Genomic DNA, 66,343 nt, shown 5'->3' on the forward strand with positions numbered 1-66,343 from the left:
AGCCGAAAGTGTGGAAAAGAAATTCCAATGACCACATCAAACTCTGGCATAGCCTCGCAACGTGTAAACTTGCCCCAAACCTAGGACGACGTCGAGGTTCGTTACACCCGACGATGCTGACTCCCTTGGCTTCCTGTTGACATCGCAGAGCTATTCCGCCCAGAGACACGAAGCCGGTTACCAGGTGCGGCTCGACAACCCGAAGCAGGGGGGGGGAGAGGGGCAGTTCGGCATTATGTCTGCCTCTAGCTGGTCATCACACCTGGGATACGCGGTCCAGATCTTGGTTCGCGTTTCTTCATCTACTGCGACAAGCAGACTTGGCCAAACCCATTCGTTTGCGTCGTCGAAACCCGGAGAGGCCCTTCTCCGATGGTGACCGGAGCACTGCCGCCGCCCGCATCCGGCTCAGCCGCCACCAGCACGAGAGCAGACGGAACAGGGGAGGCCATACATATCCAGCTTCCTCTGCATGCCCAGCCCGATCCCAATGGCGTTCGAAAAAAACAAAAACAAAAAACAAGGGTCTAAATAAGGAAAGAAACGGCCGCCTTGCCTGGCATGTCCCGTGTCATGTGGCTGGGAAACGACTGTGAGAGGTCAAGCCAGAGACATTCCTCCCGCGCCCATTGCTCACGAGAAAGGGTGGGAAGGGTGAGCAGCCTCCCACGTGCACGCAGGCTACCAGACCCTTCAGCCGGGAGCGAAGCGCCAGTAGCATCATTGGAGCTCCGCATGAGCCGGACGCAAGTCTATCAAAAGCATCGATAAAACCCGTCTCGCCTAGCCTCGCCTCGCCTGCCCCCCAACGGGGCGAATGCGATGCCATGCCTCCAAGGTGGTTCACGCTCGTCATTCTTCGGTGAAGGGGAATGGATTCATTCGGGCTACCAGATGCTCTCGCCCATCACGTTCGGAGTTCCGAAGCTTGGCTGATCCGCAAGCGAAACCAAGACAGCTGCGTCATCGGACCGTGAACTTACGTCAAGGCGCTGTTGAGACAGAAAGGTCCCCTTTTACCCTCAGCCCAACGTTCTCTTCTGTAGGCCGAGTTCGCATGATTGCATGGAGACGTAGGGTCCTCTGTCTGAGAAGGGGTGACGACGGAGAATGTAGAGCGATAGATATTTATCTTTCTGATGCCCCCGGCTCGAGAAAGGGATGATATCTCAAGGAGGTTCCTTTTCATCACCATTCCTCAGCTCATACAAAATTACCATCTACGCGGTCCAAGGAAAATATCTCAGCGCCGCCGCGAAAAGCCAGCCCGCCAGCCCCCCAAACCTTAGCAAGAATGGCCGAATACAAACTCAACATCCGCATCGACAAGAACTGCGTTGCCAAGTTCAAGACCAGCGGGCACAAGATCTGCCTTGCCTTTGGCTTCGATACAAGCGCCAGGCCGGGCTCCACCAAGTTCAACGTCATCGGCTACTCTTCAGGTACCGTCTGCATTGTTAAAGGAACCCCAGACCAAGAAGAACCATTTGCTAATCCGATGGTCAGTTTGCGCGCGGAATCTCATGGTGACGTGGAAGGAAGAGTATTCGATCGCAGCCAGCAGCAGCGCGTTCGCCAGTGGAGGTAAGAAAAACACAAAAGAAGCTCCCCAATCCAAACACGTACTTGTCACACGATTCCCCTGGACTAACACGAGCGCAACAGTCCGCCTCGACGTCGCGACGACGCCGCAGCCCATCTCCTCGGGGAAGTCGTGGGTCCTGCCGCAGGATTGGAGCGACGGCAGCGCGACGACGGACCCGGACGTGTCCGACGAGGACATGATGTTCGTCAACGAGGCATCGTCGGCGTCGGCCGTCGTGTACAAGACTGTCAACGGCGTCGAGGCCCCCGTCTACGTCAGCCACTTCGGCCCCCTGCCGCCCGGGAGGGAGGCCCTGACGCCGAGGCTGCAGGCCGCCGTGTGGTTCCAAAAGGGCGCCGAGACCGGGACCATGGTCGACGGCCACGACACGCCCATCCACGTCATAGACTTTAAGAAGGAGAGCTTCCACGAGGTCGAGTACGGCCCGTCGGGCTCGTGGGCCGTGGTCGAGTGAGACGCCGGCTGGCGCGGCCATGTACGGATCCTTCTTTGTCGGGAGCAGGGCTGAGGTGTTTTTGGAGGTGTACGAAGGCGTATAGAGCATTAGGTATTTTGCAGCGAGTTTATATCATTTGGCGGCTGCTTCCCTGAAGGGGGATGTGGCGAGCTATTACTAATACTATCATCATTCGAACAATTCAAATGGAAGGAAAGAAATGCCTAATGGAGTTGATATCTGCTAATACAACTAGCGGGGAATCCGAGAAGTTGTCACTTCTCTCGGGATAAAAGGCCATGGTTACTTGAATTATGGACAAGTTCAAACCTCATGATATTTCTATTTTCTCTTGCTTTTTCCGGTGGAGAGGGGCGACCGGAGCGACGCGCTCTATGTTGCCCCCTTGGTCAAGTGAAGATACTTCATGGACGCGCAAGAACAGGATGCTAATGAAGGGTTCCGCCCATGTTGAACGGCAAAATCGCGGCCGCGGAGACTTTTCAAGTCAGAACGGCGGCGGACGTAGTGCTGCAGTACTTGACATGGGCTTTGGCGGAGTTCCGGTCGAGGGAGAGCACCCGCATCGGGTCGGGCTTGTCGTCCGACAAGCATGCCGGCTTGACGGCAAGGTAGGCGAGATCGGTCACACCGAGGGAGGTTTCGTTGTTTGGAACCGTTGAACACTCCTTCATCGGTAGTTGTTTGGATATTCTCGTGGTCTTGTCTGCCAGTCTGCTTCACTCCCCAATCGGGGGCTATCGTGAGTTTACAAGCCATTCTAACCCCGACGTGCAGTGTGTGCAAGTGTGCATGTAGTCTGATACATCGTCCGAGACGAGAAGAGACAAGGTCGGCGGATATGATACCATCACAGGCTTTGGAACTCACCGATCCTGCACAGACAAGGAATGTTTCGCCACGTACAGGGAGAGAGGCACACGGGGAGCGCAGAGACGAGACTAAAGCTGCGCTCACAGCGAGCCAGCCAGAGTTCTGGACAGGTTACCATGCCCGGATGACCCGGGGGATCAACAGAGAAGACAGTCTTTGGCCTCTTGAGCCATGGCATCCATACCTGGCCGTCCCACGGCGGGTCGTTCGTCGCCAAGAGCGTCGCAGTCGGTTGGCGTTGCCAAAAAGTCAAACCCAGCTTCGGGCCGGACGGCTTGAGATAAAATATAAAATAAGATAAAGCCTCAGCATTGACATCCCAGGAGCCAAATTCGTGAAATAACTTGGATGCAGAACCACGGTCGAGTGAGTCTTCCCGGAGATGTGCGCACACAGCCCCCTTTCGCGGGGCCGCCGTGATTTTTCTTCTTCTTCTATCCGTACTCTTTTCCCACCGAGGACTGCGGACACGACAATTGAGTTATTAAGCATGCGGACCGATATGTCGGTTGACGTCTCATTAGCAGACCACAGCTCTCGACCGTATCGCTGGGAGGGGGAAGCCAAGCCACCTCTCAACCTCGTTTATCCCTTCTCTCAGAACCGTCACCCAGGCAAAGAAAAGGTGGCAAGCACACGAAGGGATACCAATCCCCTGTTCCCTGAGAAGCAGGGCTCTTAGACGACGTCGCACCCTCCCGAGATGTCCAACTCTGGAACGCCTCGATACCACCGTCTTCCCGGTCATGATTGGATCCCCTTGACGCGCTGAAACAAGGTCGAAAAGAAGAAAGGACGAGCTGACAGGGGGGGGGGATGGGGGTTACTAGCTATATCTGGCTCGGACTGTAAGCGAAAAGAGTTCAGTCTGTACGAATGAGGAAGAAGGTCGAAGGACGAACCCCCCACCAGGACCGTCAAACCCCCATGTTCGTGTATGCCAGATATGGGATCACCCATGTTCCCGAATCGGCCATGTCCTCCGTCAAGGACTCTAGAGTTCGGACGACACACACACACACACACACACATACACACACACAAACGGAGAGGTCCTTACAGGAAACCCCCCTGTCCACCCCCCCGCCCGAAACCGCAGATGTGGTTCTATGGCTCGGCGGCTTAAAAGCAGGCCGTCAGGGATAACCTTTACCGCATCGGGTGGCGCGCGACAAGCTTTCGAGACTCGTGCTGTTGCAGAAACGACACGCGCTGGCCGGCTCTTTTCTCTCTCTCCCTCTCTCTCTATCGGTCTGTCTCTTGCAAACGAGGTTGAGCGGAACTGCGTGCAATGGGTTTGCCTATATGACGGTCCTCGTTATACCCGCATACCCGCGGAGGAAATCCCTCCCCCTTGCCGTCCTTGACACTCTGCCAACCTAACCGCTGCCCCGGCTTCCCACGAGTCTGATTCATGTTGTGACCGACTGACCGACAGATAGGCAGGCAGGGCTCGGCATCTCGGTATGGTATCCCATGGTATCTGCATCATGCTCTGATCAAAGATGCGAACTCTAAGGACGGGGGGGACGATCTCTCGGAATGCTGGGACGAAAATCGTCAACAGGGGAAAGACGACGGCCCTCCCCCCACCCCATCAGAGAGAGTTAGAAAGTAGTAAACCAGTGAGCAGGTTTTGACGATGTTAAGATTTGGAGGGGGGTAGTGGTGGGCGCGCCCTATGCTTATTTGCCAAGAAACCCCTTCCCCCCCTACCCTCCCACACACACCCATGCGGGTGATGTGATGCTTAAAAGGCGATCATGTCCTATCCTCCAGATCAGGCCTTGACCGTTTACTTGTTTTCCCGTTGCCAGTAACCCGTTCATTCTTTCATTCTTTTTCGTTTCTGAACCAGTCCTTCCGGCAAGGTCTTTCGCTTCGTTTTCCCGATTTCCTCTTCAACTAAAGCTTCCTAAACCCACAATCCCTTGCCGGATCACCTTCTTTTTGAGACCCTAAAAGTTCCTCGTGGTCTTCTCCAGTTTCAAGATGCAGCTCTCTTTCGTCGTCCTCGCAGCCAGCTTCGGTGCCGCTCTCGCAGGTGAGTGAAAAGATACCCTTCCTCCCCCCTAGTTTCCCCTTGAACGAAGAGAAACTGACCAAGACACACCCATCCCGCCAGCCCCCAGCCTCGACGCGCGCCAGAACGCCTGCTTCATCGTCGGCAACACCGTCCTCCCCAAGGAGGTCTCGGACGCCGCCGCCAGCCTCGCCAACAAGGTCACCTGCGACGCCTCCAAGAAGACCATCTCGGGCGTCCCCGACGTCGACGCCGGCGGCGTTAAGTTCTCGTCCATCAACTTCGCCGCCTCGTCCCAGACGCCCCTCGCCTTCGCCCTCTCCAAGTTCGCCACCAAGGAGCCCCTTGCCGACAACGACCTCGCCACCTTCCAGAACCAGGTCAACGCCTACACCGCCACTGAGGCCGGCATCCGCTCCGTCAACGGCAACTTCGCCGCCATCAAGATCCCCAAGTTCTTCCTCGCCATGCAGATCTCCCGCATCCAGACCGCCCAGGGCAATCCCCCCGCCGCCGCCGGCCAGCAGGTCGACCACCTCCGCGACAAGGTCCTCAAGAACGCGCCCCGCGAGGCCAAGGCCTTGCTCGACCAGGTCACCGCCTTGGCCGCCAAGACGTCATGAGAGTTCCGTGCCGAGAGGACGTGGAACGAGGAATAGGAAACCCCTCGAGAGGTCAAAGGGGAAAAGAGAGAGAGAGAAGAGAGGGAGGTTAACAGTGGTGGAAGTAATTTATGAATTGAAATCATTATATCCAACCGGGGGTCGTCTCGACATTGAAAGTACATTTAAAGATGCGCCGCCGTTTCGCGACGTACTATACAGGCCCATATGATATTGTCGATATGGTATTAATAACAGGAGGGGGGAAGTAGGTCGGAAAAAAAAAAGAGACTCTGTTCCCTCTTTTTTTCTTTATCCGAAGCACCTAACCGTTTATATCGTGTCAAATTGCCGCCGCCAAATAATCACTACTCACACGTCCCCGAGCAAGCGCGCTCAGCCTGGGGGAATTTCCGCTCGCTTTTGGTCTTGGTCTTATTGTTGTTCTTGTTCTTGTCGTCGTTCCGTCTAACTCTTCTTCCACTGGTTCTCGAGCCGTTCCTTCTCGCGCACCTCGGCGCCCGAGGCCCTCCACCACACGTCGCCGCCCCATCGGATCAGCCGCTCCGCCGCGCCGAGGGGCGTCATGGCGGGCCGGACGTCGAGATAGAAGACGGGTTCGCCGGTGGGCTCGGGCTCACCCGAGTAGTAGTCGATGACGTAGCGGACCTCCTTCTCGACATCGCCCATCTTGCGGGAGACGAACCAGTCGTGGCGGTCAAAGGGGGGCTCGGTCCTATGAGGGAGAGGGTCAGTCAGTTGGTGATGTTGCATGCAAGAAGGCCATGGGGGAAGGGCACGTACTCGAACTTGGAGGGATAGAGCCAGCCGGCAACCTGCCACATGACGGCCTTGGGGGTCATGTCCTTGGGGCGGCCCTGGAAGCGGATCAGGGTTGGGGGCGTCTCGGAGCCGTCTTTGAGCTTCTCGACCTCATCGTCGGCGTTCTCCTCGCCGCGGCGGCAGGCCTGCCAGCCCCTGTACAGGCCCTTGCCGAAGCGCTCCTCCCAGCTGACAATCTCTGCCCAGGCTCCCTCGTTGAGGAAGTTGTGAACCGAGACCATGGACTCAACGGCGGTGATATCGGTGTCAGTGTAACCCTTGCGCAGCAGGGCATTGTACATCTGCTGGGGCGAGGGGTACTCCCAGTTGCCGTCGCCGGAGCCCCTTGGTATCGTCGAGGGCTCGCGCTCGGTGGGCAAGACGATGGCCTGGTTCTCGGCGGGGGCCTGGGAGATTTCCTTGAACATGTAGTTCAGGGGGTTGATCTGCTGGAGGAAGCCGCCCTTGGACTCGGGCTTGGGCTTGGGCGCGTCGTGCGGCACGGGACATGACGACGGCGGCGGCGGCGCGGCGGACTGTCGCTGATCGTGGGGGACGGGGCATGCGGAAGGAGGAGCGGGTGCGGTGGCGGGCTTTGTACTCGGGTTCAGGGCGCCGAGAGTCTTTTCGTGCATCGGACATCCAGGCTGGGAAGTGTCAGACAAAGACATGTATCGAAGAAAGTGCTGGTTAGACATACAGGAGGAGGTCCGGAAGGGACAGCGACACCATGAGGATGCGCCGCGGAGACGTAGTTCGCCTTGACGGGCGCAACAGGACCATCGGCCCAGAACCAACCCATGATGATGTGCAGCTGAGGCGGATTAAGGGGAAGGGGGAGAAATAGGTAGAATAGGCAAATAGTCGTAGGAGAAACAAAGGTATTATTGTACAAGAAGGTATCAAATGCGACGGGGTTGGATGGTGAAGGAGCTTTTGTTTTTTGCCGGGTTAAAGGATGAAGGGAAAAGAAAAAAGATTTAATGCGATAAGAAACTGGGATCGGCGGATAAAGAACCGATCGAGGTCACTTCAGGCCCTCTGCGCGCGCTGTGGTTTTGCTGACCTCAGCTCGCTTCAGCTCTACAGTGGCTACAGTGGTACATAACAGTGGTCCTAGTGGACGAATACAGCAGTGAAGGCTTCTGTGGGCCATCCATCGGATAGACCCGCGACCACTCTTTCCGACCATGTCCCGCGTCAATCGCTCTTCCCAGGAATAAAAAAAGGAGTACGTACCTCGATGTCGTGTCACTCGCTCGCGTCATCAATCAGCCCAACCAGCCGGCACGTGATTCTCCGGGGTTTTCCCGGTCTGCAAGGAACTTGGTGATGAGGTACGTATCGAGGGCGGTCTCTCCTAAATGCAGCCAAATACCTAATCTAACCCTTACGTCACCATCCGCGGGCCATTGACCCCATTCCATTCCGCCTTCCGGATAGTAAAATAGCGAACTACGAGTACGGAATACTACGTGCCTTCCTAGGTACGAATAATGCTTACCTAAGGAACCTGGTCCCAATCCCACGGTTCTGGGCGCGCACATTCCGAACCTCACTCTGCCCCCGCGGCCCAGGCCAATTCCTCCTCTCCGAATCCGTCTCGACTTCAACCTCGACCTCGACCTCGATCTCGACCCCGACACTGATAACATGGTAGCCGCCTTCCGACCTTCATCCCCCAGTCCTCGCTCGAGATGAGACTGGCCTTCGTCCTGGGCCGTTTTTGTCCACGTCCGGGCTTCCGAGCGCCGTCAAACGGCACCCATTTCTACTCGACATTCAGAAGCGCATTTCGCACCAGCCAGACGAGGCCGCTGCCATGGAGGGCCACTCGCTACACGAGATATACCCTCCGAGCAGGCGGCGCAGGTGTCGGCGCCCTCGGCACCGCCGCCTTCTTTGAACTGTCCGAAAAGGACAACGGCGGCACCGACCAGACGGGCGAGAAGCGCATGCTCGAGGTCAGCCGCGCCGAGATCAACAAGAAGGTCGCCGACGATGACAGCGGCATCTCCCGCGTCTGGCACACCCTCACCATCACCCTCGACCTATACGTCTGGGAGCCCCTGTGCACCGGCGTCCGCTTCCTCCACCTCCTCGTCATCTTCGTGCCCGTCATCTTCGCTGTCCCCGCCATTTGGCTGGGCCGCCGCCGCCCCGATCGTGACAACGAGCGCACCGGCACCCTTTGGTGGTACGGCTTCCTCGTCCAGTCCATGGAATGGGCTGGCCCCGCCTTCATCAAGGTATGTGATGCCTGAAGAGATCCCCCCTCCCCTCACGATGCCCTGCAACATTGCTCACCATCTCTCAGCTCGGTCAATGGGCAGCCTCCCGCACCGACATATTTCCCACCGAAATGTGCGAAATCATGTCCAAACTCCACTCCAACGCACCCGCTCACTCCATGTACGATACCAAGCGCATCGTCTCCGCCGCCTTCGACGGCCGGAACTTCGACGACATCTTTGACGAGTTTGACGAGAAGCCCCTCGGCGTCGGCGCAATCGCCCAGGTCTACCGGGCTAAACTGAAGCCCGGTCTTGCCGCCCCCGGTGACAAAGATATCGACGAAACGCCCAAACCACTTCGTCACAAGGTGGCCAAGAACGTTGAGGCTGCCCTCAAGAGCACACCCAAGCGCGTCCCCTCATCCTACGTCGCCGTCAAGGTGCTGCACCCGCGCGTCGAGAGGACCGTCCGTCGAGACCTGCGCATCATGCACTTCTTCGCCTCCGCCCTCAACCTCATCCCCACCATCGAGTGGCTCTCCCTTCCCGACGAGGTCGCCCAGTTCGGCGAGATGATGAAGCTCCAACTCGACCTCCGTATCGAGGCCGCCAACCTCGCAAAGTTCCGCAAGAACTTCAAAGACCGCACCACCGCCTGGTTCCCCTACCCCTACACCGAGTTCACCACCCGCAGCGTTCTCGTCGAGGAGTTCGCTCAGGGCATCCCGTTGGCCGACTTTCTCGAGAACGGCGGCGGCGTGTTCCAAGAGGACATCGCCTCCGAGGGCCTCGACGCCTTCCTGCGCATGCTGCTGATCGACAACTTCGTCCACGCAGACCTGCATCCCGGCAACATCATGGTGCGCTTCTACCAGTCTCACGAGCCCGAGCTCAAGTTCCGCAGGAACACGGGCAAAGGGCACCCGGAGGAGCAGGACGACGTCACCGAGCAAGTCCTCGCCAGGCTGCGTCCCTATCGCCACCGCAAGAACCCCGCCGCCTGGGCCGCCGAGCTCCAAAAGATCGACGACGAGGGCTTCCGTCCGCAGCTCATCTTCATCGACACGGGCCTCGTGACGGAGCTCAACGAGACAAACCGCACCAACTTCCTCGACCTCTTCCGCGCCGTGGCCGAGTTCGACGGCTACAAGGCCGGCAACCTCATGTGCGAGCGCTGCCGCCAGCCCGACGCTGTGCTGGACAAGGAGGTGTTTGCCTTGAAGATGCAACACCTCGTGCTTGGCGTCAAGAGCCGCACCCTGGCTCTGGGCAACATCAAGATTGGCGACATTCTGCAGGACGTCCTCGGCATGGTCCGCCGCCACCATGTGCGCCTCGAGGGCGACTTTGTCAACGTCGTCATCAGCATCCTCCTCCTTGAGGGCATTGGCCGGAGCCTGCACCCCGATATGGACCTGCTCAGCAGCTCCCTGCCGATCCTGCGCCAGTTGAGCGCCCAGAGCGGCACCGAGATGGCCAAGCATGGCGACTTCAGCATGCTCGTGGTGTGGGCCGGCCTGGAGACCAGACGGTTCTTGCAGGCCAGCATCGAAGACGTAAGTTACGAATCGCTCCCGAACGCTGAATATCGTGACACGGCTAACCTGTCGCAGGTCGAACGTTGTGTCAAGTACGATCTCCTCGCACCAAATGTATAATGTAAACTGTATAATACGGATGAATGAATGCACGGGTTAGGCGCTCTAGGCAGGCGCGGGGTAGACATATACAACTCATAGAACAGAGGCTTCCAATATACGCCGGTTTTAATCTTGCCATATAGGGCTCGTCCGATTCATCCAGTGCTTGTCTGATTCATTCGGTGCTTCGGCGCGGGTTGTGCTAATGAAGTGTAAAGCGACGCGGGATCCTGTGAGCAATCAGTAACAAAGGACCGTAGGGACATTCATCCCAATAATCGTCATGTCTCGACTGAGAAGACGGAAACGGGAACATTTGGCTCCGGGTTCCCGCGTACATCAGGCGAATGGTGGATTTGATGGGGAGTTCGAGGGCGACGCGACAAGAGGACCACGACGGACGTGTCGACGAAGCGTCCCTCTCTGGCCATCTAAGCACCAATTGACGGCTACTCACACAGTACTTAAAGCTTCTTTTGGCCTGCGGTGGCTAACTGTATCTGGACGTAGTAGAAGCTTCCACGTGACTGACCGACGTCGGCATTTGCCGGTTACGATATACATGAAGCGTATCGACCCATCGAACATTGAGTTGAGCGAAGATTTTGGAGTCTACATCGTGTTGAATAAATGGCAGTACTACCTGAAGCGTTTATTCATGACTAGACGTGTCCAACAGCTTGAAAATATGTCCAATATGAATATGTGAGGTGATGTGCGGCGGCGTGAGTGTTATTTAAAGCTTTTCACCTGTGTATAATACTCTACCCAAATAAATATCTATCTTAGAACAGCATTCCGACTGACCCTCATGTATAAGCCAGTCACTATAGAAGTCTATAAAGCTGGCCACTTTCTAGTCAGCCAGACCAACTAGACTTGGAGAGTTCATGCCTTTCACAGCCCCTTCTGTTTGATGCGTCAACCCATCTAGAGTCCTTCCAACAATCTATCTTAGCAAGGTCGGCCAAGACACCGTGTCACGAAATAGATGAAACCATTTACCCATTTGGAGAGAACTTCCGTGCAGCCCTTTACATTTGCATTGTTTGATTGGTTAATCAGTACCAGTATATTATGTTACAACCAGCTCTCAGGTTGACGATGCTGAAATCCATGTCTGTGAATGTGTTCATGCTGGAACATTGGACTTTTTGGCAGGATTATTTCCCCCTCTAGACGCCGATATTCCTGCAGAGCCTGACCAGACCTTAGACGCGACGCGCATATCTACACCCCAGCTCGCCTCGAGAAGGTAACCGAGCACCATAGCATCCTGGCTAGATGTGTAATCGCAATACTTTAAGATATTGGGCTCATCAGGGGCCCAAAGAGGGAAGTACAGATATCCCATACAGGGTCTGCTACACCTTGTGCGATTACTCGGCCACCCTCGCCTGTGCGGCACACTTCTCTCCCTCATACCCTAGATCATCGCATAGGTGGCGAGCTTTCGCCGCGATCTTTGCTTCGCCCCCCAAAGTCCTCATCGACAGCAGAGAAATCAAAACCCAACATGGCTTTCGCACTATGGATCTAGACATCTTCTCTGCGGGCTGTGCGGCACTGGTCCAGACACGCCGGTTTGCTCGGCTAGGGGGCACCCAAGACTTGTCGAAGGAACAGTAGCATTGACAAGTTGTGGGATGGCCTCCGGAGCAGTCTGGGCAAAGGAGCAGATTACGCCTTTTCAATGATTTCATTCTTTTCTGAATCGCCCAGGCAGGTAAAATAATTGATGAAAGAAATGTCGGAATCACGGCGGGGAACCTGCATTTTATCACTCATAAGGAGCACACGAATAACCTCTTTGATACAAAGGCCAAGATGAGGTTCCACCGTCGTCTGGAACGTCTCGCCAAGGAAAAATCAATTAACATTATCCCATAGATCTCTCCGTAAGGGTACGCCTTCGCAGCAACAAGCGCTCCTCTGAAGCTAGCGCCGCCAAGATATTGGGTTTCTTCTGTGCACCGCCTCCCACTCGGAGCCTCAATATCTTTCCGCCGGGGAAGGGGGCTTCAAAATCAATCAAACATTCTGTAGCGTCCCACACCCCAGATTGAGTCTTGGAATCAGGTCGCCTGCCAAAGAGCGTGGGCTTGCACACACACACACACACACACACACACGCCAAACGAACTGTCCTTCAACAAGCATCAGAGCACCACAGGGCCAGCGGCGGCCATGGTGTGTGTCACTGAGGGGGAAGAAGCTCTTGAAGGCCTGCCCCCTAGACCTGTGGTATGTCGTACGTCAATGACCCAAGCGTGAATCCTGGAGATGACGAGGGGGGAGCAACCCGGCTAGACCGTCTTTTGTCCTCCTTCGACGGCTATAGCGTACGTAGCCTCCTTGTTATAGGCTGGTGCAAATTGCTACCTTGGACTAACAGAATCACTGCGGGCTTGTCACGAACCCTGCGTTTCCTGTTATGACCACACGGCCAAGACTAACTCCTTGTGCACATGATGGGCGGTAGCCTTCTTTCTCTGCAGAGCTGGCAAGGTTTGGCAGTGAAGTCTCACCAAAGCGGACACTCTGTGGCAACGACGCAGCACAAATTGCCATAATCTCAGTAACATGCATAGCAAAAGAAGAGCCAGCGCCTCTGCCGTCCCACTGTTGCCCACTTTGCAAGTCTGTTCGCAGTTCGCCGGCGACCATCTCGCCCCAGACCGTGGGATGGGGGGGAGAAAGAGAGGTCCAAGGCCAATGATATATCGCGTGTCTGACTAATCGTAAGCGGTCCGATGCTAGCTGTCGTCCCTGAGACATGGCGACGGATCGCGATCCTGGCAAACCGCGAAGGATCAGTTTGCTTGGAACCCGGGAAATCGCAGTACAGTACGAAACACCGCGTTGGTGGAGAAGAAAGAAGAAGAAAAAAAGGATTGAGAAACCAAGACTAGAACGAAACAGCGCGAGACGTTTTGCCAAAATCCCCTTTCCAGGGGGGCCAAGCTGTCGATGCCACTACCCAGTTGTTGTTCATTCGCAATAACCCAAGTACAGGCATGATGACGCAGTCGTCCCGGCAAAAAAGAGGCAGTCTGGCAAGCTAACAGACTGGCGTAGGAGCCCAGACAGATTGTCTCATTCCCCAAAGGATCCAATAGGCAAACCCCTACCTATTGCCGTTACCTTGCACCAAGAGCATACCAGCCCCTCGATTGAGCCGTTCTCCCGCCCGCTCGGCCGAGTCTTGGGATGCGGCCAGACCCAACGAGGGCCTTATGGCCTTCTCCGCAAGCTCGTCCATGTTCTTGTTGAGAGCTATGGGTGATGTATTTGGCGTTGGCATTTGGCATTTGGCGTCTGGCGTTTGGCGTCTGGCGTGTAACTTTTTGGCGCTTTGTCGATTAGTTTCTTCGGCAGAGGGGGGCATTGTTTCAGGGGAGCCAAAAATCCCGAGCTGTGCCCGTCCCCCCGTCGAAGGAAGAAGAAAACAATGCCATGTTCCTGATGATACTCAGCGGGTAAGCCACAAAAGCTTGTTTGGGGATGATGTGGCGCGCCAGCAAGTTCAACCGCTTCTGTGGTGTCCCGACAACCCCTTAGTCCTAACAAAAGCGCACGTCTCCTTTCTCTGTCTCCGTCTCTCCTTTCCCTGCATCGGGTGCCATCGCGGGGCACGGCCTCGTTGGTTTCCCCAGAAGTCCGGATTCGGGCTGATGTCGACTCTAGAGCTGTCCGGAAGCTGTAGCATGAGATCTGTCAATCCTGCACCCACACGGTCTAGACATCCAGTCGGTCCTCTGCTTCGCTAGTTTTACGGCTTGCTATGCAGCATGATAGACGTTACAGGCCTCGAGCACCGCAATTCTCGATTCTGAGACTACTGGCCTCATCTGCAAATAATCATGGCAGCGAGCCCCCTCAAAAGAGCCGCCAGGTATATGAGAGAGAACAACGGGAAGAGCAAGAGAAACAGCAGTTGGAACTAGCAAACAGGTAGTGTCTTCCTACCCGTCCAGGCCCGTATGGGTAACCCCCCTTAATCTCCTCTCCACCAACGCCTCCTTCACCACACCACCACAGTAGCCGTCAGCCACTAGCTCGCTTTAATCTCGAAAGCTCTGATTTGAAGCAGGCCGGGGCAAGTAACGCTTCCGATACCCGGGGCCAGGAGGCGAGGCCAACGCCCCGTCCGGATCCTTAGGGATCGAGTAGTCGGGGAAAAGGAGAGAGGGAAATGACGTTTACACGACCCGAACGATACGGCAGACATACCGGGCACGTACCCCAAGCGCCTATGGACGGGAGGACACTATCTCAATCTCCACAGCCTGCTTCAAGTTCGGCCTCAAAGCGACGGACCGGTTGGCTCTACGTAGGGTCTAGATCCATCTTTGGCGCGGCAGAGCCTCTAGACGATTCTGCATCGTCGCCGCACATATAATGAGCCCGCGATCCCCCTCGTCTCTGTTCATTTGGCTTCATCAGGACACATTCGCTCCATCCTCTTCCCTTCCACGCTCGTTCTGTTTCCATCGCAGTCGTTCGTTCACATCTCTCTGGTCTAGAGCTTTTCGCCTACACACACCTTCGCTTGTTCGCTACTAATCCCCCCTGTATTCTTTCCCCAACGTCGCTGGCCTCGTCTGCACAATGCGCGTTTCCATCCTTACCGCCGCCCTCGTGGCCGCCCCCGTTCTCGGCTACCCCAGCATGAAGAATGCCGGAATCCAGTCCCGGCAGGACGAGCAAAACAACGACGGCCCCATCGGCGACGTCATCGGCGACCTCGTCTCCCTCGATTTGAACGGCGCTGGCAGCCCCGAGGACGACGATTCCTACTCCGGCAACAAACGCACACTCAGATCCGTTCATCGCAGAGACTACGGCTACGGTGGCGGTGGTGGTGGTGGTGGTCCCTCGGGCCCTGGCGGTGGTCCTTCTGGTCCTGGCCGTGGCCCATCTGGTCCCGGAGGCGGTCCTTCTGGCGCCGGCGCTGGTCCCTCTGGCCCCGGTGGGGGTCCTTCTGGTCCTGGTGGCAGCCCGTCTGGCCCCGGGGGTGGTCCCTCTGGCCCCGGTGGCGGTGCGGGAGGCGGGTACTACAGAGCCCGGCGCGATGATACCCCTGCCGAATCGCCCGACTATGACACCTCCGCGTATGACACCTCCGAGTATGACGCCCCTGAGTATGACAGCCCCCAGTACGACAGCCCCGGGTATGACAGCCCTGAGGGTGACAGCCCCACGAACGACACTCCGTACGGTCCCACCCCGGTTGATACCGTCCCTCAGAGCGAGACTACTACGTCCGCGGCGAGCCCCGTTGCCGCTACATCCCCGAGCAACGACACTCCTTACGTGCCCAGCCTGGTTGATACTATCTCTCAGAGCGAGGACACTACGTCCGCGGTGAGCCCCGTTGCCACCCCCCAGACCGAGGACACTCCGGTTCCTACGCCTGTTATCGTTACCTCCCAGAACGAGGATACCACGTCCGCAGTCAGCCCAGTTGCCACCCCCCAGAGCGAGGATACTCCGGTTCCTACCTCTGTTGCCGCCATCTCCCAGAGCGATAATGCTCCGGCGTCTACCCCTGTTGCCGCTACATCCAACACTCCTTACGTGCCCAGCCCGGTTGATACCGTCTCTCAGAGCGAGGATACTACGTCCGCAGTCAGCCCCGTTACCTCCCAGAACAAGGATACCACGTCCGCAGTCAGCCCCGTTGCCACCCCTCAGAGTGAGGATACTCCGGCTCCTACCCCCGTTGCCGTCCCCTCCCCAAGCCCTAACACTCCTTATGTGCCCACAAACAACGTTCCCTCCGGCGGCGGCGGTGCCAGCCCCAAGGGCAACACTCCTTACGTGCCCACATACAACGTGCCAAAGGGCGGCAGCCCCAAGCCCGACATCCCCAAGGGCAATACTCCCTCTGTGCCATCATACAACGCGCCCAAGGGTGACAGCCCCAAGGGCAACACTCCTTATGTGCCCACATACAATGCGCCAAAGGGCGGCAGCCCCAAGCCCGACATCCCCAAGGGCAATACTCCCTCTGTGCCATCATACAACGCGCCCAAGGGTGACAGCCCCAAGGGCAACACTCCTTATGTGCCCACATACAATGCGCCAAAGGGCGGCAGCCCCAAGCCCGACATCCCCAAGGGCAATACTCCCTCTGTGCCATCATACAACGCGCTCAAGGGTGACAGCCCCAAGGGCAACACTCCTTATGTGCCCACATACAATGCGCCAAAGGGCGGCAGCCCTAAGCCCGACACTCCTAAGGGTGCTACTCCCAGCAGCAGTGGTGCCAGCCCCAAGGGAAACACTCCCTCTGTGCCATCATATAACGCGCCCAAGGGTGACAGCCCTAAGGGTAACACTCCGGACTCTTACACGCAGCCCAAGGGTGGCAGCCCCAAGCCTAATACTCCTAAGGGTGTTACTCCCGGCAGCAGTGGTGCCAGCCCTAAGGGTAACACCCCGTACTCCTCTATGCAGCCTAAGGGTGATAGCCCTAAGCCCGCTAGCTCCAAGGGCAATGTTCCCTCTCAGTCATACAACGTGCCCAACGGCGATAGCCCCAAAGGTAACACTCCTAGCGGCGGCAATGCCAGTCCTAAGGGTGGTGCTCCGGTTGGCGGTACTCCGTACGGCGGTGCTCCTAAGGGCGTCGCTCCCGGCGGCGGCAGTGCCAGTCCCAAGGGCGGTGCTCCGGTCGGCGATACTCCGTACGGCGGTGCTCCCAAGGGCAACTCTCCATCTGGTGGCGCGCCCAAGGGAGGTGCACCCAGCGGCGGCAGTGCCAGTCCCAAGGGCGGTGCTCCGGTTGGCGGTACTCCGTACGGCGGTGCTCCCAAGGGCAGCTCTCCATCTGGTGGCGCGCCCAAGGGAGGTGCACCCAGCGGCGGCAGTGCCAGCCCCAAGGGTGGTGCTCCTAAGGGCGGCGCTCCCTCCGGCGGTACTCCCTACGGAGGTGCTCCTAAGGGCGGTGCTCCTTCTGGAGGTGCTCCCAAGGGCGGCGCTCCCTCCGGTGGCGGCGGTGGTGCTAAGAGCGGCGGTGGCGGCGGCTACTACTAAGCACTCATCGGTCGGTCCACTCCGGAAGACATGTGCGGGCCCCGGAAGCGTGCATCCAGTGACTGGTACACGAGGGCACACGGTGTTGGTGGCCGGGAGAGGCCGGAGGATAACATATACGGGTTGCTGGACGCGTGTGCCGTCTCTCTGATGGGCGGTTCTAATCCGCGGGGGATGGGTTTGTGGAAGCCTGGTCCGAAAGCTGTGTACATTGTGACAGTCAAGATTGAATAACAAGTTTCCTATCTTTTTAAGAAATCTTTTCTCAGGTTTCTCTCTCTTTTCGCCTGTGATCATCAGCCTTGTCTTCCCATTGATAAATATCCATGCCTCAAACCGAATGTGTTGAAAACCGCAAAAGTGAGCCGATGCCATAGCCGCCCAAAAACGCCATCCACTCATACCTTGTATAACGCGGAACCAAAAAAGACTTCGCCCCTATCGCCTCTACGCAGCGCTCTCAACTTTCGGCGCCGCCCCGTCCTCCCTCTCGTCGCCAACCTTCAACCCGTCAACGCCGGCGGCGATCCCCGAGAACGGACACACTCCGCCCCCGCCGCCGGCGCTGCTCGGCCGCGGTAACTTCGAAGGCGACCTAGGCCCATCCCTGTCGCATGCGTTGTCCTCGTCCGGTTCGCTGTCGAGGACCTTGCGGCCGTGCAGGTACCCCTCCTCCTCGATCTCGGGCCCGTCGCCGAGTACGGCGGCGAACTCGGCGCCGTCGCGGACGTGCCACTTGGCCATGAGGTCGTTCTGGATCCAGATGACCTTGCCGAGGGCCTTGACGAGGGCGATCTTGCGCTGCATGGCCAGCCGCGGGTGCGAGAGGACGGCCTCGGTCATGATGTCCTGGATGAAGGACAGGCAGGCGCCGAGGTGGATGTACTCGACGTGCAGGGGGTGCTTGCGGCCGAGGCCGACGTGCATCATGCTGTTGCACCCGTTTGTCAGTCGTCGTTTTTTTCGGTGTAGCGGGGGGGTTGAGCAAGGGGGTGGGTGGGGAATAAGAGCCATAATACGCACCCAACCTTGTCGAGATACTCCCAGAACTCCATCCTGCTCGGGTCGGAGCACAGTTTGGCGAGGTAGGCGCGGAGGAACATCTTGCGGTGCAGGATCTGGGGCGAGTCGTCGCTGGGGACGTCGTCCATGGGGCCTTCGAAGCTGGTGGAGCGGGTGGTGAATGCGCGGGCGGTGATATCGTACTGCAGCAGCTTGTGGTAGACGATGTTGACGACGGCGGGGATCAGGGCCTTGACGTATTTCGCGCCCGAGGTGAGGGCCTCGATGTCCTCTGGGGGGTTTGTTAGCGTCTCTCTCTCTCTCTCTCTCTTTGCGCTCTGATGACAGAAGGAGGGAAGCCGGCGTACTGCTGCTGAAGTCGAGGAAGCTGTGAAGGTAGCGGATGCGCGCCTCGAGGTCGGTATACAGCTCCTCACGGTCGACATGGCTCATATGTCTCATGAGACCCATCTTGCTTGATTGTTTCTATGACGGGAACTTTTCCCCGTCCGAGTCGACCAAAGAAAACGAATAAAAAAAACCCCGAGGTCAATCTTGTTGTGTTATCGGTGTAAGATGTCCCCAAAGATATACACGACAGTTATATCCTAACACGGTTGATAGTCCTTCTCTGTTGGTAAATGATGGTCGAAAATCTGAACGGCTCTCTCTTCAACGGTTCTCGCTGTCGTAGGAACCCTTTGCTATTTGAATCGAAGTGTCCCCTCGGACCGTGCGTACAGTGATCCAGTATGGATTCCTGAATCATAATCATAATCATCATCATGCGTCGAGCCCCGTGGCCGGGTGAGCCGATTCCTGGTGCGCGGTGGTGTCTGCGGTCGACGGGCTGAGAAACCGACTGATGATGGGCTGATGGTGTCGCCCGAGAGAAAATCGCACCACCCCATCTGCCCCAGGGGTACGTACCTACCCACACCCCCCCTACCCTACCCAGGTACGTACCTGGTCGCGGAACCCGCCGTGGAAAGCACCCGGAGGCAAGTGGGGCTCGGCCGCTGGGTGCCGGCGGTTCCTTCCCCCTCCGTGATCGTCCCCGAATGCAAGGGCGGCTTCCAGACGTGTCGTGAGGACAGTCATGTGACTTCGTAAAAGGCCCCAATGGTTTTATAATCGAATACTTTTTCCATTACCGAGTTGGCCAAGTGCCGACAGCTCCTACCGAGGACCAAACTGCTCGCTACATCTTCCCTTCGCCCTACTGACGATGACGACGACGACGACGACGACGACGTCTTGGCAGCATCAAACCACCAGTAGGCACCGAGAGGGATCAATGTTCCGCAAACAGGCGGGCTTTGGGTCTTGTCAAACACTCATGTTAAAGACCCTGAGTCAGGAAACTAGAACCATCAGTAGTGCCGTGATTGACTCCAGGGACAGGGGGCAGCCGCTCTTCAAGCCTCTAGTACGATGTGCCACTCCTGTCCATACATTTGCGATATTGGTCTCGCATGGAGATGTGACCTGGCCCTCACACGACGCACTGCCGGACTCGGGCTAAGACAATATGCGACTTGTTACTTTGCAAGTATCCATTGGTATCTCCATCCAACCAGGCTCGGTCGCCTCGGCGCCCACGTCAAACTTTCATACCGTCGTCGTCACTCCACACATCTCTCACTCCCTCTCTTTAGAAACGGTCCCGTCCGTCCCGGGCCTCGGCGCCCCCGTCGCCTTCCCCGCCATGAACCCGTCCGAGACGAGCCGTAGCGCGGCGTCGAATGGGTCCCCGCCCGCCTTGCTCGCCGCCGGCAGCCCCGCCGCCTCGAACGCCTGCGCAAAGTCCCTCTTGATGTCCTCGAACCCCTCGATGCCGACCGACACGCGGATCAGGTCGGGCGTCACGCCGCCCTTGATCTTCTCCTCGTCCGGCAGCTGCTGGTGCGTCGTCACCCACGGGTGGATGATGAGCGTCTTGGCGTCGCCCACGTTGGCCAGGTGCGAGCAGAGCTTGAGGTTGTCGACGACGGAGCGGACCTGGTCAATGTTTCCGGCCTGGGAGGGAGGGGTTTCCTTTTGTCAGCCGACTACCATCGTCATCATACCAAAAAAGAAAGGAACAAAACTCACGACGCCAAAAGTCAACACGCCGCCCGCGCCGTTCTTGAACACCCTCTTGGTGTACTCGTAGTCCGGGTGCGACTTGAGGCCGGGGTAGAGCACCCAGCTGACGCTCGGGTGCGCCTCGAGCCACTCGGCCAACCGCTGCGTGCTCTCCGTGTGCCTCTCGCCCCTCAGTGCGAGCGTCTCGAGGCCCTGGAGGAGCAGCCAGGCGTTGAAGGGGCTCAGGCACGGCCCCAAGTCGCGCATGCTGTCCATCCGCAGCCTGGCCGACAGCGCCTTGGTGCCGTACGTCTCCCAGAACCTCAGGCCGTGGTACCCGTCCGCCGGCTCCGTGAAGCCGGGGAACTTGCCCGACGCGCCCCAGTCGAAGCGGCCGCCGTCCACGACGACGCCGCCCATGGACGTGCCGTGCCCGCCGATCCACTTGGTCGCCGAGTGCGTGACGATGTCGGCGCCCTGCCGGATGGGCTGGCAGAGGTACCCGCCCATGCCGAACGTGTTGTCGACGATGAGCGGGATCCCGTGCTTGTGCGCCACGTCGGCGATGGCCCGGATGTCGGGCACGCTGTGCTTCGGGTTGCTGATCGTCTCAATGTACACGCACCGCGTGTTCTCGTCAATGGCCGCGTCGATGTCGCCCGGCTCGTTGCCCACCACCCACTTGACGTCGATCTTGAACTTCTTCATGTACACCCGGAACTGGTTGTACGTGCCGCCATACAGCCAGCTGGTGCTGACGAAGTTGTGCCCGGGGTCGCAGCACTGCGTCAGCGCCATGAACTGCGCCGCGTGGCCCGACGCCGTCGCCACGGCGCCGACGCCGCCCTCGAGCATCGCCATGCGCGTCTCGAACACGCTGTTGGTTGGGTTGCCCATGCGCGTGTACACGTACCCGTCCTTGCTCCATGCGAACTTGCTGGCGCCATCTGCGATCCGGGTCAGTGTCAAGATGTGACGCGCGGGCGGGGCGTCACTGGCACAAGAAGGGGGACTGACCGGCGGCATCGGTAAAGTTGTAAGCGGCCGTCTGGTAGAGAGGGACAGCACGAGAGCCGTTGACGGGATCGGGCTCCTGGCCGCCGTGAACGGCCACCGTGGAGAAGCTCGGCTCCCTGGGTGACGCATCGACGTGTCAGCAGCTTGCGGTGATGCAAAAGCCGATCGGGGATCCTCTCACCAGTCCACGTTGCTCAAAGACCCGGAGACAGGCATGTTGAAGGGTCTAGGAAATAGGTTTGAGAGTGGTGGTATTTCTAATAGCCCTTGCTTCCGGTTTCTGAACCAGTACCAGATCTGAAGACACTGCTGATTTGGCTTGCTTTGTGCTTGTTTATATCATGGCAAGCCCGACACCTTAAATGCCCCCCTCAACTCCTTTCAAGACAGCTCCATCATATCGTTTCAAAAGTCGTTAATACCCCTCGCAAATCGGTGCGTAGATGATGGCACGTTCGGGAGGTCGGAGGATGTCGGAGTTTTTCCGCCCCCCGGCCTTTGCTCATAAATGAGCAAACCCCGCAACCCTCTTTTGAAGCTCGTTCCCTGTACCCCGCCCAAAGCCCGCGGTCAAATCCCATCTGAATGCCGTTGGCGTGCCGAGACACTTAAACTGCAGCCGGCCTGCAGGCAAATCGCAGACAAACTGCATACAAGCCGCAGGGGAAGGTGGGGGAGGAGCTTTGCAGGTAATCCGCATTTAGACCGGAGATAAGCGGGAGGCCATGTCTAGATTGGCGTGTCAAACATCATGGTGGGCTCGATTACGCTCCGAATTTGGTCTGCGGCAGGGTGTTAGCAATGCAAGACATCGAACAACGGACTGCTGAGCGAGACCGAGGGGGCCACTTACCGCGCATCCCGCCAAGAGCCTCAAACGCCGTGGCGTAGTTCTCCAGCGTTGCCGAGATGGAGGCCAGCCCCGTCTGCAGGCGCATCAGGAGGCTTTCCACCATCGGCGTGGCCAATGCGTTCTCCGGATACATGGCCCTTGTCTTGTGGTTGACCATTAGCAGCGCGTAGGCGCACTGCATGGCGCAGCAAGCAAAGGAGGGCATGGTCCTCGGGCAAACAATCGTCGAAGTGGGTGCCAGATAACACGGCGGAGGGCAGAGCTGGCCGAACGGGTTGGGATACGGGAGGTCGTCGAACGACTGGGCAATGCTGATGGCCGCTTTGAGACAGATCTTGGCCGACTGATGACTGCTAAAAGGGAACGTAGCCGGCGAGGCCTCATTGGGCGAGTGTTCCGAGTAAGGGGATTTCTTATCTGGCGGCGTGCTCAACCCGCTTGATGCGAGCACTGGTGGTGACGGCAAGCTCATCATGGAGCTGCAGGAGCATGATGGCCAGGACCGCAGTTCCCCGCTGCCATCCTTGTCGGACCTGGACTTGAGGTCGCAGTGCTTCCCAGAGAAGACCGGCATGTCAAAGAAGGCGCAGTATCGGTGTAGCTTGATCCGCGCACTGGTAATCGTCAGCAATTGTCCCCAATCCGGAAAACTGTTCGTGTGCTTGCCTGTTGAGCTTGATGCGAGCCATGCACCTCAAAGAGCGGGACAGAACTTCTTCTGTAGGATCGAGCGGCGTCGTTGTCGTCGACTGCAGGATCCAAGAATCGGCCATTGCATTGAGGGGCTCGAGATACTGCTCCATCTCTTTCATCCGCGCGTAGATGGACGTCATATCGCCCCCGGATTTCACCGTCTTGTTGAGCTCAATGACAAACTGGGTTGCCGAGAGAATCGCCTGCTGGGCTTGGATGTACAGGGCAAAGGCCTCGACAAAGGTCAGTTTCTGGGCGTGGGAGACTAGGAGCCAACAAGACCCACCTCGGGGTCCGATTGTATCACGGGGTACTTGGTTGTGTAGCTGGGCGTGAATACTGAGAAGGTGGGCTCCTCGATTTGGGTTAGCTCACGCTTCGCGACATTGAGGGGAGGAAAGCATACGGTATTGCTAACGATGGATCCCTGGCAGACGCAGATGTACTGTAGATGCCGTCAGCTATGCAATCCTGGGGCGGGGCGCGGGGGAAAGAATAACACACCGTCATCCACCAAACCCTGCGCTTGGCCTCGGAGAACTCGCAATCCTCGGTGAAGGTGTGAAGCGACAGGGACATGGCGGACACCAGGGCTTGGCCCGCCCTAGCCTGCATCTTCTTCAGGTTGCCCCTTTGCGCATACTCGTAGACGCTGAGAATGTCGAGAGCGATGATGCTCTCCAGCTCTACCGGCACGCCGGGATGGAACTGTTCTCTGGTGAAGTCCTCTGCGGGGGACTCACTGAGTGCCTTTGGCGGCTCGACGGAGGAATCCGGGATTTCCGACTCGAGCTCGATGCTCTCGACGGAGGACTGGGCCAGGAACTGGGCATATCTCCGCCGAAAGACGACAGACTCCTTGTTGAGGTGGTTGGTATCGTTGGCACAGGGGATCAGTGCAAGAATGGCGGAGATGGCAAGGGTGAGGGGTGTCGACGGCTGATAGTCATCGGCGAAGCTGTCCGTGTCGTTTTGAAAGTGCGGCACCGCCTGGTCCATAGGCAAGCCGGCAGGGGGCGGCAGGATAGGGAAAAAGGGGTGGATGAAGATGTAGTAGGCGTCCAGGCTGTCGGACCATGAGCGCTTGATTCGACCCAAGACACGGTGGGCGGCGGGTACTTACATGGCTTGGTCGCTCTTGTATGTTCTCGCAACCGGAATCGGGGGTGCTGGGAAGTTGAAGGAATGTTCAGAAGCACTCTCGCCACTGGTGCTCCCGGGTACGCCGGACAAGAAGAGGGTGTCGAAGATGAAGTCGCTATCCTGAAAGATATCTTGCAGTTGCTTCAGGCCCGCACCAGGGTCGATGTAGTTTTGTACAGAGATGGCTGCAGCCTCGGTCAAGGACTGATCGGACTGGGCGGTCGAGTGTAGTGAGTAACTCACAGTTTTGAGGGGCAACCTCGTCAAGGGGCATCTCGCCATGGAGGGCCCGGACCTGCTGGGCCAGTTCCTCAGACGGCCGCGGCTTTCTTCTCACACGGGCGCCGCCTCTCCGACTAGGCTTGTAGACGCAGTCACGTCCTCTGCTTTTGCACTGCGTCGCGTCAGCTAAGGTTCTGGGCCGGGACTGGACCGGCGTGGCGCCGCGCTGGGGGTATACTGACACTAGCGCATGGTGTCGATCCGTCGCATCGCGTTCGTGATGCTCGACTATCTACGTGTGAGTTATATCTCTAGAGCACTGGCGAGGTACAGGTAGAAGGAAAGTACTATAGCTGGCGGCAGCATTGGCCAGATAACAGACGAAAGGCGAACCTGAAACAATCGACGGCGACAGAGGGTGGGGGGAGGTGGGCTTACCAAGCAAGGCAGGCAATCTTCACGGGAGGCGTCGCGAACCTCTTCTTGGCTCCGGAGACCGGGATTGGAGGCGCCTCAGCTTCGGTCATGGTGCTCATGACGGAGTGGGAAGGGTGAGGCAGGCTATACGGATTGTCGGAATCAAAGGATGGACGGCGGCGGTCTGGGTCAGGGAAAGGAAGAAGGCGGGCGTCGGGGGTGCAGACGAGGTGACTGGCAATTCTTCCCGGGCGGATCGGGATCTGTCACACGGAGCGGACGGCGTTAGCGGGGGGGCCGGACGAGACCAACAACAACTCGGCTCAGGTCGTTGAGGCGGGGATGCTAGTTGGCGAAGAGAAGCGGTGTCTGGTGCGGATTGAGACGGAGCAGCGCAGAGCCGTCTGTATCGCGCGGGTAAGGGAGGGGGGAATGTGGGATACGTAATAAAATGGAATGAAAGCTGTGGGAGCTATGGGTGTGAGTGAGTGAGTGAGTGAGTGAGTGAGTGAGTGAGTGAGCGTGTGAGTGAGTGAGCGTGAGTGAGTGTTGTATGACGGGAGGTGTGTGGCGAGGATGATTGGCAGTTGAGTTGCAGTAGCTGAGCCGCGGCCGGGTGGGAGGGGGATTGGAGGGGGAAAGAAGCAGAGGGGGTTAGGTACGTACCTGTACTTCGGCTCTACCCCATCGTTCGATCGTCTGGCCAGAACGGGCAGCAGCGAAGTCAGCCAGCCCCAAGTGGGAAGCGTTCTTTCTGCTGTGTCCTCCGTTCTTGCTCCTTTCCTATTTGGGGCTTGCCCACCTCCCCACATGTATGGTAAGGTACTACATAGTAGTAGTATGCACGGATAGCTGGGTACATGATACAGGCAAGGTACGTACACGTAACGTGGACTGCCTGGCGGTATGTAGCTTTTTCTTTCTTTCCCTCTGAACGGTAGTTGATTGATTGCCTTACTGCGTATCCGTACCTGCTCTCGGAGAAGCTGCGTTCCTGGAGTGGGAAGGCACAAATTGATTGAGAAGTGGATCCGTATATGGGGCTGACGCGGGAATCCAGACCAATCAAATACAATAAACGATAAACTCGGACCCCCCCCCCCGCCTGGACTGGCGGCCACATGTGTATCTATCACGCACGTGGCCTTCCTTCGACATATTTGCACTGTGAATGAGCCGTATTTGTATCTACACCAATACACGTCATCCTCCCTTATTCACAGTATATAATCTGTCGGATCGCACGGCGTCTCCCTTGGCATTGACCAGTGGGTGGGGGTACGTATCCGTCTCATCCGTTATACCTAGTTCAATCATCTTACTCTGCCATCACGAATTCATAATCATATGGAGACGGTACGGTACGCCTGATTGGAGTAATTGGGCGGACGTAACTCTTCCGTTACCAAGCCCGTCAGACCCCTTGATCCTTCTAAACACTTTTAATAGGCAACCCTACTACTACGTAATACAAGAGCATTTCGACTCGAGACGCAACACAAGTTCGGATGCCACATGACGACCTCTCTCTTTCTTCCCTTATCTCTTCCTGAACAACGACGGCAGAGAAAAAAAGTTGTCGTCTCCTGTCCGCATCGAAGCCCCATGACAGTATAACAGCACGTGTCTCCGGCAACACGTTTCTCTTTATGCAGCAAAACTCAAGGCATGTGCTAGTTAATTAGATTTTCATGACACCACATCTACGCGTCTATCAACCCCGCCCTCCCATGAGATATACAGCACCAGGTTTTAAATGTTCTAAACCAAGGTTTCTAGCACCAGCACGCTAGCCAAACGTACGATATACCAGAACGCCAGCCCCCACTCTAGAAAAAAATTCTACTGGGATTCTTGGGGTTAGACGACATAGACTATTTATATGATTCTTCCATGATTTATAGACCCCGTGTACAGAACATTTTGGGATCAATAGCCCGTTTTGGCAAGTGGTATATGTATGGGGTTTTCGTTGCCCTTTTCAAACAAATCGCCTCAGGGTTAGGGTCAAAAGCGAATCTCGAATTGACCCCGAGTTACACATTGCTATATCAAATGTAGTTGGCGTAAAGGTCCTGCTCGCTGGCAGGTTGCACAAAACTTCCCCAGCTTCAACTCGCCAAGCAACTCTGTCACCGTACTTGTTATCCAATCGCTATGCACTCTCACGGCCTCCTAGTCAGTTCCGTGACTTTGCTTCTCCGCACTAGACCCCCGCTGGCGATTCAATTCGTTGACTCACTCATGCAGTAATGCCTGTGGCACCCGACACCGGCGGCCCCAGGCCCGTTGCCTCCCCTAGCCGGTGGTGAACGTGACGTTAGTGCCGGGCTTGGTGTTGACTGTCAATGAACTGGTTTGAACGACCTGTCAGCTTCTGATCGACGACAAGCCAGACCTCCTTCGGCCTGGCCCTTTCACCCTAACCGCTATCGCCCACTCACAAGATATCGGGTCGGGAGTAGCTCCCCACTGGGTCAAAATCGAGCTGCAGGCGCCCCCGGCGCTGTTAGCCAAGAGAAACTACGCGGCGACGATCGTGCGGGCGCGGCCTTACCCTTGATTCCGTGATGTCCGCCATCCTGAGGTCGGCATAGATGATTGTCTCCTTATCCCACACCGGCTCCGCGAGAAACGTCCCCAGCGGGCCCACGATACACGAGCCGCCGTGGTTGACCACGTCGTCCAGCTCCCACTGGCCTCCGTCCGGTCGCCGGTCGGGGTCTTCGGCCGTGAACGGCGGATAGTCGGACGGGAAGTCCGAGACCCTGCACACCGAGTTAACCGACACGACAAAGCAACGTCCCTCTTTCGCAATGTGCTGCATCGACGCCACCCAAGTCTGCAGATCGTCCGCGTGGGGCGCCACATAAATCCTGTCGAACGGAGTCAGCTCACATGTCTGCGGGCAGCTGCCACGGCTTGCTTCCCCGACAAGTCGAGACAAAACGAAACCAAAGAAAAAACCAAACTCACTCGATGCCTTGTTGGTACAGCGCCATGCGGGCGGCTGGCATGTAATTCTCCCAACTGCTCTTGGCGTCAGCGTTGTGCTACCCTCCGGCGGGTCAGGTCGAACCAACCAGATCAGACTCCCGACCTTCCCGATGTCCGTCTGTGATACCTGAAGGCCGTCACCGGAACCTCTTCCCCACACGAGGCGTTCTGCGGCCGTTGGGATCAGCTTGCAAGTGGTCAGTTTCTGGCAGCCACTCGACGTCATTGGTCGCATTACCTTACGATGCTTGTACACCATCTTGCCCTCTCGGTCGAGGAGCAGGGCCGTGCAGTACAGCGTGCCGCCTTCTTTCTCAATGATTCCGACCTGCAGCAGGACGTTGTTCGCCCTGGCTATCTCGCAGAGCCTGTCGAAAGCGGGCGAGGGTACCTCGACGGCCGAGTCCAAGTACTTGGCGAACCATTTACGCCCTGTGAAAAGGGTTAGCTCCACATTCCGCAACAATGGTGTCCTGACGAGTCACCTCTTGGCTCCCGTGCGCCAATCGTAATGTCAAAGGCATATCTCCATGGGTATGCAGACAAGAAAGCTTCACTGTTTCATCTTTAGTAGTAACACCGAGACGGCGGTGGTGGCGCGGACTTACGGAAACACTACGAGGTCCGCACCGGCCGCCGCAGCTTCCTCTGTCAGCTTGCCCAGTTTCTGCAGGCTCTTCTCCAAGTCGAAGGAAACGGGGGCCGCTTGCACGGCGGCGACTTTGACGATCGGACGAGTAGATTCCATTGTGGTAATGTTTGTAGGTGATGATCAAAACCCAGACGGCCCAGCTCATTCACAAACAGTCGGGGCCTTTTATAAGGTGCTCCTTACCAGGGGACTGCGGAATGAGTCACGAACAAAATTCTCTGCCGCATGTATTATTATCGTCGCATGTGTTATTATCGACGAGTTGGTTTGAGAATCCTTCCGCTTTGGCCCGGTAGGATTCTGGATGCGGGATGCTCCGGCGAGCATGACATCCCGATTCTCGCCGTCCAAATCTTCGGGGGTCGTGACTCATATCCCGCACCGGACGCCTTTCAAAGCCCGATGATAACATGCCCGGAGGGGGCACCTCCTCCGGCGATCCATTCATCAGACGATGATAGGGATGTGTGATCCGATGGAGCAGACCTGTCTTGGGCCATCGTTTCACAGTGACTGAACAGCAGGGTCATGTTGCGAGGATGTCTTAACTGGTGGGGTCCCTTAGTTGCCAACGACGCACCCTGTCCGTCTAAGCCGTTGCCGTTGCATTGTTCAACTCCATTCCTGTTCCCAAGTGGGAAAAAGATGCCTGCATATTTATAGGTTAGCCAACATGCAATAGTAGCCTAGACATGCATAAGCTAAGCACTTAACCCCTCTCAAGTAGCAGCATTCCGCTAGTATATGTACATAGCCTATATAGCTTGGACTACATAGTCTAAACTGTCAATCTACCATTTAACTATATATATACCTTCTACTGTAAGAAGCAACACAGCAGGCTCGTCCATCCTAAAAGAGAAAATACGTGAACAGAATTGAAGGCCAACGCGAATCTAAGGAAGTGCCTAGGCGAGAGTGTCTCACACATGCAGAAGGTGGCTGCTGAAAATCATCAGATGCAAGCCTTCTGAAGAAAGAGGTATACCAGATCAATACTGGGTTGGGTAAGTCGATCCGGTACCGGAATGCATTGAAACGGACCTCGGATGATTTTGCTAGAGCCCCCGGAATCCGAAAGAGCTCCTAGATCGGTTCTCTCTATCATAGAAAAGCTACGTCAGTTACACGACCAAGCCGGCACAGTATCCTTGCCCCAGTCTCGAAAACACAGCTGCTCAGCCAGTCTTCCCACAGCCTTAGTCGGCGCGTTATAACCACACTCCCTCTCTATCTCTCTCTCTCGGCTCTCAGCTTGATAGTCATCATGGAAACGGTTCTTTGTACGTTGCTCTTCATGCTAAGCAAGCCGCCACCCTCTCTGACGTATCCTCACCCCAGTGCTCGATTCTGATCCAAACCCGTTCAATTTCTACGCTCGCCTCATTCACAGCCAGCGTTTCGCTTCAATTCCCTCCCTTCCACTGGATTCAGGGGAAGTGCTCCACGACTGTCCCGTCGCCTACAAAACATGGGGAAAGCTTAATGAGCGAGGCGACAACGTCCTGGTCATATGCCACGCCCTGACGGGAAGCAGCGATGTCGGCGACTGGTGGAACCCTCTCATAGGACCTGGGAAGGCATTAGATCCCCCGTATTTCTTCATCTTCTGCGGGAACGTGTTCGGCTCCCCGTACGGGAGCGCATCGCCGCTGACCGTCAACCCCGACACCGGTCGACGGTATGCGAGCGAGTTCCCCCAGACGACCGTCAGGGACGATGTCAGGGCCCACAAGATGGTCCTCGACGCCCTCGGCGTCAAGTCAGTTGCCGCCGTCGTTGGCGGCTCCATGGGCGGCATGACCACCCTCGAGTGGCCGCTCTGCACGCCCCCCGGATTCGTCCGCAACATCGTTCCCATCGCCACCGCCGCCGATCACTCTGCTTGGGGGATCTCGTGGGCCGAGACCCAGCGCCAGTGCATCTTCTTCGACCCCAAGTTTGACGACGGCTACTACGATCCTACGCCCGAGGGCCAGCCGTCGGCGGGGCTTTCCGCCGCCCGGATGATTGCCATGCTGACGTACCGGTCCTGCACGAGCTTCGACAGCCGCTTCGGGAGGAAACCGCCCCTTGCCCCGTCCAAACATCCCGACCACCCTCTGGACCTACCTCGGACAGATATAGCGCCACCGGGGACACGGGAGGGCTGTCCCGAAACTCCAACTTCACAGCGAACCCGGGGTCCGTCCTTCTCGGTACAGAGGTACCTGCACTACCAAGGGGAGAAGTTCCTCAAGCGGTTCGATGCTAACTGCTACCTGCACATCACCGCCAAGATGGACAGCCACGACGTCGCGTACGGCCGCACGCAGAGGTGCGGCGACGACGGTCTCGCCGAAGTCCTGCCCAGCATGCCCGCGGGAGCGCTGGTCATTGGCGTCGAGACCGACGCGCTATTCCTGCCAGAGCAACAACAGCGCCTCGCCGCCCACCTTCCCGGGGCATCGCTGTCTGTGCTAAAGTCTTCGGACGGACACGACGGTTTCCTGCTCGAGTTCGAGCAGCTCAACACCCTGATCCAGCCCCATTTGCGCTCCAGACTGTCGGATATATACGCCGCGGCATGCGGCTCAGCAGACTCCGCAAGTCTTGATACGAAGGCAGGAGTGAACGAGAGCCTAACGGGAGAGCTCGAGAGCTGGTAACGTACGGCTGACTATCCAAGTTCGCTTCACCGGAGCTGGAAGGACTTGGCACGGTCACGGAGATGCCGGAGGACTGGTGTTGGCGTTATGTTAATGGGTGGCATTAGCTTTCGAGTTTTTTTTATGAACCAGTCTCGCCTGCGTCTAACTCCTTCACATTGACGACGAGGGAGGATTGACATCGATATTTTCATTTCACGGCCTTCATTTCTACATATGTGTGTGTGGGGTATACGCCTCTCCTATTATCCCTCCTTCAATCGCTGGGAGGACCAACGTGTGTCTAGTTTCGCAGCGTACTAGACTTGCTTCCAAATCAGAGTGAGACATCTTTTCCCCGACTAGACACAACAACGCTCTCGTTGAGTCAAGTGCACGACTGCCACTTGCCGCCTGCTACTCTAATCTAACTAGGTTGGCTGCCAACTATGTGCTGAATCAGTATCTCAACCCCTGCCACGTACCTATGATCGGAGCAAGAGATACCCTCCCTAGGAGCTTGTGTTTCGCCGCGGTGTTGCGAAAAGCTTCTAGTTATGTTTGGCTCTTCCCATTGGCAACTTAACATCACATCAATCGTACTGGCTCTGCAGACTAGATGAATAGGAACCCAAACTGCAGCCTTCTATGCTCGAGAGGTGGATCAAACCAGCGAATGGGACGATTGTGTCCGAACCTTCTTTTGCCCTCCACCGTTGATTTTGTAGAGATAATCCGGTTTGGGAATTAATATGTAAAGAACTACCCCAGACGTTCGCATCTGTCAACGCGAAAAGAAAAAAACGCAAGAAGAAGAAACCACGCCATCGTTGATGAACTGGCACTGCAGCTGCACGACCTCAATGTCCCCTTCGCGCTAACGTGCAAACCTTCTCAGGGAGTATTCCCACCACACACTTCATTGGCGTGACGTCGGGCATGAAACCTCCAGTATGAAACAGAATTGGGGTTTCCTATCATATCCTCTGTCCGGAGCGGTCCCCGAGCCGAGGGGGGAGAGAAGGGGGGGTTGGCCCGTTCTTGACAAGGAGATGTGTGGTATAAACGTGTTGCGGTTCAAACCCCGAGGCATCCGGGATTTGGCCCACGACCATGGGGGCCCATTCACCGACGAGACAGCTCCATCAAGGCGTCGAGTAAATAGAATAAGAAAAAAAAGCCGCATCGTCAGTGACAGCCGCCGCAACCGGATCCTAAGATGGGATCTTTAGACGAGTGAGGAAGAGGGCCACCGACTCTACCAAAAAGGCCGCTAACCGAACTAGATAGGTGATCGCGACGTTACCTCACATCCAAGACGCTGGGATACCATAGACTTCGAGCCCCCCCTACCTCCCCTCGCTGACGGCCGTGGCTCATTGTACGTTGGAAGAAAACCCTGTTTACCTCGTTCTCGCAAGTTTGAGAAGAAAACGATATATGGGGCCCTGGCGAATCAAGCTGTTGCGCGCCCATCGAAACCAAAGGGCCAACGGTCCGCATATAGGAACACCACCACCACCAGTGCCCTCCCACGTCTGACTGCCGTCTGCCCGTCCGTCGTGCCACATCCCACCATGCTTGGCGCCAATGACAGCAGCAGGCCGTGGCTCGTACAGAAGTACGGTGGTACGAGTCTGGGGAAGCTCCTCGACTCCATCTGCAGCAACATCATCCCGTCGCACCGGCGGGACCACAACCTCGTCATCGTGTGCTCGGCCCTCTCCGGCTCCACAAAGGCGGGCGGCGCGACGAGCCTCCTGCTGGAGTGTATAGCCCACGCCGAGGCCGGCGTCCCCGCGCAGGCCCAGCTGAACCGGGCCGTCGACGCCGTGCGGGACAACCACGTGCGGCTGCTCGAGAAGCACCTCGTCAACCCCAACGGCACGCTTAGCGACCTGTGCCACGACATATTCGACATCACGCGGGACGTCATCTTCAGGGAATGTGAGAGCCTCCGCGGGTTCCTGCTCGCCGCGCAGATCGTCGGGGAGCTGTCGCCCCGGGCGCGGGACCGCATCATCTCGCTCGGCGAGAGGCTGGCGTGTAGGGTCGTGTCGGCCCTGCTCAACAGCAAGGACGTCCCTGCCGAGCCGGTGATTCTCGACGACGTCGTCGAGGCGGCCTTCGGCGGCAGCGCCGCCGACCAGAAGGCGGCGTTTGACGGCCTCGGCCCGTGCTTCTACCACCTCGTCGCCGACGAGATCGCCAAGCGGGTGCGCGCCTGCGGCGACAGCGTTCCCGTCATCGCGGGCTTCTTCGGCCTCATGCCGGGCTCGCTGCTCCAGGGCGTCGGCCGCGGATATTCGGACCTCTGCGCCGCCATGTGCGCGGTCGGCATCAAGGCCGCCGAGCTGCAGATCTGGAAGGAGGTAGACGGTATCTTCACGGCGGACCCGCGCAAGGTCCCCTCGGCGCGGCTGCTGCCGACAGTGACCCCCGAGGAGGCGACGGAGCTGACGTACTACGGCAGCGAGGTCATCCACCCGCTGACCATGGACCAGATCCGCTGCGCGGGCATCCCGCTGCGGCTCAAGAACGTCTTCGACCCGGCGGGGACGGGGACCGTCGTCTACCCGACGTGGACGCCGTCTCCGCCCCTCACGCCGCCGATGGCGACGACGGAGGCCAAGGGGGTCGACGTCAAGCCGTCGCTCCCCGCGATTGACTTCATGGTGGGCAACGGATACCACGGCGCGCAGAAGGAGCGGCGGCGGCCGACGGCCATCACGGCCAAAGACGACATCTTGCTGGTCAATGTGGCGGCCAACAGGAACACCAAGTCGCAGGGGTTCCTCGTCAGCGTGTTTGAACGGCTCGAGGAGGCACGGATCCAGACGGACCTCGTGACGACGAGCGAGCGCAATGTGAGCCTCGCGTTCCAACATGTCGAGGATGGCTCGTGTCGATACCAGAGGTTGAGAACCGAGCTGGAGAAGTTCGGAGAGGTGAGACACATGCGATGGTTCCCTGGTCCGGCACGATTCAATATCAGGCCATGTGAGCTGACATTCGAAAAGGTCATCATCACGGAGAACGTGTCGATCGTGACGGTAGTCGGGCATAATATGCGGAACATGGTTGGCATATTGGCGGAGATCACGAGTGCACTGGCCTCGGCCAAGATCAACATCTTCATGGTGAGCCAGGGAGCGAGCGAGATCAGCGTATCGTAAGTGAGCACCCTTTCCCCCGTTCAATGTTGTTTCATGACCTTAGGGGGAGAACATCGGTCACCTAACAGGATGGACAGGCTCATCGTCCGCGCCGAGGACGCGGTCCTCGCGCTCAACGTGATCCACAGCAAGGTCCTTCGCATCCCGACGCACTGGGAGCAGGAGAACAACCTCATCAAAGGTGCGCAGGCTCGCTACGGCGACGCCGGACCCCGAACCCCCCTAGCGAGACGCGCATGTCCGCTGCCGCTTACATATACTCCCAGGTCCATGGCTTTACTGATGCAGCGCCGGACTGGCCGTACAGCGCACCATGTAGACGAATTGTGCATTCTGGACGACGAGGCTCACGGATATGTTGAGAGGTGGATGAAGATGAGGCGGCAGGCCTGACGGAAATTCGGGGCAGCGTGCACTCAGGGATTTTGTATGGGAGAAGCAATATACAAGAGCATCGTATCCAAGGTGTAATACGCATCACTAGTCATGTGTATCTAGGCCCATAAGTCAGCTCTTATAATAGGAAATAGGATATGTATACAGGATCAGCAATGGGATCTATACATAAAGACTAGATAGAAAAGTTATGGTCAGAATGTTGACTAGACTCTGCGTTCTAAGAGCACTTATTACACTCATACCAAGCGTAAACAATACTAAGTAGGCCAAAGAATATGTTTCTATAATCAAGCTTCTAGCTATAAAGCTTGGTTGTCATATCAACAGGTGTACTCTGTCCACTACTCTATGTGCCAGTTCGGTCTCCACGTACATTGGCTCTCCCTTTGTATGACCAGGGGCCGAGTATCCAGTCTGATCCTATCATCCCATGCGTACTGCATCACTGGGTATCGTACGGTCAGGTGGTATTGATTTTCTAACACATGATGATATTTCCCCCGTGCTGTTTATTGTGGTACTGGATAAATATTGGAGTCACAGAGTCTGAGTAGAGATAGATGGGGGGTTGACCTCCTTAGAAGGAGATCAAATCATTACGATTAATTATTATCGTAGCGCAGAGCATATAGAACGGTAGCCACGAGTGACACAGTCAAAGTGCTACAAGAACATGATATCCAAAAACCAGGCAATAACAGTACTTTTGACTGCTTCCACCCTTGTAACTCCCAGACACCAAGTAGCATTTGCTTCTCAGACAGCATATGATATCTCTTCCGTCTTCCACCGCTGTTGTAACCAAGGGTATGTGTATTCAATAAGAGGGTATGTGTATTCAATGAGCCGAAGTGGATGGCCTCCAGGACGCCAGAGACGAAATATCCCGATGTTGATGCTGGGTGGCTCTCCAGTTAGATACAGTTTGATGATAGCCGCTGTATGCTTGTGTATCGTATGTGTGGGTGTTGTATGTCGGGGCGTTGTATGTCGGGGCGTTGTATGTCGGGGCGTTGTATATCGGGGTGCTGGTTGCCTGACTGATAGTCGCCTGACTACTCGGTGTCTCGGCGGCGAGCCAAGAAAAGGCAGGGAAGTAAGGGTTCGTAACCACGCTTCCCGAAGGCAGTGGCTGAGCTTGGTCCTCCCCCTTGCGCCACTTGTGGTCCATCTCCCACATCTTGTAGTCCCTCAGCCTCTTAGGCGTACGAGGGTTGAAGAGGTCGATAAAGTGAGACGTGAGCTTCAGCGACTTGAGCGACGCCTGCTCGATGATGGAGTCCGCACCAGGGCCGCTCCCGCGGTGAGGACGCAGCGCCGCGAGTTGGACCATGTGGGCCTGACGGCTGTTGACGTACGATTGCTTCTCGAGCCGCTGGCTGCCTTCGATCAGACGAAGTGGTTCAACTTCGGGATGAACGGCGGGCTCGATGGGTGTGTAATGCAGCCAGTGCTTCCACTTGTGGTCGAACGCCTCGTCGATGCTTCTTGTGCCGAAGGAGGTGATCAGGAACACCTCGACGAGTCCCTCGGGAGATGGGTTATTGGACATGATGACTACCGGGTGGTTATATGCACCATTTTCGAGAACAGGCTCGAGCAGGTTGCTTGGGATGCTGTTACGGGATGGAAGCCACATGATCTTCCCGGACAGACTGTTATTGATTCGCCGAGCTGCCATCGCGGCAGAGGTCGTCATCATCTCGTTGTCCATGGCTTCTCGACCTGAGATTTAGGATGAGAGTTAAGATGAGAGTGGAGGTTGAATGGAGAGGAGAATGGAGAGGAGAATTGGGAGGAGGATTGGGGGGAGAATTGAGAGGAGAATTGAGAGGAGAATTGAGAGGAGAATTGAGAGGAGAATTGAGAGGAGAATTGAGAGGAGAATTGAGAAGAGGAAGAGGATGGTGTAGGCGACTGAGGATAGTATAGTTCGGTGACAGTGATACGAGTGAGGGTGATGATGATCGACAGAAGACGACGACAACAGCGTGAGCAAGCTTGCTTGAGTAGAAAGAAAGTAGAAAGAAGAGAAGAAAAATGATCCTGGGGGGACCGGGAAGATTTATGTAGGGGAGCAGGTATTAAGTTTTTTGTTGCCAAAGACTTCAATTATTTTGGTTGACCCATTCTTGATAAAATATACCATCACGGTCCCGGTCTGTCTCACGGTCCCGGTCTGCCAACGCTCAGAGCCGTGGTACAGATGTAAAGCTCAAGTTGCCTTGCTGGATTGTGGGCCGCGGCCAGGGCGGCCATTCGACGATGCCATAAACTGTACTTATGTTCGTTGAGCCATGAGTCAGATAAACATAACACCACAGTCTCGGTCTGCCTCATGGTCCCGGTCTGTTGACGCTCAGAGCCACAGTCCAGTTGTAAAGCTAAAGTTGCCTGGCTGCATCGCGAGGCGAGGCCCAGGGCGGCCATTCGACCCTGCGTAGGCATATGGCTCAAAACCCACATTGTGGTACCCAGAAGGGGGGAAACGCCCTGCTAGACCGGGCCAAAAGTGTAGGGTGTCTTTCCTGAATGACAACGGCGTTTTGAGGGGGGAAGTCAAGATCTAACACGTCGCCCGTGAAGATGTGTATACCTCGGAGGATGTCTCAGGTGAACGTCATCCATATCAGCGCTTCACGGAGCTGTGATTATTGTGCGGCGTGCCAAAAAGACTTTCCGCCCAGCTCTCGACAGACGTCGTCTGTTGAGGGATTGGTAGCTCCAACCCTCTTAGTACACGCAAAATCACGAAAGAAAAGCAGAAGAAGCCCAGGCCTAGACTATAGAATGATCTTGCGATTGTTTGAAACCATTGTGATCCCATCCCTCACACTATCAGTTGCGTTCGGCAGAGAGAGAGAGTGGGAGAAGGGCGGTGGGAAGGGGAGGGGGGGGAGACAAAAAGAGGGGCTTAATTTGAGTTTAAGCATAAAGTCAATCATGACTGACAGACTGCCATCAGGATCTGGGTATGGACGTAGGCTTCAACAACTCTCACTCAAAAGGTTGTTACCTGCGAGAGGCTTGAAGATGTTTGGTACTAGCTAGGTTACCACGAACTTAGGGGAGGGGGGGCAGGATGCCTTGCTCCAGGCATGACCACCACAATTATTCATCGAAAATGGTTTCTTAACCCAAAAGATGTCGAAAACTAGTAAACCCCTCTTACAAGGTCAATATAATACAGGGGGAGAGAGAAAGAAAAAGGCCCCGTGGCACACGTGCGCCAGACTCCCCGATGGACATAGGGTAGGGCTGACTGCGAAGAATAACCTTAGTTTTTAACTCGCATAATAGCCGACCCCGGTCCCACGGTACTGGGTCCGCGACCAAGATAGGATTCCTCGCTGGGGCTACTAGTTCTATAACTTTCTCGACAGTTTGATAAGCTTATGTCTACCGCCAGGAATAACTTCAACTAGCCGATACGAAGCCCATAGCGGCACGTTAATAACACTGCGAGAATTTTGATGACAGCACCGAACGCTGCTACGACAATATAGCTAGCCGTGCAAGCCCGGACTGCATTCGATTGCCGCTGCTTGACTCTGAACAAAAGCGCACAGTGCTTCTTGCCCATGAACATCAGACGTGTTGGGACTTTTCGTCTGCCATCTCCATCTCATGAGACTCGACATGCACCCCCTCGCGCTCACAGAAACTGTACTCCATGTCCACCCTGGCCGCTGATCGTCCTCTAACTTGTATTACCCAGGAGAAAATCTCGATCCTCTGCCACGCCGCAATTTTACCCATGCTCTGCGCCCTCTCACCGTCCCCCAGCCCGCCCTCTTCAATCTCGATGATTCGCTCGACCACCTTCGCAGCAACGAGGCTGTCCCAAACGGCCTCCCGCATAGGTTGCTGTCGCAGTATGCCCAAAGCCTCGCGTCGGACCGCGGGGTGCCGGCACTTAGCCCCGATTATGAAGAGCACAGGGAGAATCCCGACCTCGGGTGTGAAGGTCAGCCCCAGCGACGCTGAATACTGCACGTCTAACCCGCCAGGGCCACGCAATGTTGGAACTGGGGCAGGAAGCCGTCGTAGTCCATCTCCCTCCCAGGCCCGGAGACGCTGAGAAGGATCCACGCGATGGTGTGTTGCAGCCGTAGCAGCGGTACGAGCGGGCGGGTTGTGGAGTCCGGCTCGCGGAAGCTGTTCTGTTGCATCATGCACTCGAAGAGACTTGACCACGTTCCCAACTGCCCGTGGAGGATGTCCTTTTCGGATGCGTGTTGCGGCAGTACGTCACCCGTGGCTGTCGTTCACTGCTCCGCGTTGCGCAGAGTCATCACCCGGGCGACGAGGGTCTGGAGGTGGTCGGCGGCTTGGTCGAGAGATTGGAAGGCACCGTCGAAAGGCGGAAGTCGGGACACAAGTGTGTCTTGAAAATTGGCGGGAATCCAGTCGACCAGAAACGTCACGGCTTGCATGTCGAGTCGGCGGATCTGTCTGGTTACTTGAGCTACGAGCGTGCGGACCTCCGACGGTGTGACGGGGTCATATGCACCATTGTTGTTCGGTGAAGCCATGCCGATGCTGCGTAAGAGCTCCACGCCTCCACGTAGGTGCGTCATTGCCTGTACGTAGTTGCCCGCCAGCTGATCGAAGCAGGTGAAGAGGTAGCAGACCATGAGTGTGACGGCCGTCGTTTCGGTGCTGTTAAGTGTTGGACTTGGCCGAACCACATCCTTCAGAGCCTTTGGGCTTTCTGAGTCCTGACCGGTCGTCTAGATTGAACCATCCGCCAACCTAACGTGGAGACCATGTTTCGATGATTTCACGTGTTCCAGACTGGAGGTTCCTCTGGACTACTCGAATACGAGTCTGGGCACAACGTCTGTTGCCTTCATCAAACTGGCCTGCAAGAATGCAACCACCCAGTCCCCGAGCATTGTACTCATCCCAGGTAAGATGTCGACAGCTCGTACAAAGACATCTCACCTGCGTGTTACCATACTGATACCTCTCCAGGCGGTCCAGGTGGATCCGGTGTTGACCTGCTCCTTCAATACCGAACCTTGGCGGGGCCCATCTTTGGAGAGCAGTATAACTTCGTTTCCTTTGACCCCCGCGGTGTGAATAATAGCGGACTGGGCCTCGACTGCTTCTCGGGGAATACGGAAGCGAGGGCGGCGTTTATGTGGCTGCACAGCACCGGTGTCACCAACGTGTCATCGACGTCGCTCGAGGAACAGTACTATCCAAGCTCCATCTACGGAGAGTGGTGCAACGATGCTGTCGATTGCGGGTCGCCTCATTGATACTACGTGACTACACCGGCGGTCGCCTACAGTTTGCTCAGGTTTACGGAATCCGAGGCTGAATCATCCGGTCTGTCGCCATCGCAGGCCAAATTGTGGTGCTACGGCATCACCTACGGCACTGTTGTCGGGACCACCTTCGCCTCCATGTTTCCAGACCGGGTCGGGAGAATGATTCTCGACGGCGTTTTGGACGCAGAGAATTATTACATCAATGACTGGAGGGGCAACGTTAATCAAATGGACGAGGCCATGGAAAGGTTCTTGACTCTATGCCATTCTTCGGGTCCTGAAAAATGCGCCTTCTGGGGACCCACGCCAGCCGACATCATGGCCAAAATCAACATCATCATTGACCAGTTTCGGGACCATCCTGTTCCAGTCAGCGGGGTTCAAACTCGGGACTCGCCGTCAATGGTCACGGACTCAGACCTAAAGGCCCTCTTCATCAACGCCATCTACAACCCACTGGCTTCCTTCCCGGCCCTGGCCAACACCTTGCAGCAGCTCGAGAGAGGGGACGTTTCTGCTCTTGTGGGACTGTTTGACGGGCTGTGGGTTACATCCGACGCCCGTCTTGCCATCCAGTGCGCCGATTCGTACCGGAGAAACGGGCTTACCACCACCATTGACGAATTCAAGGCTTACGTCGAGTACACTGTATCGAAGAGCAAGTACATTGGCGACATCTATCCCATCTTCCTCGAGAACATCCTGTGTAGGTCATTCCGATCAGAACTGTCTGATGGCATGGTGTTTCAAGGTAGGTTTACTGCTTCCGTTCGCCGCTCCTCTGTGTAACACCTTTGGATTGGTGCGAACAAACACCTGCATTGGTCGGAAGGGCTGACCAGTTTCTGTCTCGAACAGGTCCGATAGGTGGGCCGGATAAGCCCACGTCCTATCCGATCCTATTCGCGAGCAACACCGTCGACCCTATAACACCCTTGGAAGCGTACGTTCTGACTGAATTGTCTCTCCATCTAAAGCATAACTAATGAACTCGAATCATTCGCAGGGCGCGCAAGATGTCTTCTCGATTTCCCGGATCTGCACTTCTGTTACAAGAAGCCGCCGGTGTAAGCTATCACACATCCCAGCCATATAAACATACCAAACCAGGGCCCAAATTTGCTCGTGAGATTTACTGCAGCACACGGTTGTCAACCTGGGGGGGTCAAACTGTTACTTTGGATATGTACAAGCATACCTTCAAGGCGCACTTCCACCGTCCAAGACTACGTGCCCGCAGCAATACACACCGTTCATAGACGGCCCGGTTTTAAAATAGGCAGGCGGGATCACGACTTCGGCATGTGGATCAAGCTCGCAAGATTTCACTGGAACAAGATACTATCGTCAGCTTGCAATAGCGGGCGTTACTTCGCCATCGATTTTGTAGATAGGGGCAAAAAGCCATTACTACACAAATACCGTTGGGTAGCTAAGGACGTCAATGCTCGTTCCAAATCTGCGCCGGTCTTACAAATTGTCCTCCTTGTTGATACCTCTGGTTCATCGAACGTTCGACCATGCTTCAAATCAATTCGGGTCATTTCAAGCCTTTCACCAAGGCAGATATAGCTAAATCTTTATTGTATCGACTGGATACTATAGTAGATTACTTGGTAGATTTACTAGTAATTTACTAGTAATCTATAATAGTTACCTATCTCTTTACGCATAATCTAGAACTACTAGTTACCCCCACTTTCTGTTGTTTACTATCAATACGTGTAGCTAACTGTATCACTACCCTAGGGAAACCAACATAGATATTAAGTAACTGCCAGTGACTGTGAAGGCATGTATACTCGGTAGGCATACGGGCTCTGTGAACGATGGGCAGTACCAATGCGACTCGTTTGATTCCATTCCCCGGATCCCGTGGTGCATCTCGAAGCCAGACGGTCGTGGTACTTGTCCCGGACAATCGATCGGCATTGTAGCATGACAGACTCAGCCCCTCGTGCCCAAACCGACAGGCCCTCGCCATCTTTGACTTTCCCCCAATGTCTATACTTAGCACACCAGCCACAAGTGACGAAACTGTTGGGATATGGATTGGATTCGAAACAACTGGAATACCGAGGCTGCAACTCACTGATATCTAGATCACCAGATTCTTACCTTCCCCCTTCTTCTCCCCTTCTTCAGGCGGCAGTAGACATCATCAAGAGACTGCTGCTTCACCCAGCCGAAAGGTTCGACCTAGGCCACAACCTCCCCCTGTGATACTGATAAAAAGACACAAAGTACTGTTCGAACTTGATCGTTTAGTTTATCCGCTGTCCGCACACAAAAGACCTCGATCTCATCAAAGGCCAAACAACAAAAACAAGATGGATCCCTTCTCCCCTCTTTTTTCCTTCAAACAAAATGCCTCGGCGGTTGCAAGACAGCCTCTTTGTCCCCGCTTACAGCTTTTTCCACCCCAAGAACCGACCCTCTTGTTCACCAACCGCGGAAACAATGCATTGATCATGTTGTTCTGATCCAAATCCCTCTATAAGACCTGTCTGGTCTGCGTGTCCCGTCAAGCGTTCTGCAGGCTCAGGAAAAGCATACATACCGCCCGCACAACATCTGATTATTGCGTTTCACGCGTATACATACACACCACTCAGAAAAGCCGGCATCCTCATTTCTACTCGAGTCTGCCACTCTGCTAAGAATCCATACGCCTTGACATCCAAGAATCCCGTCACCATGTGCTATAAAGTCTACACCCACACAATGTCATGCGACGTCCGCCCGGTCATCACCTCCACAAAGACCCTGTATGTCAATCCCTACGAGACGCCCCTGGCCTGCCCATGCGCCCCGCCTCCGTCCCCGTCCGCCCGCGGCCGCAGCAGCAGCCGTTGGCACTCCCTCGCCCCTTTCGGGCGCTGTCCCTCCCACGGCTGCTGCACCCTCGACGTCGCCGTCCACCGCTGCGCGCGCCGGTGCCGGGATCCAACGAGGTACAACCGATACCTCCGTTCCCTCTCCGCGTCGCCCAGACGAGACGCTTCCTCTATGCCCTCACGAGGAATGTCGCCCTCGCGCTCCCGCTCATACCCGCACTCGAGCCCGCACCCGTCCAAGCCTATCCACTCCGACCCTTTCGCGGCCCAGCATAGCGCGTCGTCCTGGCGCCGCCTCCGCACCTTCGACCGGGACCCGGACTTCCGCGCCGTCGAGTCCCGCGACTTCCGCCTTGCCCTCGACGAGCTCCTCGACATCGGCCGCGTCCTCCTTCACGCTGAGGCCGAGCTCGACAAGGCCCGCCTCCGGGTCGAGAGGGAACGCGCCCGGCATCGCGCCGCCCACGGCACCGCGTGCGAGGGCGTCCTCCGCGAGTACGAGTGTGGCTGGATACGACGCGTCGCCGATATGGTTGTAGGCGCGGACGACCTGGCGCTGAGCGCCGAGGTCTTGGCGGACTGCTGGACCCGGTATGTCGACCTGCTGCGGAGGTATGAGGAGCTCGGGCAGCGGAGGGTTGGCGGGATCGTTGAAGACCGCGGCCGGCGGGGGTCGGAGCGTCGGGGCAAGGCAAGCAGCCTGGAGACCCGACGGGACGAGCAAGCCAGACCGTGGAGGTACCTTCGTCGAGAGAGCTTTGACATAAAAGACCGTGACAGAAAAGACCGTGACAGAGAGGAGTGTCGGGAGGGGATTCGTGCTCGCGAGGGATGCTTTCGACCCGAGCCAGTACGGAGGCGTCATTCAGTCCGGTTCGATGACTGGGCTGAGCCCCGGCGGAAAAGCAAGGATGGCTCATCGGATGGTAAGCGGTGCCGAAGCTCGTGGAGGTTCTAGTAAGGTGTTCCCCTTCATTCGAAATAGAGGTAGGTCATTGTTTATACAAGCCGACGGGCAAGCACTGTCTATATTGGATATGATCTCATTAGGTCATGTCTTTGTAACATATTTTTAAATTCTGCGTTTGGCCAGGTCCCATCCTTCGCCTGCCTATGACTCGGAGTCCGCTGATTGGAAGATATTGTGCTGTTGGTCGCATGTCCGCATCACGTAACGGGACTTAGTAGACGAGCTTGAAGGCGACCTTGGACGGGTAGTACTTGAGAGTATCGGGTATCGGCAGAGGGTCGTAAAAGGGGTTCGGGCGGAAGGTGATCTCCTTCAGGTGGGGTAAGGCTTCTCTGCTATCGAAGACGAGCTTATGCAGAGCGTCCTGAAGACCCTTTTCATACATGCAACGCTCCTTGGTAGAAAGCTGGTCGACCTCGACGTCGTGCCACAGTTCTGCCAAGTCGAGTATTTCCACTGATGGCGGCAAGCGGTCACGGAGATCAATACTTTGCACCCCCTCCGGGTTCCCATACAGAATGCCAATATCGAGCTTGACATTGCGTAGGGCCTTCATCTTGGGCAGACAAGTGAGAGTGCCGTCTCCGCCGACGTGCTGGGAGAAGTTGCCAGCGAGGATACCTTCGAACGAGAAGGTCTCGAGGGTATCGGCAACGAGGGACAATGCGGTGTTGAGATTGTGCTCACCGTCGGCAGGCTGCTCGGCGACGCCGGAAGGGCCCATCTCGAGGAGCTTCAGGTTCGGGCACAAGGCGCAGATGGCATGCCAGCCTTGACCCCACATGCTGCTGCGCACAAGCCGAATCTCCTCTACATTTTTCCAGCTGCCATCGTCACCCCAGCCGTCACCGGGATCGAGGACGGCGGGCCGGAAAACAGCGGAGCCGAGCTCCACAGAGCGCAGTTTGGGCAGGCGAAGAAGACACGGCAGTTCGCGACGGGGCCAGAAACTCGCGCCCGGGAAGTCGGGCATGGGCTCAAGCATGACGCGGGTGAGAGAGCTCAGGACGCGGGGGCAGCCTTCGGCGGTCTCGATGTCTGGGGTGATGATGTCCTTGAGCTTCTGGTACTCACCCGCGGCGAAGGGCATGCGCATGTGGAGGGTGCTCAGGTTCGGCGACGAGTAAAGAACGAGGGCGAAGACGATCTGGGCGAATTCGAGCTCTGTGTTGGCTTCCCGGACGAAATTCTTTATGCGGTCTGGAAACCGTGACGAGGCATCGACCAGGCGGCGCCATTCGGTGCGCTTGTAGGGGCAAAGAACGTCGGTGGGGTAGTGATCTGTGCCCAGGCAGGAGACATAGGAGAGGACGCGCATGTTGTCGCCCAGTTCGGGACGCTCGAGCAGAGTCTGGAGCAACGACTGTAGCCGGGTCTGACCCCAGAGGTAGACGGTCTGGTAGAGATGGGGAATGGCCAGATCCGATAACCGGCGACACACGAAGGCGAGGCGGTAAAGGGCGACGCGATTTGTGACAACGACGCCATCCGGGTCGGTGTAGGCCTGGAACGGGATATCGAGACCATCGAGGGGCGGCGTCAGATGGCTGACGATTTGCAACAGGACCTCGTCGGGGAGGGAAAGCAGTAATGATGAAGGCATGATGACCAAAGACGGGTGTGTAACGGATCAAGAGCTGTGGCGATGGAAGGGAAGACGGGCGATTGTGGGATATTAGACGTTGATTAGGTAGGCGGGGTTGTATGCGGGAGTGAGACAATATATGAGTCTGTAACCCGCGAGGACTGACCATGAGCGAATGAAGGACGGACACCAAGGCCTTTTTCTCGCCCAGCAACGAGCGGCCTCGGACAGGAGGCTAAGCAGGTGCGTGACGCGAGATAGGGACTGTTATGGTTTTTTGTGATTGATTTTTCTTTTTCGTAAAGCAGACAGACAGTCTAGATGACAGAGCGCCGGCAACACGTGCTAGCGGGTCAGGAGGGGAAACGCGATGCAGGGTTGAACGAGGGTGAGTGAAGAGTGAAAAGCGCAGCAAAGAATACCTAGGGGCTGCCCCATGCCCCAGGTTTTTTTGTTCTTTGTGATCCCCATGCCGCCGCTTCGGAGTCCACCGCCGTGTCAAGGGTTCTCCCATGCTTCAGAAGTGCCGGACAACGAAGGGCCCCCCTTTCGGCGATCAGCATGCAGAGAAAGGGGTCAGTGCTGCAAGATGCGGATACGAAAAAGCGAATTGTGAAAAGAGAGGGGAGGGCAAAAGAGATGGATCTGGGGACAAGTGAGGATCGTTCCTGAGTGGATGCGCCTCATCCGTCTCAACTACCGAGGGAACCTACATGGCGGTCCAGGCTTTTCCATGCCCAGCCTGATATGATATATCCATCATGCATGTCTTGTTTGCGCTATGAGATGATGTAGATGCGCACGCCGGCGCCGTGGAGGGCCGTCATGATTGATGGGCGTGTCGGGTACCATTCGTCTTGCAAGCGCCATATCAAGAATAGTTGAAGTCCAAGATTAGGCCCCCATCTTGTTCAGGGCATTCCGTGCTGAAGCTGCACGATTGTGGGTAGTGAGGCATGTCGTTGGCGAGTGTGCATCCAGCGGGCCCCTTGACTGCCACGGGCGATCCTTGATGACGAACCGTCACGTCTCTTAGCCGCAACCCCCTGGGGATTTGCGCGCCGAGGCTTGGGTCACAGCGCATGACCATGGTTCCCCCTCCCTGTATGTACGTTCTGCCAACGAAGGTCCGGATTGGGCCCAGGGTTACATCCATAAGGAAGAAGCCGGGTAGTTGCTCCTTGGGCGAAACGGATTCCTGACGAGGGTCGGGTGAGAAGTTTGTGGGAAGAGGGCTTCGTATGTTTGTATTGCAGTCGCGGCAGGGAGTTGCCCATGGAAATAACTAATACACTGACGATGAATGGATTGACGACGAGAAGGAGAAGGACGACGATGATGATGATGGCGATGAGGGGAGGAGGAGCACCGAGAACAACAGTTGAGGAGGGATCCCAGAAGGACAGAAAAAAAGGAAAGGTGGATATCCACACCTGAAGAAGCAGACCGATCTGGCTCGGTGCGGACCCGCTCTAGCAGGGCTGCAGGCCATGATTGGCAGGTTCTAGTCGGGGCACAAGGACCATGTCCCACTGGCCCTCCACTCCTTCCTGTCCCTGCCTTCCCACACAATCCTCATGTACATTGTACGTACCGTCCGTACGGATACGTATCTACTATCTAGGTACGGATACTTACTCTTCGGAGAAGGAGGTGGATAGGTAGGTAGGTAGGTACAGAGTATCCGTACCTGTTTCTTCCTGCCTCGAATATCCAAATCGACATCGTGCCTTCCTTCCACAAGTATATCCGTGCCTACCCACTGAGTAACACACAAACACGTCATGCAAATGGGCAGGAGTGCTCAATTTTTCTTTTCTTCTTGTTTTTCTCTCCTCAACGACCACTCACTCTTGTTTGCCCAAATATCACACTCTCTGCTTTTTCTGAAAACCTATTCTTCTCTCGACCAGCCGCAATATCGACCTCGGTGAGACCAAACGCCCAAAACATCGACACATGGACGGGATGAGCTTACAACACAGTACCAAGGCACTCGCATCGATCGTGTGGATACTTTTAATTCCTGGCAAATGGGCCAATTAATCACGTTATCACTGATTCAGGTCGACCTGTTTGTTTGCAATTTGCCTGGGTCATGCATGTCTTGGCGCCACTTTCTTACTATTTTCCGTGGTTTTTTATTTTTATTTTTCTTCCTCTCTGCCCCCTCCTCTTGGGTCCGTCTCCACGAATCGCCGTCGCCGTCGCCGTCGCCGTCGCCGTCCATCACGGCGCCGGGAACAATAACACAATAACCATGTTCGTCACTTTTGAATCCTTTGTTGGTTGTCCCCGTTTCTAACCCCAAGACCCGGCCAGCACTGGACCCGGCCGCCTGCCTGCATGCCTTGCCCCTCCGACAATGAACGAATTCAACATTCACCAAGGCCATGCATCCCACAGCGGGCCACCACCTGCATTCGTCCCGCTGTCCTTGCAAATACTACCTATATGTCTCCTACACGCTGACACATAGACATAACTCGCCTGTAGGCTCCTGACTGATCAACCGACCAACGGGGGCGACGCCCTCGCCAGCAGCCCTTGCCAACTCGATCCCTCCAACCCAAGAGATCACACCACTTGCGGGCTTTTTCGGATCTTGTCGACAGGGTAACCCTCGGATAAAACCTCAGCCACACCCCAAACCCCAAACATGTTCAGGATTCCCCTCCCCCCGTGGCTCGTCGTTACTGCGACCTCCATTCTAATTTGTTTTTAATTTTCTAGTCTAGGTTCGAACTACAGCCACGCACCGCCGTCTCCCCCTCGCTGTCTCGGATGCTTCCTCGCAGCCTAGCCGCCGTCGTTCTGAAACTGTAAAACAGCTGATTCCTCAACAGGAGCTTGGCTTCCCTCACGTCTGGCACGAATCAACATGATCCATCCGCGCTTCGGATGCGAGGCATCGTCTAATTAGTCGGCTGACATTTGTCGCGGAGAAGCAACACCACGGCCGATTTGGTAGCATCGTGCTTGCACTAGCTCGTCACTCAGAAATGCCGCCCAAGCCGTCTTTACTCTGACATGGTTGCATGCCCCCCTGCCATGCCAACGCAGTCTGTTCTTTTGCGCCTTGAATGGACGACTTCACCTCCCTGCCTGCCTGAAAGTCATCGAAAATGTCCCCCAAGTCGCTCCTCGGGTCCATCACGTCAGTCCCCCCAGATTCCGATGCTAGATATCAATCCGTCTTTTGTGATCGCCCTGTTAGAGTGATTCAAACTTCGTCGTTACCCTGTTCCTTTCCCGCTACCGACACTCTAACCCTCTTCCGCAGCTTCAAAGGACTTGACCGGCCTGTCTCCGAGCACTCGTCACTCTCCCGTCCCCTGTCGACATCCTCGTCGCAGCCTCCCCCCGTCCCCCTGTTGTGGCCCGGCAAACGGGGCCGATTCCTCCGCCTATCCGGACGTGACCCGTGACCCCGCTCCCTGCAAAGCTGCGCGATCAGGCTCGGCACGCCGCCCCCCTCCGCCCGCCGCCTCATCGCCTCCAGTGCCTGCCCCTCCGTCCTGCCCTCGGCCAGCATCTCCTTCATCCTGTCCCAGAATGCCTTGCGGCGCGTAAACCAGGACCGCCCATACGTGCTGTTGCGCCACTTGGCCCTGTACAACGTCTCCAGCTGCTCCACGGGCGGCTGGCCATGGAGGCCGTGCCGAAACTCGGCCCATTGCTCCTCGACCGTCACCGGGTGCTGGTGGAACTGGAAGATGGGCCGCCGCTTGCCGTCCTTGTCGAAGACGGTGAGCGTGCTGAAGTATTTGGGGTCTTCGTAGGGGTTCAATGGCGCTGCTTGAGTACGCGTCGGCGGCTGCGGACTTTCTTTGGCGCCGGCGTCGGCGGTGGGCTCGGTCATCTCGTGGGATTCGTCGATGCCGCTCGTGGTCATGGCCTGCCCGTGCCCAGTCTTGACTGCTCTCGCGTGGCTGGTCTCGCTAGCCCTATTCCTTGGCTTCCTCGCGGCTTCGTATGGTCGATGACTCGCTCCAACAAGCCTTGGACGAGGCGCCTTCTTGCCAGTGCTGCGTGTTACTAACGGCGGCGACAGGTGGACCGTTTGTAGTTGACGTCCATCCTCACTCCGTGCTGGAGGATCCGGCCTTCCCTCTCGTATGTGGACAGGCAAAGTCACACGTGACGTATTTCTGCGTCGTGGAAGGGGGACAGTTGGCCGGACATCTGGCTCGACAAGCGCAGGTGGAATCGCCGATGGCGACGGCGACGGCGATGGCGAGACCAGTGTGGCCTCATGACCATCACCCTCATTGGACTGCCGCGTGTTCTCTCGCAACGTCGGGTTAGTTGCATCTACGCCAAAGACTTCCTGTAACCAGTCAGCATCGTCCAATGGCCGATTCGCCAGGGGATGTTGCTCGGCCACGAGCATACTCACCTTGATGATCGAGGCCATGACGTTGACTTGCAGCTGCAGCCTGTCTTCGATCTGCGCCTTCCACACTCGCAACTCTCTTTCAGTCTCTTCCTGCCGCCGCTCGAGATCGCCAACTTCTTTGGTGTACTCGTGCTGTAGTTGCATCACGATCTGGGCGAATTCATTCTCGTCCTGCGGCTCAGGAGGGCTTGGCTGCTCACCAGGCGGTACAACGGGCCCAAAGGGGTCCATGGATTCGCCTTCGCTATCGGAGTAGTCGACAAGCTTCGGCCTCCTCATGACGTTGGTGCCGTTCACAACCGTTGGCCCCTGTGGTCCGAGCCGCCTTGCGATGGCGTTTGAATGTGAGTATTCGCAGCACTTGATGTTTTTTTTTGTGGTTTCTGTGTTTCGATGTGGAAGTTGTTGAACCACAGGTAGTGCGCCTCGAGGTCGATCGACGACGCGCGGCTGCATATATGCCAACACTTGACCGGAGATGTGCGTTGTTGATGGCAAACACTTGACGCAAGGGATAGAGTGGCATTGTTTGAGACCTGTGTCACTGACCGTAGTCGCAATCTCTCGCAGCGTCTGTCTGTGCCTTTGTTCATGTCAAAGGCCAACGGTGGCTATTTGCGTCGGTCAGCGTGATTGTTTGGCCTCTCTAGAGTGGATGTGCGTCCCATCAAGATGAATGGCTCGCGCCCTGGCCCCCTGACGTTTGCATCTGTGTAGCATGGCTCCCTACTGGGATTGATGAGGACTTGCCATGCTTTGAGCTCGATGACATGCGAGAGACCACCGCAGGCCGAAGGATCTTCTCCGCCGTTCTAGTCATCATCGCCGGTACGACCAAAGACAGTCCCCATGCTCTAGTGAGCACTCTTCCGCAGGCGAACCGCTCGAGCGACCGGAACTAGCCTAATCACCGGCCATCTTATAAGCCGGGAGCCACGCCGTGCGTGCGGTCACTTACATCGTGCTCTCTCCCTACGCTATGGCTTTTGACCTTAGGCGATTGATTACGCCCCATCAAAGTCGCGATGGAGATGTATCGGCATCTTCCTTACCCACCGAGGAGTACGTCCGCTCGCCCCACGTCACGCTCAACGATAATGGGGGGACTGTGAAGGGCCACCGGTACGACAGGTTGACATTCCTAAAGGGCCCAAAGGGGTGCACAAGCGAGCGCTTTGCCAAGGGAGAGATGCGTCGCGTCGTCGCCGCGCTGGTGGCGGGGTTCCAGTGGACGCTCGCGCAGGCCCACGAACCATAGCAAGTTAGCATCGTAGTTGTGAGTCGCAGTCGCTGGTAGCCCTTCCTATACCGGTCATGTCGTTCTGTTACTGATGTAGAGGTGGGTGGAGGTCAAACCAGCCGGTGGAATCGCGGTGTGACAACGACCAATCGCGCCTTTGATGGTTCCGAAGAGAAGTAAATGAGCTAGAGTACGGTATAGAGTCTGCCATTAATACCTCTTTCATTGATGGCTGGCTGAGAAGCTGTTGCGCCCATGGTGAGTAGTTGGACTATTAGCCCTGTGCAAGGAACAAATGGGTGTAATAACGCCTCCCTAACACACAGACACCAAGCCTGCATGGCCAGCATGCACATTTATTATTCAAATATACCCTGGAACCGATATATATGCCTGATGAAAGTTATGAGATTTAATTATGTGTCTGAGCTGGTGCTGGCAATTCAAAAGAGATGTTTGGAATGCCCGTTATGGATTATATAATGAGAAGAGGCGGATTTGAACGCGGGCATTGAACGTGCGCGTGACACCAGCCTCACAAACAGCACCTGTTTCTCCGTCTCGCTGTTCGCAAAGCTGCATTTGCTTTGCCCTGATACGACTCGTAAAGGGCGACACTGCTTCCAAGCTCATCCACCCCTGGCGCCAGGGGGTTGTGGACAGAAATTGCGGCCAGTGAGCTGATCAACATGTCCGTGACTGCGGTATGGATAAATTGCATCTCTAAGAAGTGCTCGATTGCCCGATCAGCTCGGCTTCTGGTCAGTGATGGAGGCGAGGCTTCCGCGTCTCGTCACACCAGGACTGGTGTGTAGTATAGCAGATTGTTTGTTTGTTTGTTTGAGTATTTAACGCCTGGACGTCCCTGTCAAGGGCAAAGGGCGCTCAAGTGGACTACTGACTACAACTAAATACACATTTCGCCTGCTGGCACAGTCGATCCGCTCCTCCGCTGCTGTCGTTCGCCTCTCCTTGAGAGTTTCTGTTACAATCTCGTCGATCCTGTTTGGGCCAAGTCGCTCCCCAGACTGGGATGTAGTATAGCAGAGAGCGACTAATAAGCATTGTTTGAACGATATCATATTCTCTACATGTTACTGAACCCCTGCGCTACTTCTGTGTTTAATTTTCCTACTGTTCTTCTCGTACTTACTATGCCCTTTGCTGCGCCGCTTCAGCTGCGCTTATCCATGTTTCTTCCAGCCACTCAAGAATAAGTAAGATAACGACCTATTCGCCAATAAGAATGGTCGAGATCTCAGCTCTTCTTTTATGTACTAGCTCATCAACTCGCGTCTGGACGCTGCATGCAACCCCTCACTGTGTCACACTTTCAGCCGCGCCTTTTCAGGCGTCAGTATTTACAAATAATATCACAGCTTTAATAGCATTTTGCACGAGCTTGTTGCCAGGATGGACACCCTGTACTTCTTGTGCTACTCCATATGACTCCAACGTTCGGACCAAAGTATGATGCAAAGAAGTGACTGATGATTTTGGACACAAAGCTCGATCGCGACCGCCTGTGTAGGTTTGGCCGGCACCATCACTACATTGGCCTTTAATCTTACAATATTTGTCCGCGAAGTTAGAGACGCAAAAAGCGAAAGAGATACCGTTAGTCGAGAGTTGCTTTCTTTGAAGAGCGTTCTTGAACTCATGGCCGATGATTTCGAAAACGCACCACGACCACCTCCAGACGGCCTGCTGATGCAGATATCCGGCGTTCTTTCTAACTGTAAGAACATGGTCGCAGAGATCGAAGGCTGTGTTCAGACACATCAAGATTCCCGGATCCAAAAAGGAGCTCGCTGGGTTGCCTTTGGTAGGGGGGACATGCCTAGGCTACGAGCCACTCTGGAAGCACACAAACAACACTAAACCTGGCCTTGGAGATTCTCTCTCTGTAAGTAATCTCAAGTTTTGTTCAGGTATCGTGGAACTGACTGCGTTCTCAGAACCACTCTCCGTGATGTCCAGCAGGAGACTATTGCGGTGAAGCAAAACACAGACGTTCTAGTCAAAGACTCCAAGGACATTGTGGACGGCACGGCCAGAATCCTCGAAGGGATTGCCGATCTACAATAGAAGCTCCCAGGGAGCCCTCGCTTCTTCATGCTATCACGTTACCTCGACGAGTTAACGACATATGCTGAGACTGTGTCTGATGACGTCGAGGCGCGGTTCGAAAGCCTGACCATATACAGTGCAGACGGCTCGGACGCCGGGGATGTATGGGAGACGTGCCAGAACGAGGACAGCAGAGAAAGAAACAATTGCGTGAGCTCAAGACCAAATTCACCCGATATTCACGATCTTTGGTATCAAATTCGCCGGAATGGCACGGAACGTGCAGCTCAGCCGCCGCACGAGGAGTTGAAAGAGGAGGACAGTGCCGGGTATAGCAAGACTTTCGATAGTGATGGCCTAGAAAGTAAGTACTTTTTTTGGATTCCGCAGACAAATTACTGTCGCAAAAATGACGCCGTTAGTTACGGGCAGTAACTAACGCCTTATATCCTGTGAAAATTACCCATATATTGACTAATAGCAGCGATAGAATCGCGCGTACGGCGGATTCTGGCGCGGGTTGCCAAGCTTGTCGGTCAGATGGAACCACGTAGGGCCTGAGAGGCCAGCGCACGTACTTGGAATGCCTTTGTAGAAAGTGAGATGTCGCGTCAATTCAAAATCTGCTTGTATTCCTATGCAGGATATCACCAGGCTGGCTGATGATTATCATATTAGCAAACTGAAGTTCGACTCAGCCCATCTCCTTCATTCCGGCCGAGGGCTGGATGGAAGATTCTACAGAGCCAATTCTCCTCACAGCAACAAGCACCTACTGAACATTTCTTGGCTACAGGTGACAACGTGTTTCAAGTGATTGACAGAACTAAACAGGGAATCCCTTGACTCTTCCGCTTGCTGGATACAGGAGATTAGCTCCCAGGACGTTGTCACATTGACTTTACAAGGCCCTAACAACGCCAAAATGGGCCCATCTCCTGGCCTTTGACGCGAGGCCATGGTAGGTTCTTTGGTAAGTGATCTTGTTTCGCCGCTTAGTAACCTCGGAACGCGATACTTGACACTTGTACATGCGGTCATCTGGTCGCTTTCACATGATTTAAGATGCATATTCAAGATGTTTGTTTACTCGACAAAGCAACAAATGATGTCATTTCATATATCAAGAATGGAAGAGATCTCCGGTGCTCCCTTTCACGACTTGTCACTCAAAGATCATCAATGAGGGGGCTAAGGCCCTGGGTGGTGCCAATCCGGTCCTCAAACCAGAAGCGGAGTCTCTCAACAACCACGCGGTCAGACATCCACTTGCCGAAGGCGGTAGGGTCGGTACCGGGCATCTCCAAGATGGAAGGGTAGTTGGGTGGGGGAGGGACGTCGCCGCGGACACTCCATCCTCCGCGGATGTTCTGGTACTCGGCGCTGAGGATATAGGAGTGCAGAAGCTTGGCACCCTCGGGGTGGGGTGCATTCTTGAGGATACCGCCAGTTTGGGGCCATGACACGAATTGACCCTTGACGGGGAAGGACGACTTGATCGGGGAAACCGGGTTCAGGTTACCGGAAGAGGTGAAAGTGGCAGCCCATTGGGTATCGTTCTTCCTGAAGATGGTGCTTGGGGTCTGAGTACCACGGACCCAGCGGGGGTTCAGGGCGAGGAGCTTGTCAAACCAGGCGGGGCCATACTGCTTCAGACTATTTTGGACCATTAGTCATTACCGAACATAGTCTACTAAAGTTGTGCAACTTACATTAGATTAAAGGCAAAGAGGACCGCATCGTCGTCGTTGGGGTAGGTCAGGACAAGCTTGTCCTTGAGGTCAGGGTTGACCCAGTCCTCCCACTCCACCGGGGCTGTGATGTTGGGCAGTTCTCCAGAGTGCCATTGGCCACCCCATGAGATGATGAAGAGGCCGTAGTACGCAGCGGTCTCGTTGTTCTTGAACTCGGGGAGAATCTTGTCGTAGCCCAGAGGGGCGTAGTCAAGAAGAGCATCCTCAGATGCCCAACGAGGGAAGTCGTGGAGCGTTTGGAGGATGGTGCTGTCGACGTAGACGTTGTTGGCTGCGATCTGATCGTCTATTTTGCCGTCGTGGTATTTGGAGACGTCGACGGTCACGTTCAGAGTCATGCCAGGGAATCTTTTCTCGAAGTTTGTCTTCAGGCCGTTGGCTTGGGTGGTCTCATCGCCGCCCTGGAACAGAGTGACGACGCCCCCTTCGGCAAGAGCAGCCTGGTAGATCTCGTCGATTGTTCGGGTCTCGATCTCGGTCGCGGCACCGACCAAAGCTCGGGTGCCGAGAAGGCCAAGGGCCAAGAGAGTGCGAAACATAATGACAGGCTTGGGTGGGCGAAACCAAAAACGATCGTAGTAAGGCTACCGACGAGGCAATCGGGTTGAAGAAACCTTGCTAAACAGCATCGTCGATCTCTTCTTATATAACCTAAGAAACAAAATGTTGTGCACTCGCAGCCGTTCGCTGAAAGTCGGTAAAGTTGTCTAAGGTGATCCCTCAATCTCGCATCCTTGGTCTGCAATAACTTTTGACATGCATGCTTACCAAGTATCGAATAAGGGAATTCCGTACCGCGCGCTTGATTACAATAGCAGCGGAAGTCCCGCTAGGAAAGACAAGACGAACCACGATCGTCCTGACTTATCAATCTGCCCATTCCTTTTAAAGCTTAGACCCTGTGCAGTGACGGAGATTACGATCGTACGACGACGGGTATTCCATGTAGGTGAGGGATTAACATGATTTTCGATGATAGCTAAGTCAAGAGTCATGTCCACCAGTTCCTGGTTTATTCTGTCCGTTCCGTCCACTTACCAGCTGAGAAAGCTATGAATGTAGCATGGCAAAGGTGGAGACACATGGGCATGATGTGGCCTGGATGACGATGTTGACCATTATTAGGGGAAGCGAGCGGTTGTTTGGTTCCAAGACTTTCCCTGCCCCTTTCGCAAGCTGGAGAAAACAAGCTTATTGATCATGACACAAAGAAACAAGAAGAAGCAAGCCGACACAAATTAAAGGCGGCAGGGACAGGGGCACGTTCCTTGCAGTTGGCCCTTTTCGATGTAGCGCTATAATAAACAGTGTTATTTTATGGGGTAGTTACATATAAACCAGCCAGCGTCGGTTTTATAGTACCACACTGCCTCCAAGGCTATTCTTGACCTCTTGTGGTCAACATCAAGTTTTTTTCGACGTGTAGTTGAATGCCTGATGACTCCATAATACTTCATTTCTTCCAGAAACCTTGTATTATATAGAATATCGGGCATAATAGTTATGGTGTGTTTTTCCTATTTATGTTACGAGTGTCATTATCTTCTGGGACCTTGAGATGGACCCCTTAAGTACTTCAGTTCATCAGTTCTTCGAAAAGCTTTTGCTCCATGTAATAACTAGACACCGATATCGGAGTGATAGTCATTCTTGAAGTCAAACCACAATAGCTGATTGAAATACGGTTTAGAAGTCCGAAGGCCAAATTGGTGTCGTCGCCTTATTTTATGTCAGGTTGAATTTGAACAATAGATAGCCCATCTTCTGTTGTATTTGTTCAAAAGGAGTGGAACTGTGCTATTCGTGATGATCAGGAGCATACCAAGACTTTGTTTTTTTTCGCTTGCCTTTTTTCTTGCGGTAGTACGATGACATGCCATTGTTCCGGAATCCGAATGAGAACTGAATCAGGTTCGCTGGAGTATGTGGACCAGGCAATCTCAAGGAGGTACGTACGGTGACGTAAAGTGGACCTATGATCGTCGTGTTACAATTATCCCATTGAGTGCCGAGTGACCTCACATAACCTCAGACCAATAAGAGTACAGAAATTCAGGCTGACGGTCCAATAGCTGGCAGTAATTATTTACATAGACCCATTTTGGGTTATGTGAGGTCACTAGGCACTCAATGGGATAGCTGATATCCATGGAAGATTCGCCATACTTACTGTATTATTCTATACCAACGTATCTTTTTATCTATTTCCCATTATCTGATGATTGGGGCATTCAATGGGGTTTATAAAGTGCTGTATCATTATGTTCAGTGGTACTGGCAAAAGATTTGTCGCGGCTGTCTGGTCACACATGATACGGGAGCATGGAAAGTCCTCAGTACGCGCGCTGTGCATGTGTTACTGATCATCAAACAGTATTGTACGATTTCATTGGTTGCTTTTGTCATGAAACTATCAACAATCGCTAGAGACACTTGCATACGTTGTGGCTGGGGAACTAGTTCACGAAGCTATGGCCATTATTCGGTCTTGAAGGCGTTCATCCTCCAGCACTCTCCCGTGTAAACGGATATAATCACAAAATGGACCCTAATGGCGAATGTGGATAGTTACATGATCCACGTGTTTTATCTCTCATAGATTTATCAAACACTCAGAAGCTAATATTTCATGGTAGGAGTTTGAGCAATGTCATAGCCGAGGAAGAATGCGTCATTACAGCCTCGTTCTACTTGGTTCTCTGAATCGATATGATACGATCAGAATTGACTCGTGTTATAAAGAGTTTCCAGCCCTGTGAGCTCAGCCGTCAATCAGGTGTCACTACTAAGCTTCTCATGTGTGTGGACTAAAGGAGCAATAAGAGGATCGCTTGTACAAGCACCGAGGAAATCCAAGGGTAAGATTTCCCCTGATAGGTATGGTCGGGAACCTCTGAAGCATGGTAGCACGATGCTGAAGTCAGTGGTGGCAATGATTATCCCTGAAACTCCCAAGGAAGTACCACCCTGTGCTCTGTTTCGATGGCAAAGATGAATGGTTAGGTAATGATGCTGCATGTTATTCGGATCGACGGCAAGGCCGCTATTGGCTGCCAATGACCTGTTGTTTCGCCTCGGCCCGAGCTTGAGCTTATTACACACCTTCTTTGATTTAGACTCAGTTGCGTTGCACCGAGCTGACTTAGACTTTCTACCCCTGGGTAGCTTGCCGAGTAAACTCTAAGTTGGGTTCGCCGGTTGTATTCGTCCCCTGCGGGTGGGCAACAGACGTCTGCAAAATTTCAGACATCATTGTATTGGCTTAAAAACTTTGATCAAGATATCTGGGGGCAACTAACGGTCACTTCCTACTGGTAAACATTTAACTAGGCAGATTGTGGAGGACCCGTCAATGGTTAGTCCAACAAAGCGGATTTATGTATGATGTATCTGCACCATCGCCAGTCTCCAAAGACCGGAACCCTGCGTACCTTGACACTTGAGCTCTTACAGTTCATTTCAGAAAAGAATATTCATACCGAGATCAGATATCCCAATATGATGGTAGACGTGATCTTATTAAAGATTTTCCAAGCCGTTGTATCATGATTTGATGTGATGCTCATACTATGTAAATGGCCTCAATAGAACATTGTTGGTTATCACACCGAAGGGATATTACAGGTCACATATGTGTATGTGCAGGATCGTGGTATTGTTGTGGTTCTATCTAGATTTCTGGGCACCCACTTGTGGGCAGCACCCTTGTGTTGTAGAGTAAGGGTGGATACTGCCGGGGGGGTGGTGTGTCACGTGGGACATCACGTGGCCCACCTCCCCGGAGCATACCTCCCATATGCCAACAAAAGTAGTTTCTGTAAACGTAGACGATTCATATAGTCATACAATATTACATGTTCGAGAGGTTGCCGTTCCTACATGAAACTTGCGCGAACCTAAAGCATTTCCATTCGATTACGCCATTCCCTTCTCTCAGTCGCGATTCGGACATTTATATCCTTCCATCTTCCACTTAGCCATCCTCCCAGCCCCATTGACAATTTCACTCCCGTCCCAGTCTCCCCCCACAGCCGTTATTTGTCTCCCATCACACTGCTGCTGCGCCGACTGCGGCGGCGGCGCCAGCTGGCGCTGCTGGGGAAGCTGCCCGCTTGGAGACGGCAGGGGCCACGATGGGAGCTGCAGGAGCCGCTGGAGCGGCGGGAACTGCTGGAGGGACAGCCTTGGCTGCTGCGGGCGACCTAAACGTCGCGATAGCACTATCAATAGCAGTATCGAGCTGACCGGTGCTCTTCTGTGCTATGGGGCGGGCAATCGCTGGGATCTTGCTCAGGAGCATCTCGCTGAGCTGGCCGCTGCCCTCCTTCTGCTGCTGGAGGGAGTCAGCGACCACGGAGGAGACGCCGAGTTGGTCGAACACGGGCTTCTTCTGCTCAAGGTCGCCGAGGGTGGTTTGGACTTGTGTAACGAGGTCGCCGGCTGTCTGCTGGAGACCGAGGGCGCCGATCAAGCTCAGGTCGTCGGCGCCAGAGATCTGGGTGGCCGCTTTCTCGAGGGTTGTCTGCGCGCCTTGCGCCGCGTTGAGGACGCCGACGGCGGTGTTTGGGTCGGTCGCCGACAGCTGTTTGATGGCCGTGTCAAGCTTTTGTAGTGAGCCCTGGACCATGCCGATGGCGCCGGTGATGACGTCCCTCTGGCGTGCTACGAGGACCGGTCCAGCCGTGATCGCCAAGACCTGCAAGGCAGCGGCAAGAACCTTGGATCCGAGCATTTCCGATGTGGGTGTTTACAAATACAGTAAACGAAGGGAAACCGTTGACTTAGATGATGATTGACACGAAGGAGACGAGATTGAACAGTGAAGAATGGGTCGAACGCAGTGATATGGCGCTTCAGCTCGATTTTATCAACATCTCAAGTGAACCGGTCACTCCTATTGAGTGTCTGTGTTCTCCCCAGATTTCCCACTTTGGAGCATACTGAGGCGGCAAACATTCCGCGTAGAGAGTGTATGTGATCAACAGATACTTTTCTCCTTGGAGATGCCTTTTCGAGCGATGTGACACCAAGTGTCATGTTGGTGTTTACCATGACCGCATGACGGCCCTGAAATAGGGCCCCTTCGGGACTATTCGACACGCTTGTGTCCTTTGGTTGACCCATGGTGCCGGCTCAGGGCGTCAGCCGTTACTTAATTAGGGTGTGCTGAGAACTCATCCGACTTGTGGTTGCGCGCAGCGGCGTGGGATGGCATGTATACTTTGGCGGGTCGACCCCGTGCCATCTGCATGAAGGACTCGTGAAGCTCCCGTGCGGTCGCCGTTAGACCTGCAGTGATGTGAACAAGACGATTGGAATAAGCTCATCAGCGGGGGCTTAATCGAGACGTGGGAGGAACCAATCACGCTAGTCGAGTCGGAACTCTGTTCCTCTCACAGTGTCTGCAATGGGATTAGGTCCCAATCACCCGGTGGCTTGGCTGTTAGGCTGATATGGGTTAGATACCAAAGCTGAAACGCTCGAATGCGCTCCCCGGCCATTATTCCGACGAAACGTTCCACAGAGGCGATGTCGCGAAGGGGGCCAATCGCAATGGGTAAAGCGTTCTTTGCCCTCTAACTTTGCATAATCTCATGTCTAGTGAAAGCCAGATAGCTGCAAAATGCCACAATGAGCCGGATGGACTCGCGGTACAGTTCCCTCTGTTATGGCGCCCACGATAGTACGTTGTCAGATGGCCGTGACTGCTTGAACAGCAAGTTGAAGGGCGACATTCTGGCACTCTGAACTCTGGTTATTCTCAACTGCTTGATCTCTGTGAAGGTTGGCAGTCAGCCCTCCTACTGGCGCCCTCGAGTCAAGATGAGTAGACTGGCCTGATATATGTTACTCGTCGCATGCTTGGACACCCCTGCAACTAGCCCGCTATCAGATATCCCGCATTGCCAGAAAGGGAGCTTTAGATTACTTGATTAGGCAATCTTTCATCTCATTGCTAGGCTCATTTCCCCCATGATCCGGAATTGTTTCCACCAGGCATGAAAGATCAATCGGCTCGGTAACAAACCTTATTATCAACAAACGGGATGTAGGTCAAAGGCTGGTCGGATGCAAAATCACCTGTGCCGCCTCTCAAAAGACATCAATGCATGAAATCTGATTGAGGCCGAAGGCGACACTGGCTCTTAGAGACTGTAGAGCTTTTCTGACAACCTGCTACGATCCTGTTGTCGAAGCAAATGCGATTCTATTGCGTCTCGACTCTGGCTTGCACTCGCTTCAATCTCACCATTCGCCAGGCCTGATCACATAAACATGTTCCTTAGTTCTCACAACCCTCACACCAGATTCCCTCTATGGATGCCCGCACTGGCTTGTACTTCTTGCTATTGCTAATCTGCTCCATTGATGGTCACTAGCCTGAGTATATATGTGTGCGAAAGAAAGCTCAACTTCTTAGCCTATTGGTAATTTAACGCTGCCAAATCAATAGCCATGAACCTAGAAAGACCAGTCAAGTTCCATAACAAGATGGACTGTTGATATGCCATCCAAACTCATAGCGCATGAATAGCTGGAACCCTTTCACCGCACTTGACATGGTGCTGTAAAAGCCTTCAACTCCGGTTTCACCGAGTAGGGGGTAGGACGGGAAAGGTCTGGGCATTCTTTGGTGGATGGTTAGCTTCCTTCAAACTTTGTTGCCCATATTATCATCTCAACTTTCCCCAAGTTATTCGCAAAGCACGGATTCGCGGCGAGATACCAAGACAAGCAGCCGGCAAAGCTTGAATCTTTATTCGCGAAGCGGCTATATCGCAGAAAAACAGAGTCTCGCTCCTAAGCTCCCGGCGACTGACCATCTTCACTAATCCAGACTCCAAAGGAGTATTAAAAAGGACACCGAAGGGGAAATTAACGTCGCGTCAAGTCTCTCCAGCGGTCAGCGAATGTGGCGTAAATTGCGAATTCCCTACAACTCTGACAGGGTGAAAACAATCGTGGAGGCTGTTGAAGAGAAACCAAGATGATAATGAGAATAAAAACCGGCAAGTAGATGCCCGCGGCAACTGGTTGTCTCCCTCGGTCCACCGGTAGGTCTTTTCCGCGAAGAAATAAAGCATATGATTCAATAATGCGGAGCGACAGGTGTCGAACGTCTTGTGCCAGTCGGTGCACGATCATTCAAGCATTCTCGACACCATAAAGAATCTCGGCACAGTCGTCGATTCTGAAGAGGGCACACGCAAGGACGGTTCCCCCTGGCGGTGGCCGAGCTCAACCGGAACAGCCCTCGCACATTGAAGGGGAGCAATGCAATATCGGGCCAGGCAATCTGATTTCTTGTTTCATGATTGGACCGTCCGTTTAACGCTAGCAGCTTCAGCATTTGGATGAGTCGCCACCGAGGTGATCCCTCGGCCGCTTGTCAATTCCCCGTAGAACGTTTCTTGATTGGAAGAGTTTGCCGCCGCAACTACCTTCGCACCGTCGGCTCCAACCAATTGTTTACTTTTTAAGTGACCCAGATTCGGATCCAGACAAGTGGATTGCTCCAACGTGGCTAGATGAACTTCTGGGCCGAATATTGCAGAAAGACTTGCGCTACGTGTCGGCACCCAGGTTGCAGAGACGCTGTGTAGCGAATCCCCAGACCCCGCTCCTTGAATACAGGACGATCCCCAAGTTTCGCCCAAGCAACCTACGAACATACTGTCAGGAAAATGAACTATGTGCAAAATTTTACGGTCACGGTTTGCGGAAGGATTTGATTACTGAATGATCCTCACCTGACTAACTCCTTGAGGCAAATCTTGGGAGGAAACGTCTCCACCAGCAAAAGCGGTTATGAGCACTCCTGGAGACCCTTTTCGGAATGAGACAGTCTGAAAAGACAGAATGGTAAACCTGTAGAAAGCAGCCTGTCTTGGGAAGTCCGATCGGTAGTATATTTGATATGGGAGCTGGTTAACATGTGTCAAACCGGGGCAGATAAGAAGCCAGCTCAGCAAGGATATCAGCCATCGCTTTCTCTGGAAGCTTCGCTGGATGGCCATATTCGAATTCTCTTGAAACCTACGTAGCATATCCGTATGAGAACTGCCTCCTTCAAGGACATCCGCCAGCTCATCCACGTCAATTGTAGAGCTCATCGCGGAACCATCCGAGGCCTCATCGCTTACCGAAGAGCTCGAATCGGAATGCCAGTTCTCTTCGGGATCCCGTTCGGGATCCAATTCCGCGCAAATTGCGATCTCTTCGATCCCAGTGTCACGGTTCTCTTGGTAGATCTCGTGATAGTCTTTCTGTCCGTTGAAAACATCCTCATAGCCAAGGAGAGTCTCTAAATCGTGCTCCTCCTTTCCAGGGTCAAGGCTCGGGAAAAATCCTGTATCGTCGTCTGAGTCGCCGCCCACATTGCCATTAGAACCTTCCGTGGACAATGTATCATCACTACCTCTGCTGTTGTTGTCTGACTCGCTGTCACTGGAATCGTTTTTGGTTTAGAGTTCTTTGTTGGTGACTTTTTTGTCCTTAGGTCGGAGGTTCCAATTCTAGGGCCGCAGACTTTGAGAAGCCGGTGTAGAAGAAGGCAATGCTACCTCGCTATCATCAGAGAGGTCAACTGCCGCGAATTGCTCATCAATGCTAGGCATTGGTGGAAATTTCCTTTGCCAAAATTCCTTTGCCATCTTGCGCTTTCGGTCTATCCATGCCTGTCCAGCCTGAACGATCATGAGTAAAACGGCTCAATGTTACTTAGAAAAGCCACTGAGACAGAGGTACATGCCCTTGTTTTGATCACCTGTTCAGTGACTTCTACGGCCATCTTGGCTATCTCGAGCCGAAGCTTTTTGTCCGTTGGGATTGTGAGGGAAAGCCTGATACCTTTCGAGATTATTAGCTATTAATGGACGAATAGTAAGAGGACCGACACCGAGATGGTAGACAGTCTGTTTAAGGCTTACAGGTCTTTTTGCTTTTGGGACTAATAGCAGGAGGACAGATGCGATCTTGACGGTAGACGGAGATCGGTTTGAGGAACGCCTTTTAGAATTGACAGCAGACGGGTTGATTGTTGGTTTGTTTACAGTTTCGCGGAAAAAGGGATAAGAGAAAACTAGAAGAAGGAGCGCTGCTTGTTCCTTCTTTACCTGGTGCTACTGAGAGGTGAGTGAAATGTTCCGCTTTCATGGAGGAGCTCCTTCCATTTAGTACCTGAGGCCGACAGCTCTTCCCCCCATCCCCCCACCAAAGAAGCTCCCGGAACCATCCCCCTCCAGTGGTCATAATATTTTCATTCTAGGAAATTTTCCATTGTACATTCCAATAGTCTTTCGGGTTCGAATGTAACTCGGGTTCGAATGTCTTTCGTTCGAATGTCTTTCGTTCGAATGTCTTTCGTTCGAATGTCTTTCGTTCGAATGTCTTTCGTTCGAATGTCTTTCGTTCGAATGTATCTCGGGTTCGAACGTTTTTCCCCTGCTGTCAGTCTACCTTCCTGTTGTACAAGCCCTTGGCTATACTGTATGTCCTCGAAGGACATCGTCTCAAAGACTATTGTACTAACTGGCATAGGAGGTTAGGAACAATGGCGCCACCGAGAACCAAGACTGATTCCCGAACCAGTCTCTCAGACGTGGAGACAGATGTCACCAAGACAACAGCCTGGGCCGCTCCCAAGGATACTTCTATGCTTTCAGCAGTAGATCAGATGCTGCTGAACAATATGGAAATCCTTGCCAAGCAGAACAACGTCATCATGAGTCTGCTTCTACAATCCCAGCGGGAGGGTGGTCGTATCCCCAAGTAAGTCACCTAAGTAACCCTTGCACAGTACAGAAGAACGTCAGTAACATTGACTAACTTGATCTCTGTAGTATGAGCAAGACTCCACGCCGCAATGACGCCAAGCCTGCATCAGACTCGGAGGAAGAGGCCGAGCACATCGACTGCCTAAAGGAAAAGTACACAGACATACTGTTCAGGGCGTACAGAGACTTTACCAAGTCTACGAAGAAAACACCTTTTATTAAACGGGGATCAACAAAGAACCTCGAGCAGGATGTAGCCGACTTCAAGGAGCATGTCTTGAACCACGACTGGAAAGGCATATTACCAGACTGGTCAGTGAGTTGTAAGTGGCATTCTATACACTGTCTATTATATCTTATTCTAATAAAATCCACAGACGAGATGAACATTGCTGTCACTCGAGCACAATCTGTTGACTTGGTCAATCTATACTTCGATCGCGGAAAGAGGTATCCCATTGAGTGCGAAGTGACCTCACATAACCCAAATATGGGTCTCTGGAAAAGATTACTGACAGCTATTGGATAGTTGGCCTGGAATGCTGTAGTCTTATTGATCTGGGGTTGTGTGAGGTCACTTATGGCTTCGAAGAGCCATGAGAAAACCACCGAAGACGAGATTATTGATATCGGCTCCGACGAAGACGCAAGGTCAATGACCAAGAAGCGTAAATCTCTCTGATTTACGATGATGTTGCACATACATGATATCAGGTAGTCTATGAGTGCGGAGCTAGGGGGTAAGGAAATCGAACTGGCGCGAGGAATTTGCTTCTGATGTCTTATATTTTCACTGAGGTTCAAAGGGGGGGGGGGGGGGGGGGGGGAGGGGCAGGAGAAAGGGTTCAAAGTGATTTCATCAGCGTTGATGAATGGGTTTTCTGTGTATTTTACTTATCGTCTGTTTCCAGGCAATACTTCAAATCGTTCATGATAGATTGATTGCCTTTCTATTTTGCGTGGTAGATCAATAGACCAGAGTCTAATGTTCTTCATAGTTATTTTATCCTCTTGGCAACACATATTGTCGACGTTTCGCCCCCAGACATGAATTCCAAGCTACTTTAGAGTGCTTTTCCATTTTTCTTCTACTCAGTCAGCATCCATGCAGGGTAAGCTGAGTGGCTGTCAGAAAATCTTAGAGAAAGATCTTTTCTCCTAAAGAACTATTTCTTTGCCTTCTTGTTCGGTGTTGCGCTTAGAACTGAACAACGAGCATCCCGAATCTCGGACGCTGACGGTACCTGCCATCAGAACTTCTGAAATCTCTTTAGTAGACCTCGCCTTTTATTTCCTTCTCAAAACCAGCCGACCCACCTCCCCAGCATGCAGACCACCAAAATTTCTTCTTTTGTCTCTCTACACCTTGGCCTCGTTCACTTTGCTTAGCTAACAAATAATTCGACACCGCGATATGAGAAGTCCAAAATGAGGCTAGAACACGGAAGAAAGAAAGCAGAGATGACTGCTTCGAAAAGCACATCGAAGAGCACTCCGAAGAGCGCAGAGAAGATCACGGAAGCAGACTGCGCTGCGGCAGGAGAGGCAGCGACGGCTTGGGCCCTCTTTGTCAAGCGCCAGGCGGACAAAGAGGTCGACAACCGCCCCAACCGTATGGCGAACGAAGATGCCCATGACGATAATACCATCGAACCCGCGATCGAGATTGAAGCCTCGACTGAGGAGGGAGGCGATTTCGAGCTCGAAACCGAGCTGACTACGTCTCTCGAAATTTCGGCCGAAATATTCAAGAACCTTGCCAGAGATCAGAGTGTTGATGGCGATCACCAAAACACCTTTTTAGATAAAGAAGCCTCGGGCAATCTCTTCCCTTGTAAGTTCTGTTGTACTTTAATTACTCTGCTTGCAC

The 66,343-nt window shown here is 54.7% G+C and overlaps 24 protein-coding genes across 24 annotated transcripts in view; 12 read left to right on the forward strand and 12 right to left on the reverse strand.

The window, feature by feature from the left end:
• Positions 1-1,294: 1,294 nt before the first annotated feature.
• GLRG_11046 (uncharacterized protein) lies at positions 1,295-2,060 on the forward strand (the record flags this gene model as incomplete). Its single annotated transcript, XM_008101684.1, has 3 exons — positions 1,295-1,442; positions 1,507-1,584; positions 1,666-2,060. 3 exons carry the CDS (start codon positions 1,295-1,297, stop codon positions 2,058-2,060), a joined length of 621 nt encoding a protein of 206 aa, XP_008099875.1.
• Positions 2,061-4,928: 2,868 nt separating this feature from the next.
• GLRG_11047 (uncharacterized protein) lies at positions 4,929-5,582 on the forward strand (the record flags this gene model as incomplete). Its single annotated transcript, XM_008101685.1, has 2 exons — positions 4,929-4,980; positions 5,062-5,582. 2 exons carry the CDS (start codon positions 4,929-4,931, stop codon positions 5,580-5,582), a joined length of 573 nt encoding a protein of 190 aa, XP_008099876.1.
• Positions 5,583-6,029: 447 nt separating this feature from the next.
• On the reverse strand, positions 6,030-7,185 carry GLRG_11048 (cytochrome c/c1 heme lyase; the record flags this gene model as incomplete). The annotated part of the gene is made up of 3 exons (XM_008101686.1): positions 6,030-6,297; positions 6,366-7,030; positions 7,084-7,185. 3 exons carry the CDS (start codon positions 7,183-7,185, stop codon positions 6,030-6,032), a joined length of 1,035 nt encoding a protein of 344 aa, XP_008099877.1.
• An 895-nt stretch (positions 7,186-8,080) lies between these two features.
• GLRG_11049 (ABC1 family protein) lies at positions 8,081-10,275 on the forward strand (the record flags this gene model as incomplete). The annotated part of the gene is made up of 3 exons (XM_008101687.1): positions 8,081-8,632; positions 8,701-10,173; positions 10,231-10,275. 3 exons carry the CDS (start codon positions 8,081-8,083, stop codon positions 10,273-10,275), a joined length of 2,070 nt encoding a protein of 689 aa, XP_008099878.1.
• Positions 10,276-14,868: 4,593 nt separating this feature from the next.
• Positions 14,869-17,298, forward strand: GLRG_11050 (translation initiation factor IF-2; the record flags this gene model as incomplete). The annotated part of the gene is made up of 1 exon (XM_008101688.1): positions 14,869-17,298. The coding sequence occupies one exon, from the start codon at positions 14,869-14,871 to the stop codon at positions 17,296-17,298; it is 2,430 nt and encodes an 809-aa protein (XP_008099879.1).
• Positions 17,299-17,745: 447 nt separating this feature from the next.
• Positions 17,746-18,771, reverse strand: GLRG_11051 (uncharacterized protein; the record flags this gene model as incomplete). The annotated part of the gene is made up of 3 exons (XM_008101689.1): positions 17,746-18,229; positions 18,322-18,592; positions 18,669-18,771. 3 exons carry the CDS (start codon positions 18,769-18,771, stop codon positions 17,746-17,748), a joined length of 858 nt encoding a protein of 285 aa, XP_008099880.1.
• A 1,170-nt stretch (positions 18,772-19,941) lies between these two features.
• Positions 19,942-21,600, reverse strand: GLRG_11052 (O-acetylhomoserine aminocarboxypropyltransferase/cysteine synthase; the record flags this gene model as incomplete). Its single annotated transcript, XM_008101690.1, has 4 exons — positions 19,942-20,319; positions 20,395-21,314; positions 21,385-21,500; positions 21,566-21,600. 4 exons carry the CDS (start codon positions 21,598-21,600, stop codon positions 19,942-19,944), a joined length of 1,449 nt encoding a protein of 482 aa, XP_008099881.1.
• Positions 21,601-22,113: 513 nt separating this feature from the next.
• On the reverse strand, positions 22,114-24,831 carry GLRG_11053 (uncharacterized protein; the record flags this gene model as incomplete). The annotated part of the gene is made up of 10 exons (XM_008101691.1): positions 22,114-22,166; positions 22,238-22,851; positions 22,904-23,163; positions 23,217-23,285; positions 23,337-23,375; positions 23,435-23,996; positions 24,054-24,258; positions 24,317-24,467; positions 24,538-24,583; positions 24,734-24,831. The coding sequence occupies 10 exons, from the start codon at positions 24,829-24,831 to the stop codon at positions 22,114-22,116; spliced, it is 2,097 nt and encodes a 698-aa protein (XP_008099882.1).
• Positions 24,832-27,010: 2,179 nt separating this feature from the next.
• Positions 27,011-28,457, reverse strand: GLRG_11054 (carbon-nitrogen hydrolase; the record flags this gene model as incomplete). Its single annotated transcript, XM_008101692.1, has 8 exons — positions 27,011-27,065; positions 27,157-27,200; positions 27,270-27,588; positions 27,689-27,742; positions 27,796-27,896; positions 27,948-28,141; positions 28,195-28,265; positions 28,318-28,457. 8 exons carry the CDS (start codon positions 28,455-28,457, stop codon positions 27,011-27,013), a joined length of 978 nt encoding a protein of 325 aa, XP_008099883.1.
• A 1,171-nt stretch (positions 28,458-29,628) lies between these two features.
• Positions 29,629-31,009, forward strand: GLRG_11055 (homoserine O-acetyltransferase; the record flags this gene model as incomplete). The annotated part of the gene is made up of 2 exons (XM_008101693.1): positions 29,629-29,644; positions 29,703-31,009. The coding sequence occupies 2 exons, from the start codon at positions 29,629-29,631 to the stop codon at positions 31,007-31,009; spliced, it is 1,323 nt and encodes a 440-aa protein (XP_008099884.1).
• Positions 31,010-32,565: 1,556 nt separating this feature from the next.
• Positions 32,566-34,557, forward strand: GLRG_11056 (aspartate kinase; the record flags this gene model as incomplete). Its single annotated transcript, XM_008101694.1, has 3 exons — positions 32,566-33,936; positions 34,009-34,160; positions 34,242-34,557. 3 exons carry the CDS (start codon positions 32,566-32,568, stop codon positions 34,555-34,557), a joined length of 1,839 nt encoding a protein of 612 aa, XP_008099885.1.
• Positions 34,558-35,401: 844 nt separating this feature from the next.
• GLRG_11057 (uncharacterized protein) lies at positions 35,402-36,277 on the reverse strand (the record flags this gene model as incomplete). Its single annotated transcript, XM_008101695.1, has 1 exon — positions 35,402-36,277. The coding sequence occupies one exon, from the start codon at positions 36,275-36,277 to the stop codon at positions 35,402-35,404; it is 876 nt and encodes a 291-aa protein (XP_008099886.1).
• Positions 36,278-38,151: 1,874 nt separating this feature from the next.
• GLRG_11058 (uncharacterized protein) lies at positions 38,152-39,098 on the reverse strand (the record flags this gene model as incomplete). Its single annotated transcript, XM_008101696.1, has 3 exons — positions 38,152-38,517; positions 38,580-38,786; positions 38,862-39,098. 3 exons carry the CDS (start codon positions 39,096-39,098, stop codon positions 38,152-38,154), a joined length of 810 nt encoding a protein of 269 aa, XP_008099887.1.
• A 100-nt stretch (positions 39,099-39,198) lies between these two features.
• Positions 39,199-41,101, forward strand: GLRG_11059 (uncharacterized protein; the record flags this gene model as incomplete). Its single annotated transcript, XM_008101697.1, has 7 exons — positions 39,199-39,234; positions 39,301-39,475; positions 39,541-39,817; positions 39,872-40,593; positions 40,701-40,785; positions 40,849-40,909; positions 41,036-41,101. The coding sequence occupies 7 exons, from the start codon at positions 39,199-39,201 to the stop codon at positions 41,099-41,101; spliced, it is 1,422 nt and encodes a 473-aa protein (XP_008099888.1).
• A 1,465-nt stretch (positions 41,102-42,566) lies between these two features.
• On the forward strand, positions 42,567-43,446 carry GLRG_11060 (uncharacterized protein; the record flags this gene model as incomplete). The annotated part of the gene is made up of 2 exons (XM_008101698.1): positions 42,567-43,270; positions 43,311-43,446. The coding sequence occupies 2 exons, from the start codon at positions 42,567-42,569 to the stop codon at positions 43,444-43,446; spliced, it is 840 nt and encodes a 279-aa protein (XP_008099889.1).
• A 414-nt stretch (positions 43,447-43,860) lies between these two features.
• On the reverse strand, positions 43,861-45,252 carry GLRG_11061 (uncharacterized protein; the record flags this gene model as incomplete). Its single annotated transcript, XM_008101699.1, has 1 exon — positions 43,861-45,252. The coding sequence occupies one exon, from the start codon at positions 45,250-45,252 to the stop codon at positions 43,861-43,863; it is 1,392 nt and encodes a 463-aa protein (XP_008099890.1).
• A 3,205-nt stretch (positions 45,253-48,457) lies between these two features.
• GLRG_11062 (uncharacterized protein) lies at positions 48,458-49,096 on the reverse strand (the record flags this gene model as incomplete). The annotated part of the gene is made up of 1 exon (XM_008101700.1): positions 48,458-49,096. One exon carries the CDS (start codon positions 49,094-49,096, stop codon positions 48,458-48,460), a length of 639 nt encoding a protein of 212 aa, XP_008099891.1.
• A 272-nt stretch (positions 49,097-49,368) lies between these two features.
• Positions 49,369-49,912, reverse strand: GLRG_11063 (uncharacterized protein; the record flags this gene model as incomplete). Its single annotated transcript, XM_008101701.1, has 2 exons — positions 49,369-49,419; positions 49,634-49,912. The coding sequence occupies 2 exons, from the start codon at positions 49,910-49,912 to the stop codon at positions 49,369-49,371; spliced, it is 330 nt and encodes a 109-aa protein (XP_008099892.1).
• Positions 49,913-50,612: 700 nt separating this feature from the next.
• On the forward strand, positions 50,613-50,891 carry GLRG_11064 (uncharacterized protein; the record flags this gene model as incomplete). Its single annotated transcript, XM_008101702.1, has 1 exon — positions 50,613-50,891. The coding sequence occupies one exon, from the start codon at positions 50,613-50,615 to the stop codon at positions 50,889-50,891; it is 279 nt and encodes a 92-aa protein (XP_008099893.1).
• A 2,097-nt stretch (positions 50,892-52,988) lies between these two features.
• On the forward strand, positions 52,989-53,504 carry GLRG_11065 (uncharacterized protein; the record flags this gene model as incomplete). The annotated part of the gene is made up of 2 exons (XM_008101703.1): positions 52,989-53,307; positions 53,434-53,504. The coding sequence occupies 2 exons, from the start codon at positions 52,989-52,991 to the stop codon at positions 53,502-53,504; spliced, it is 390 nt and encodes a 129-aa protein (XP_008099894.1).
• Positions 53,505-54,112: 608 nt separating this feature from the next.
• GLRG_11066 (ABC-type Fe3+ transport system) lies at positions 54,113-55,236 on the reverse strand (the record flags this gene model as incomplete). The annotated part of the gene is made up of 2 exons (XM_008101704.1): positions 54,113-54,599; positions 54,656-55,236. 2 exons carry the CDS (start codon positions 55,234-55,236, stop codon positions 54,113-54,115), a joined length of 1,068 nt encoding a protein of 355 aa, XP_008099895.1.
• A 3,509-nt stretch (positions 55,237-58,745) lies between these two features.
• GLRG_11067 (cell wall protein) lies at positions 58,746-59,429 on the reverse strand (the record flags this gene model as incomplete). The annotated part of the gene is made up of 1 exon (XM_008101705.1): positions 58,746-59,429. One exon carries the CDS (start codon positions 59,427-59,429, stop codon positions 58,746-58,748), a length of 684 nt encoding a protein of 227 aa, XP_008099896.1.
• Positions 59,430-64,250: 4,821 nt separating this feature from the next.
• GLRG_11068 (uncharacterized protein) lies at positions 64,251-65,155 on the forward strand (the record flags this gene model as incomplete). The annotated part of the gene is made up of 3 exons (XM_008101706.1): positions 64,251-64,468; positions 64,540-64,796; positions 65,022-65,155. The coding sequence occupies 3 exons, from the start codon at positions 64,251-64,253 to the stop codon at positions 65,153-65,155; spliced, it is 609 nt and encodes a 202-aa protein (XP_008099897.1).
• Positions 65,156-65,901: 746 nt separating this feature from the next.
• The window catches only part of GLRG_11069 (uncharacterized protein), a gene marked incomplete at both ends in the record, with an annotated part of 1,217 nt that continues 775 nt past the window's right edge, over positions 65,902-66,343 (forward strand). The window contains one exon of the mRNA XM_008101707.1: positions 65,902-66,307. Within this exon, the coding sequence (XP_008099898.1) occupies positions 65,902-66,307 (406 nt within the window). The remainder of the gene's footprint in view (positions 66,308-66,343) is intronic.

The sequence above is a fragment of the Colletotrichum graminicola genome, assembly GCF_000149035.1.
Source record: "Colletotrichum graminicola M1.001 genomic scaffold supercont1.72, whole genome shotgun sequence".
NCBI classification, from domain to species: domain Eukaryota; kingdom Fungi; phylum Ascomycota; class Sordariomycetes; order Glomerellales; family Glomerellaceae; genus Colletotrichum; species Colletotrichum graminicola.